Genomic DNA, 70,669 nt, shown 5'->3' with positions numbered 1-70,669 from the left:
ATTGAAGACACATAAGCTGCAGGACTCTGTCGAACCCAAAGGGTCTGTGGCTATGAAAAGGTGCACACTAATCAGCTAACAGACCTAGTGCAGTCCCTCATGCGTTATCCAAGTGCATGCTGGGATATCACTGCAATCATGAGCAGAGAATGCTGAAAATGACCGAAACAATTCAGTCATTTGCAGTAGGGCTATTTATGCTATACGCAATCATGCTAAATTAAACACATCATGGAGCAGCTTTGATAATGTGGTTGTTATTCGTCTCCTAGCACATAACAGTTTAAGTAGGCATTGTTGAAAATAAGATATTCTGACCTGTCTTACCTCAACTTGAATTGGGGAGTGAGTTTTTTTCAGTAAACTATGTGTTATTGATAGTGAAACTGACACAATCACCAAAAATGTCTCAGCCAACCTGTCATAATGTCACATCTTAGTTTGTGTTACCCTATCATTCATTGACACAAAGTATTACTACATACATCTTCCTTTGTATGGCGACTGTGTTCTTTGTTAAAACATGTTCACACGCAAGCTGTGAAGTTTGCCAGCCCAGATGGTGTCAGTGTTGCTGAGGACACTCCAGTTATTGAGTTATTGAAACTGTCTCCTCTGGAACTTGTTGTCATCTGGAAGTGAATTTGAAAGACTTTAGCCTTGAGGTAATGGCATCTGGTGCATAGGATCCTGGCCCTGTGAAAATACTATTGTTTTCCTGATTTTTAGAGGCACATAATATCTTTGGAATGCAACATACGAAAAAGGGGAAAGGGATATGTAATGACATCCAGGGAATCTTTGGTCTGGATAGTATTTGAAATTTGGAATGAGGGGGAGCAGTGGCATGAGACTTTGCTGCAACGTTAAGGAAACATTTTGAAAATGTTGTGTAACCTCATGGCTGGTGGGTGAGGTCTTTCTGGTTAGCCCATCAGCAGAGACAGGTTTCCAGGAACAGGCTGGAACCTTAGCCTCCCAGCTTGCTCTCCATCCCTGGAGAACATGTGCCTGCACACAGATGAAGAGGACCAACCAAAATCAATCGCCTCCCGAGCGTCAGTCATTACCTTTCACATGCACCGGTCAAGACTGTAAGTGCTTCCTGGGAGTTGTGCTGACAGGGGGTTTGATTTCCATCGTTTGTGCCTTTATTGGGTATTGAAGCGGAACCAAACCATGATTTCCTTTATCCTTACATTTTTTACACTTAATTCATTATAGCTGAGGGGGATCATGTGAGGGTGAGTTAGCAAGGTGCTTGTCTTGAGTGCAGGCTTTAGCAGTACAGCCCAGGCTCAATACCAGCCATGTTATCAGCAAAGAATAACTGGGAGCCGACAATGGCAGAACAAACTGGCTCTGTTCTGCTGGTGCAGGGGTGGATTTATCAGCAGGTGTCCTTGACTCTCCAGTCTTAGGCACCCTGCAACACATCAGACACCTGTGAGCCACTCAGTTGGTGTCAGTATGGCCATGCCTATCCAACAATCTGTGCTTACATCACTGTTGTGCACTGTGGGACTAGTAGTGTGAAAAATAGACCAGTGAGGTGTTGATATAGTTTCAGCAGTATTTTCAGAAACAACACAACAACACTTTTAGTAAACAGGCAACTAAACTGTAACAAAACTCTGAAAAAAGCTCAACAGCCTGCAGTGTAGCTAGGGAGGCTTAGCTCTAATGTTGCTATAGTGGCCTGCCCTGTAGTATATGGAGTGCAGCTGAGCTTGGCTGCCCTTGGCTGCCATTAGAAAATTCACAGGGCAGTAAGCACAGACCCACGGGCAACGCCTGCATCTTGACTGTAACAAACATGCTTTTTCCACACCACCAGCAGATACCCACACCAGCAGCTCCCACTCTCTGCAGACCAACAGATCCCAAATTTCTTCCCGTAATAAAGGGGGGTTTAGCATTCTCGGGCAACTCTCCCGATTTCACCTTGACTAACGCAGAGAGAGATGCGGCCTCCTTCGTATCGTAGTCTGGCTCACGGCTCAGTGGACTGAGTTACGCAACAAAGCCATCCAAATAGCTATGTCAGGCCAGTGAATGTGTAAGCGGGAGAAGACTTCGCTAATGCAGGGAATATAGAGTCCAGTATGCACCTGAGGGCAAAGTGGAGCGGGAGGAGAGGTCAGGCTTAGGAAGGTTTAGCCAGTGTCCATGACGACGGAGTGGGGGAGGGGAGCTGCCGGCCCCTGGTCTTGTGTAAGATGTTGCCATGGACTTCAGGCATGTTTACATCAGCAAACGTCACGTCACGCTGCACGTTTTTCCCGTGTCTGTTCCACGCTTGGTCATGTGTGATGTCGTGCGTGCGCTTTGCTTAGCCATGGTTGCTCCTGGTCAGTGCTGTCATTTGGAAAGCTGTGTGTAGATCCCATCCAGCAGTTTCTAAGCGTGTTATAGGCTGCGGTGGAGTACATTTAATGATATACAAATCTTTCTGAAAATAATAGTTTATTTCATTGAGTCTGTAAGTATTCCATTGAAAATGTCATGGATATATTTTTGATATGAACAAATTTATACATTGATAACATTTCTAAATATATATACATTATTCATTGGTGTTATTATTGTCATTATTGATATGCACTATTGTGCTTAGTTTTCTGCAAATATATTTTAACGTGATTTTGCTGTAGTATGTAAGGTATGGGAATTCTGGGGTGAATTGTAAATTGAGAGAGAGCAAGTCTGATATTTTTAACAGGTTATTATCAGATCTGTGTTCTTAGACGTCAGTTTCCATGCTCAGAGGTGTCTGTACACACAGAAACTCTGCTAAAAAGGACTAACCATAAATAGGAAGCTTGCAAGGACAGGTTACATTTAAATATTGTTCCTCACATCTGTGCGAATAGACCTTGTTGTAAGTGTAAACCAAGGATCTTAAACACACAGTGTTTTACTCCCCAAGGAAAGGGCAGACTGTTGGCATCAGGGCAGCATGCAAAACAGTCCCAGCATGCAAATTGCCCAAGGGTGAAAATGCAAATGTAAAGAAAGAGAAACGTTGTGAAGGAAGAGCGAGATCTAGTTGTGTAACCAGCAGAATTTTAAAAAATGAGATGTTTATTTTGAAAGACATGTGATTCTGTGTTTATTTAAAGGTCCACGAAAGAAAATCTTTGCCTTACAGTTGTCAGTTGTATAGTTGTATATTGTTGAGGACCATGAGAATAATAAAGGAAAATTTCTGGAAAAGGATCAGTAACTGTTTTCAAATGAACCCTGGTTGATATTTTCCCTGGATGCGGCAAGCACATGCCAAGATAATGGCCTTCGTAAGGCTGAAAGTCACTTAAGGAAATACATGTCTTAAGTTTGCACAGAACCACCATAAATACCTTTGTAATCATGATGGTAGTACAATATTTTGACTTCCTCACTCCCTCCTATTCTCTATCCACGGCAACTAATCCCAAGTCTCTCATTTCTCTCTCTCTCTTTCTCTCTCTCTCTCTGTTCATCCTCATTCTTTTCTCTCAGGTTACATCCCAGAGGATGCAGGGGGTGCTGCTGCTGGTATTTGCCAAGTACTACCACCTGCCCTTCCTGAGGGGGGTCCAGACAGAGACTACCCGCACTGGCCTGGGGGGCTACTGGGTGAGGAACACACATTACAGCACTGAATTGCAGCAGAGCCTCAATTAAGCATACTCATACCAACTAAAAGCACATTGTTTCTGAATATCCATCATTATACCTGACTTAGCCTGCAGTAATATTCTGAAAATGATACAGACAGTGATAATGATACGGAAGAAGCAATGGCATTCCGTTCTCCTATCTGTGATGGAGCGGCAGCATGACAAATTGTTCCCCCTGCAGTTGCAACAAAGTATGAAGGGAATTCAAATGTCATGTTTTATATTTAGAAACCTGGCAACTGTTGTTTTGGTTTTGCTCTTGATAGAGAGATTCAGTGAATTGCTAGTGAAATGATAGACTACTGTCACACATGTAGAGAGAAGCCTGTTCCATACAAGCACAACTGTTGCATGCATTTGCTTTTTTTTTTTTTGAAAAATGATTTGACGCGATTTGAAGTCCTTATTGTTGAAGCCTGTTAAAAAGCCTTGCTGCACGGGGGCAGTCAGGTGTAAAGCATGCTTGTGCAACCCATAGCACGAGTTTTATGCACTGCCATTTATGCTCACATCAGTGGTAGCACATCTTGGCAGCAGTCTTGCTCTAAGTAGTCACTAACCAGTGCAGCAAAAACAGAGTGGAGAAGCAGTAAGTAACGCTGCCCACCACATGCGGTGTCCTGATCTTTGCATAAATTACATTTATCTACGTATGATTTTTGCATCAGTGTTGTAACATGTCCAGTCTGTGAGTCCCAGTTTATCTTATTTGTTTATGGTTGATATCTGAAACCACTGTTATCGTCTGTTTTACATCTCTCTGTCAATCTCCTTCTCTTTCTCTTCCTCTTTGGGCCTAATTCACCTCCGTCTTTCTCTTTCACTATACTTTCTGCCTTTCTCTCTCTCTCTCTATTTCTCTCCATTTCTCCCCCACTCCGTCCCTCAGGGGAACAAGGGGGGTGTGAGCGCACGCATGACGGTGTTCGGGCACCCCATCTGCTTCCTAAACTGCCACCTGCCGGCGCACATGGAGAACTCGGAGCAGCGCATGGACGACTTCGAGAGCATTCTGCAGCAGCAGCAGTTTGAAGGCCAGGCAGCCAAGGGGGTGCTGGACCACGAGTGAGTCCCCTCTCTGTCCCCCAACTCCCCCAGACCCCAAAAGATTTGATTGTCCCTTATATCTTATTTGTAAGCTATATTTCTGCTCACTCATGTTGAGCCTGATTACAGAATCATGGTGGTAACACTGGGATGGTTTTATTTCAGATAATAGTCGTCTTATTTTCCTCTGAACTGTGTTGCATTCTTTGTGTATTGACTTTATTTTAATACATGTAATGTGTTTTTTATGTATTTTAGTGTCAAAGGCATCTGCTAAATGGCAGTTATGATATAAAAAATAGTAATATTCATCATTCATCGATCATCACCATCATCATTGTAATTGTGTCCTCATTGCAATTCTGTATTCTTGTTCACAGTGTGGTGTTCTGGTTTGGGGATTTGAATTTTCGCATTGAGGACTATGAAATGCATGTTGTGAAGGGGGCCATCGACAACAGCAAGCTCTCAATGCTGTGGGAGAAAGATCAGGTTAGAGAGAATGCCAGGCCCACCTTCCACATCTAACACAGGGGAAGTGTCATTTCTGAGTGCGCCACTGGAGGTCACTCTAAGACTACAAACAGCAGTAAACGGTTACCATTCATACGTGCTGGTGCATGTGCTGAGCCCATCACTGATTAGTTGTTATAACACTACTCTCTTTGTGTCCCGCAGCTCAACATGGCGAAGGACAGCGAGTCTGTGTTGGACGGGTTTCTTGAGGGGCCACTCAAATTTCCACCCACTTACAAATTCGATGTTGGGACAAACACTTACGACACCAGGTGGGCCAAGTGGGAGAGCCGTGTGCATGCATGCATTAGTGTCTGTGTGAGTGTGAGTGTGAGTGTGAGTGTGAGTGTGAGTGTGAGTGTGAGTGTGTGTGTGTGTGTGTGTGTGTGTGTGTGTGTTGCAATGTGCGCGGGTGTTGCAATGTACTGGCCATCATAGTCCCTATTTTCAGTGTTCCAAGTACTCTGCAGCAAGGCCTCATTTCCACATGACGAAATACGACACCGTGTTGAAGATGCCCCAGTTTAGCTCACACAGCTCTGCCCAATGTGCTTTCAGCCAGACCATTGTGCCTGGGCCGTCCTCATTCTTTCTCTCCCCGCAGTGGGAAGAAACGCAAGCCCGCCTGGACGGACCGGATCCTGTGGCGGCTGAGACCGGCGGGCCCATCTGGGCCTTCCCAGAATGCCATGCAGCGACGCAGCCCGACGTCGGGGCTGAGCAGCGGGACCAAGGTGACGCAGCACTTCTACCGCAGCCACATGGAGTACATCGTCAGCGACCACAAGCCCGTCTCCTCCATCTTCACTCTGCAGGTGAGCTGCACCTCCGCAGTGGAATCGTCTCTCTTCGGTCCATTTCTCTGACCCCTCGCTGGAGAGGGGTGATCACTGTGTTACAGTGTGCTGCGATGTGGATTTCATAAATAAAATACAGGAAGTAATATAACATGATTATAATGAATGTTTCATTAAAAAAACACATACAATGGCAAGTAATATACCATGACAATGTCCATATGGAGATAACACTGTTATGGCTATTGCTATTGCATCAGTGTTAATGCTCGGTTAATTTGAAAGCACTTTGTCGTTACAGTTCCCATACAAGGTGGATATTCCCATGGTGACGCTCATGGTCGAAGATGAGTGGAACAAAGTGTCAGATGCCACAGCCAGGTTCAAGGTGACACCAAACTACTCACGCAGCTCCTGGGACTGGATTGGGCTGTACAAGGTACCGAAAGTTTGCCTATCTGTGTAGACATTAATGTTGGGTATGTTTCAAAGGTTGTTTATAAATGCAGATACGATGGACTGCAGTTGAGCATGACCAGCAGTTAGTGCTGTTTGTGATGGAGATGTTAGCAGAGTGCGTGTCCTCTGTCTGTAGGTCGGGTTCAAGCATCACAAGGATTATGTGGCGTACGTGTGGGCCAAGCAGGAGGAGCCTGATTACCTGACACAGGAGTATCAGGTAGGGAGGTCAAGCACGTACGCACTCTCATTCACAATCTATTCTCACAAGCGTCTCTAAGCTGGCGGCACGCTTATCTGTCTCATCTCTCTCTCTCTCACTCACTCTCTTGTAGGTGACATTCACAGAGGAGGATTTGCCCAAGGACTCTGGGGACTACATCTTGTGTTACTATAGCAACAACATGAGCACCATCGTGGGAGTGACAGAGCCCTTCCAGGTCATGACGTTACCAAAGTCGTCCTTCTCGGAAATGTTAGAGCAGGCAGATATGACTGGCGGAAGTTTCTTCCCCTGAGTAAAACCCTCCCTTCTCACCCCCCCAACAGATCCAGCTGCCCACGTCCAGCCCCGGGGGCAGTCCGTCCGACAGCTCGGACTTCAGCTCGGAGGACGACAGCACCATGGGCCTGCTGCAGCCCAAGTCGCGCAGCCCGAGCCCCGGCAGGTCCAAACAGCGCAGCCGGCATAGCCGCAGCCGCAGCCCCGGCCTGCCCCGGCTGCAGGGCCTCAACCTGCGCGCCCGCTCCCGTTCCCGCTCGCGCGACGCTGTCCGCAGCCCCTCGCCCCACACCTCCGCCAAGAGGGAGCGCCTGGTCTGCAAAGGAGATGACACCCCCGACACTCCCCTGTCCCCGTCCTCCAACCCCAGCCCCAGCACCCCTCGAAAGGAGCTCAGCGTCCCAGAGGCCCTGGTCTCTGCCATCGTCGGGGAGCACTTGCCCGGCCAGACCGCCCCCTCTGGGGCCAAGCCCGCTGGGGAGAGCACAGAAGCGGGGTTGTGACAGGCCACCTCTCCCACCCCAAATGGTGGCCTCTCTCCCTGGAGGTTTGTGTGCAGTTTCAAACCACATGTGAAGAAACACAGACAGTTTTGTGTGATTTGTCAGTTTCTGTACTGTATGTAATTCCTCAAGTGAAGACATACTCCTGTGCTATAATCAGGGCTGAAGGAGAGGTGTCCCTGTGCTGTCCGCGAACTGCAACCTCATCGCCAAGGCCTGTGTCCCACACCATTCACACTGATTCTCACTTTCCTGTTTTTTCTACCCTCCTTTCCTCTCTTTCCGTCTTTCGTCTCAATGTTGACGTGACCCAGTGACCTCTTCCACACCCCCAGAGGAATTCACGTAAGGGAGCCAAAAAAATAGGGAAACTCAAGGCTCCCGATCCCTGTGAAATCCTTCATATTCTGGTTTCATCCTGTCATTTATATTCTGGTTTCTTCCTGTCCTTCATGTCCTGATTTAATCCTCTCTAATTGTTCATGATAGTTGTCTCATGATCCATATTATTTAGTATCATGTTTTGTACCAATGTGGCAAAATATTTTTCAAACATGGCTCAGGATTTCAAAGCAGTGCTTCAAACCACCAAGCTCTTAAGCCTGAAAGGCCCAGTTGGCAGAATCATAACTGATTGGTTTATCAGTCAGTCATCCAATGAGGAACACCAGTAACTGATGCAAAACTGCCTGGGTCAAGTAAAAGGGGTGAAAGGTCATGAGCCTGTTTCACTGGGAAACCCCCTGGGGCATGGCATTGCAGAATATATTGATTACTAAGTGAGACACAATCCTCTTTGCACTTCTATAGTCTGACCATTCAAGGGAATGGCTTCTAGATTTGGGAGAGTGCAACATGAACAGTTTTGTCTGTCTGTAGGAATCATGCTAGTTAATTCTGCTGTTGGAGCAGTGGTGGATTGCTGATGGCTGTTGGAGTCCAGAGCCCATCTGTATGGGACATACTCTGATGGTAACCAGAATTAATGACTGGTTTTCTGGGAAAGTGTCTTACAGCAGTGAATTCTGGGGTATGTGGCCTGTTTTTGAGTGATTGTAGTCTTTCCCACCTCCTCTTTCCTCTCCCTCCCCTCTCTACTGATCCCATTGATCTGCTGATGCAGTGACATCAGTCTTGCCATGAATCGTGTGTTGGATTGCTAGTTTCTGACTCCAGTGCACCATCCTAGATGCTGTGTACCTTTGAGTTTGTGTTTCAGAGATGGTTTAGTATAATATACTATAGGAGTATAGTATGTGCTGTCGTGCTGTAAATCCACAGGATATGGTCGTCAGAATTGTGTGTGTGTGCGTGTGTGTTTGTACATACGTGTGTCTGTATGTGTGCGAGTGTAAGCATGTTTTTGTGTGTGTTGTGCTGACACCCACATTCCAGTACTGTGGTTTTGTGCCGTTAAGTGCTGTTGCCATATTCTTTTGATATGTGAAATGCTATACTACTGTACAGACTTTCAAATGTGTCAGTTATTGAGAAAAAATAGATGAGACAAAAAACATCTTTGAATGTAGTTGGGGAAAAAAGGTATGAATTAGTGCTACAGAGGAACAGAATAGGTTGGAGTATATGTGGTATGTACATATAGATATATAATTGGAGAATTTCAATATTTATTTTTTAAAAATACTTCTTATGCCAACCAAATACACTGATCTGTTGAAATGACCTGCTGTCAGAGAGTAAGCTTCTCTCACTTGAAGGATTTTGTGAAACTGCAATGATAAACTATTTATTTGCCTAACTGCAAAAAAAAATCAAATGAAAGCCTAGTTTTATGTATACTCACCATGTCTTTTTAAGGACAGATATGTGCAATTTCCGTGTCTTGTGATGGAAAAAAGGCACAGTTTGTAATCACATCTTTACAATCTAATTAAGAATATGTCAAAAATAATGACCTGTAGGCACTAGAGAATAAAAAGCAGGTAACTATATACATATGACTGCTTCTCTTAGACCTGCTGTTTCAGGGAGAGATGACTATCAGGGAATTGGGTATGGATGGGGGGGTATGTCTGTGGATGTAGCTTTAGGGCTGTGTTATGTTGAACAAACATAGTTATTGGGATAACCTGGTTCACATCTGAAGTACAGCTTGCTGAGAAACCAGCTTTAAGTTGGCCTACTGTATTTCTCTCTGTGCTACTGAAGGGTTTCAAGAACAGAATGTGCAATTCCAAGTTGAAAAAAAGATAGTTGTTTTTTTTTTTTGTGTGTTGGTATTCAAAAACATAAAAACGTTGTATGTTTCTGTGAGAAAAAATACTCTAGGGAGGGTTTGGTCAGATGTACCAAGCTTGGATTTATAAGTCGTAACCGTTATTGACATAGTGTGTTTTTGATTCGTCTAACACCTTCCCTGTGGTTCATTTTCAATATTTATTGATTTTTTGTTTTCTTTTTGGAAAAAAAAATCTAATTTCAGTCTCTGACTAGATATACATGTGAAATGAAAATTGTACGGTACTACTAAGTATATGTTGTGTATATATATGTACAACGACAGGACACAAACAAACTGAATTGTGCTGTATGTATTTTAGGAATGTTATTGTTGAATGCATACATGTTGCACTGATTAGATGAGAATATGTATATGTTGGATCTATTTATCGGTCAGATATCCTTAGATTAGACGACAATCAAATCCAAAAAAATGACTGTATGTTCAGGTAAAATATTTGTTTTAATATTATAATGGTGAAAAATGAGGACTGAAATTCTGCTGGCCAGTATGGTAACATCACCTTCAGATGCATGGCAAAAGGGTACATGGTAGAGTTCCGTTTTGATTGTTCATTCTTATTGCCTTTTTTATTTTTAAATTATTTCAATTAATTCAATTTTGTAAATAGACTTATGCATAGGTATATGTGTAAAGGAAGAAATAATAATGTCTTGCTGAGTACTATTTCTGTGAAAACAATATTCTTTAAAAAATAATAATAATAATATCAGCATTGTGATTATTTTTTTAATTGTAATGTAATGGCATAGCAGGCTTGCTCTCTTCATTCATCAGGGTCCAGGTTGACTTTCAACACCAGAATCGAATGTTGTTGCAGGATGGAACTGACATCATGATAAGGTGATTGGCTGGCTGGTTGTAATCTTCTGGGGGTGTGGAGGAGGTGCATGGAGGGAATGCTGTATGGGGTCAGGGGTCAAGGAGAATGAATCCCCCCCTGCTGTCTTAATTCCTCTGTCACTTCCTGTCTGAAGCTGAATAAAATTCCTCTTAGACCTCTGAGACAGTCTCTCTATCTCTCTCTGCTCCTCTGAACTTGTGAGCATTAGTGTTATCATCAATTATTGATTTAATTAATCAAAAATGTGCAATATATGTAGGAATTTTGATGACCATGGCATCTGTGAAAAGACACTATCAAACACCACCTGTGCATGTTCAGCAAGTGAGAGTGTTCACACTAAACAAGGCAGTTCATCAATGTGACCATAATTAGCTATTTTTGCTGAGTAGGACACAAGATGCTGATGATTTTATCAATCGGCTCGCTAATTAATACTTCCTCTTGAATGAAATGGTAGTCGGATCAAAATTTTGTGGAGTGGAGCTGAGGTAAAATAAAAATGACTGGTAGTTATTTGAATACAAAATGTTCCACTGAACTTCGGTGCTAAAACAAATATCTGTACATGCAGTTCAGGTGTGTATGACAGGATCAGTCTAAATAAACATTTTTGGTGAATTTCCTACAAATGTACGTGTTCTACCTAAACTGTAGAAGAAACAGCTATATCAATCTAATTTTGACAACTCTTCATTACAAATTCATAAAGTTACTCGCAAGGAGAAATTTTTTCGATCATATTTTTATGGAAATTCAAAGAATGGAACAAAAGGCGAAAGTCTCAAAGCTTTTACAAATGCAGCGCTGCCAGTGGCGCCGTTAGGTCCGATCATTTGGGGCTATAGCCCCGAATATTTTAAGCCTAGCCCCGAATATTTTCACCCTGAAAAGGGTGTTTATAGCAAAACAACAGACAGACTGGAACTTGACTTGAAAGGTGTGATAATATTTATTTATTATAAAGGTAGATATAACCTCCACAACCAACAGATGCCAATCTCCCTTCAAAAAACAAAAAACAAAAAAGACAAGCCCCGGGCAAACTTGACTCAGACCCTGATCTTTTCAATAGCCAGAAACGCCCCTGAGTGCAGCCAGTGCTTCATTTACTGTTAACATGTGAGCCAAACCTGTCCTCTGCTGATTAAACTGCACAAACCAAAATATGTAATTATCTTGAAATGACAAAACATTTCCTGTACTTCATGAGGCCAACCACTCCTCCCTATTTTAGTTCTGTGGAATATTTTGTACACGTGTTCTTTTTAAGTTAAACCCATTCAATATTTCCATAGCAGCCAGAGGTCATTTTTATCAAACTACAAATACAACATTTTGGACTGTATGTTTACTTTCGGCATTGCTTGGTGAAGGGAGCTACGTCAAAGAGCTATGGCTATGATTAGACTTAGCTTGTTTGATTGGCCTTAGCTGAAACTAAATGTGACAACATATGATATGAGAATAAGTAAAAATGCATTCTTAAATCTGAGAGAGGTTTATAATTTTGCTATTGGTAATTTCTCCAGATTTTCTCGATATATACTGGGAGAGTGAGATGGATCAGAGGAAGCTTGTGGGTCATTCTTTGTCTTGACTTTTTGATTAAAACTCCACAGAACAAAAAGCTTCAGCTGGGCAGTGTTGATTTGGAGTGAAGCTCAGTTGTAACAGAAGACAGTAGACTAGGGGGATTCTCCAAGACCAGCAGCCAGAGGCCCATGAGTGACCCCAGTCATGATTTATAATACTGCATAAAACTGACACCAGTGATGTCACGGGGGCTTCGTTTGGGTGTCATGTAACACTAGGGCTAATTTTGGCAACCAAGTGAGAAGTACTTATTTCCCCTTACCCCCACCTGCACTCTGAGTGGAGAGGCCCCCCCATCGCTATTCCACAGCTGCTACAAGGGAGCCCTACAGACAGACTGCCTTTATACCTGAAACTATTTGACATGGAACTTTATTCAATAATTCACTGTTCTTTTTCTCAGACCTAAAGCAGATGGAGGGAGTTGGAGAAGGAAGGGCAATTTTTACAATTTGAAGATGAAAAACAAAGCATTAGATTATGCCTAGTTTAAAAAATTGTGCTTTAGATTTTTGATGTGACAAATATAAATGTTTTAGGTCAGCGTCTTCAAAATAGTGGTTTGTTATGAGAATGTAATTTGGTTGGAAAAATGCATTCTGTTTGAGAGGTGCTGTCGCATTATCATACAACTTGAAACATGTATTTATTGATGTGCATGCGTTTCTAAGAACTAAGGAATAAGTAGAGTTCTCTGATATATATAAAAACACTAACACAAAACTGAAAATATCCTTTTATGAGTCCAATAATCATGAGGCAGTACAAAATATCTCCTCTCTTTTGCTTGAAAAGATTTGTGGCTTGACATTTCTTCAAGCATTGTCAGGTCATGGGTATAACTATCTTCCCATCAATTTCCAGGTCAGAACTGTTTGTTTGGCTCCAGAGTATTTAAGTGGCTCACATGGATCAGGCACACATGACCAGTGCAGGCCTTGGTGAACCATGACCAGGAGGCCGCATCAGCAGAACACAGTTTGCTTAATTCCACAGGAAGGTAAGGCAAGTCAGGTTGACCAGGGTCCCCTAAGCTCACCGCTCATTAGCACCCTCTAGAGATTGAGGAGACTGTGAGTTACTCCAACAATGTCGTTGGAGATGCATCTATCCCCTGTCTAGCATTTGCGCCTCTGTGGTGCACTGAGGGACTTGTAGTGTGTTCACTGTAGAGCTGTTCACTAGATGAGAGTGAATTGGAAGGTTGAATTTGTCGTACCTGAGTGCTCCTATGTGATTGTGGAGGAAGTTTCATTGTGCCAACTGCCAGCTGTAAAGTGCTTAAAAGTGGGGACAACATAGACAAGCTACTTCCTTATCTACAGGTTCCAGTACAAATTGTGACTTTTCAGCAGCTAATAACTTTAATACATTTGAGGTTTCCAGCTGAGGTAATGAGCAATGAGCAGAAGAAGCTATAATGTATAGAAAAATGCATGCCTATTTTTCCTTCTTATACTTCTGTCTTCTCTCATTCCAGCTATCCTTGATCATTTCAGCTTTATCAATGGTGCAAGGCAGAACAGGTGTGTTTCAGGAGGCCCCACATACGCAGAGGAGTTAAGGTGACCCGCTGTGGGCAGGACATTTTGTCAGCCCTGTTGCAACAGATGGGAAGATTTCAGGTTTTGTAATCACCCCAGTGTGGGGTTGAGAACTCAAGGCCAGACACAACGTGTTCCACTCTTGTCATCTGATTCAAAGCAGGTCGTCAGTTATTCAAGATGTTGCCGTTCTGTCTCAGCTCTTCCCTCCAGGGCTATATCCTGACATTTAACACACTTGAGAATGAGAAGAGAATCAGGTGCAATACAACAATGTTTGTGCAGAGCAAATGTAAAGGCACTGGGTGTGTGATCGTCGGGTTGGAGGTTCACTCTCTGGCGGAAACCTGTGCCAGATGTGGATTAGAACTGTTCTGTTCGTTATCCAGGGGCAGATACATTGCATACATTTACAGTGCTGGATATTTTATCAAAGAAATTCAAAGGACCTTTTTCAAGGTCACCCATGATTTAAACATGCATCCTTCTGTTTCCAGTTCCAGTTTCCAGTCCAGTTCCCTGAGCACTAATGGCACCCAAAAAGAAATACAAAGAATGTGATGCAAGGAGACCTTCCGAGCACCACAATGTTCTGACACTGACTTTGCTCTTAGGACATGGATCTATGATTAAACGCCTAAATTCCAAAAAGTCATAAGATGTTCTGAATTTTGCAATATCACTGCCTGATAATGGAGAGTGGGATGTATCTTTTTTAATCTCAAGAATTCAGTCACAAGAGTATGATGGCTACAATATTCTGCAGGGAAATAACAGTGAGGTTTGTTTACGTTTTAGGGGAAACTTTTAAGAACAGCTGATGCATGTATATTTTAAACCCATATGTGTAGGTGCTGTTCCATTGCCCTCTCACTGTTTACTCTTAAACTGTTGCTTAAGCACACGGTTAGCCTGCTTAGGCCCCACATGGGCCACTGGGGCCAGGGATATGAGGCAACAAGTGAAGGACAATGAGGGAGGTTAAGAGTTCAATGGAGAGGCTTAAAACTCGCTGGTCATGGTATGATCTGTTTTGAGCTGCCTGCTGGCACACCTTTGAAAAGTCTGCGATCGGACCACTGTTGCTGTCCACACTCTGCGGTCCTGTTGAGGTGTGGTGTCCTTAAATAAATGAGATAACAGTGATGATGAAATGTTTGTCCAGAGGTCACGTTGCAGTGACCTTTCAAGAACACTTCAAACATGGTAGATGTACATCATGGTACATCCATATCTTACAATCTTACATGCGGACTTGAGAGAGGGAATGAATGTGATGAATGGAATGGATGAAATGGAACCTAAATCTGAGCTGTGTGTTCTTGTATATCAGTTCCTTAAAACTCTTTTAAACTGGAATTATCTAAGATATGGGCAGGGCAGATGTATGACAAAAATGAACACTGATAACAGCTTTACATGTCTGTAAATCATATATAGTCCAAAGGAACCTCACTAAAACACAAAGCCCTATCCTTGATTCATGCTTAAAAGAGCAGAAACAATATAGAACGTACACAACATCAGATACAGTAGCAAGAGGCAGGGTAATGACAGCAATACGAATGACACAAACGTCTAGTATTCGCCCTGCTCCATTGTCAGGAAAAGTGTCCCGTTTGCAATTTGTCATCAGACTGTGTGTGTGCATGGAGAATGCCAACTCACTGCTGCCTGATGCAATACCAGGCAGGTATTGGTAGCATGGAGATTGTTGATGTCACTGTTCCACAACCTAGAGCCACATGCTTTGGCTCAGCCATAAACAAGCCCTGCCATTTCCCTGGGAGTTACAACAGGGACAGATTTTGAGGAGCATTCAGTTTGACTTTTGATTTATTTCATTTGATTTTTGATTTAATTCATTTTCTGATCTCAACCCAGATGAAAACTGAACAAAAAAAAAACAATTAAGCTGATATTGTATAATTCATAGCCCCTGTGAAAGTACTGGAGAAATCACAGTCTTTGTTACATTGCATTACATTACATTCATTTAGAAGACATTCTTATCCAGAGCGACTTCCAGCACAACATAACATAAGTGTATTCATTCAAGTTGAATGAGCAAGTGTCAGACAAGGCTAACAACACTCCAAGACCAATGAGGCTTAGCATAACACTATTCAAGTCCTACCCTAAGCCACCTTGCAATCTGGCTAGACAAGGGAAGCCAAATATTGAGTAATTGAGTCATATGTTGGAAGTTGGAACAGCATATGACTAATTTTTTTATGCAAACATTGCTGTGAATTGCTTTTAGGTTATGCGACATTGGATCAGCAACGTAGGTGTGTCTTTTATTATCGTTGCGGCAAAACATAGCCTAAATAGGGACTGAGAGCTGCTGGTGGTCAAACTCACTCTGTTCATTGTGTCAGCTTCCAGCTCTTGCTTAATGCAAGGCTATTGCAGAGCCAATGTACCAAATGGGCTGAATTCTGAGAAGAATTAGGTAGAGGGGCCACAGAAGGAGCAAGCAGTTGGTAGAACAAGCCCGCAGAAGGCCTTTAATAATAAGAGCCGCGGACAGAGCCGCTTATCCTTGGGAAAAGCCTTGAAAACGCTTAGGTAGCAGCTACCGGCTCACACCTGCCACTCTGACAGGACAGACCACCAGTGTCTGCCGAGCAACATAGGTTGAAGTTGAGCTCATTTAATTCCATCCAGGCAGGGTCTTTTGAATGTCTGCCGGGTTAAAACCTGTCAAATTTGGGTACCTTCACTCATATTTGAAAACACTGGCAGGGTGGAGGGAGGGGGGAAACCAGAATGGTATGCCAGGTATAAAATGGTATTTAGTCCGTCTGTGCCTACTTTGGATTGGTGAATACAAGTTCGTAATTCAAGTGCATCAAAGATGAGTATGAATCATGTCTTGGCATATCCTAGATCATTTCTAATTAGTTAGTAATGTCATTATAAACTGAGTGAGGCAAAAATGAAAGGGAAGCATGTCTTGTCATATCCTGGTTCATTTGAAATTTGTCAGTCACTCCATTATGATTCAAATGAAGTAAAGATGAGAACGAAGCATGTCTTGTCATGCCTTAATCTGGGTGTAATGCCATTCATTAGCGATTTTATGACTTAACTTCTGTTCAGGTTTGCCACTCAACCATTCAAGATGTGATGCTAAAATACACATTACGTACTGAATAAAATCTCAGCCAAATGAATTGCCTACGTTGTTGACTTTGACTTTCCTTCAACCCACCAAATGAGATCATGGTGGCACCACAGCAAAAGCCAATCCCCATCTCTTATAATCTCAGCCCTGATTGAGTGGCCTCTTCCACAGGGACCAAGCCCTTCAAGGCAGCCTGGCTGTCTGTAGCAGCTGATTAACAGGCTTGCCACATTTCTCTGATTCTTCAGATGATATCTCTTTCCTCCTGTTCACTCTGTTATCTCCTTTAGAGACATGTTGCTCGCGTTTGCTGCACTATTAAACTGCAAACTCTGAGGGAAACCTACTGTTAGGTACAGCTCGGGGGGAGTATGGAGACAGTGTCAGAGGCATGATATTGATGCTGCTAACCCAGTGGCAAATCCACGCCAGAGGGGAGCCGGATCAGGGCAGCGTGTCTGTGCGAAGCCTCATATAGGTCACACGCCAGACACAGCAGGGGAAGGGGAAAGCAGCAGACTCTCTGACATCTGCTCTGCCGCATTTCCACGCCATGCTATTGTCTGCCTCACCGAACAGCACCGCTGCGCTGTACCGTCGCTATCTTGTGATGTGATGTGATGTGCTTGCCCTTCATTAAACCGTATGTTACTGCTATCTTTGAACTTCTCAGCCTATCTTTGAAATCCCCAACGTCATGCCTTTGTGGCCGCCCTCCCCCGTGTCTTGATTTTCTGTGTGGCTTTTGATAATGTGGATTAAAGGGTGTCAGGCATAAATGTACAAATGTAGCCCATCAAGGGGTTTCTTGTAGCCATTACAAATTAACACAAACATGCAAAATGACTCACTAAATTGGATTAATGAAAACTGAATCATCTGCTTTTGTGGCGTTTAATATTATTCTCAATAATTATTGGTAAGATTATCATCAACCACATCATTATCATGTTATTTTTATATACCAATTTCAATTCTATCTGATGCATTGCAGTACATGTCATGTGTAATGCATACCATCAGAACTCACCATATAAAATCAGTCCCACATCCCTGCTGTAGATCACCAAGCAAGTCTTCTTTCAAAGCTTGCTGATCTGCATATTACAACTGCTTTAGTCTGCATCCTTCTACTAGCCTAATGCTGTCCTCAGTAGGTTTCTTGAAGAGGCTCCTCTCCTTCACTCTCACCAGATAGCCCAAGGCTCTGTTTTTGGATCTGCTATGTTTTTCTTTGTATTTACATCCTCTTATTTCTCATATCACTTCCACATTCTGTTAACAGAAAGGGACCAGACCCATTCAGCTAGTCCCATAAACAGGGATAGTATTTTTTTGTTTTATATTTCTTTTACTGTTGCTGTTGGCAGTGTTCCATCTGTCAAAATAAAGGTGACAGATGTGTTGTGTTTGTCATTTCACTGCACAATGCTGTGCCTCAACACTGGCCCCGTCAGAATTATTATGACGACGCTATAATGTGATGCAGACGACACCAGTGCCGCGTAATTATTTCACAACCATAGTAGTGCAAGGATCAGTGTGTTTTTTTTTCCACAAGCCACGGTTGGAACACATGGGCTCATGTGTGAGTTGGAAGGTCAGAGAGCAGAAGAACATGCCTGCCCGCTGAGCATTGCTGATTTGTTTGTGCAGCACATTGATAAGGGCTTTTATCTTTGGACCAGACTTCCCTATGGTGAGTCCAATACCTGCAGGTTACAGAAACAGAGCACAGGTTCTCCTACACATCCACTGCCCGATGTTCTTTTTGTGCAATTTCCACATTTATATTCAGAGCATACAAGCACTTTAACAAAATATCTCTGACCATGCTAATAACAGAACAGAAAAGATACACTACACTTCAGAGCAATTTTCTTCCTATTTAGGCAACTGTTGTAACAAATAATGTTAGACCAACCAACGATATGGCTTTAACAATATGCCACTTCCTTGAATCAGCTGATGACAAAAGATATGGAGTGCTATGAAAAAACAATGATCTAGGCTATACATTTTTATTTCTTGCATAACTGAATTCCATTTTCACAAAATGCTACTATTTAAGCCTTCCCTGGAGGCTATATTGATCTGCTAAGCATATCCATTTGGGTAATTTAATAAAAACACGAGATTTGAACATCTGGTACCTTTCCAAAAGGTACTGGTAATAATAGCAATACTGATAAGTTCATCTGTGTACTGTGCACAAGGTCTGTTCTGAAGCTGTAATGTAAGCAGGATACAATCAGTTTTCCATGAGAGCAGTGGAGCTCTGAGGGGCAGTGGATTTACAGGTGAAAAGATACCGAAGGGTGAGGCTAATGGGCCCCTATCTGATTATACACACTAGACAAAACTAGCTGTCTTTGTCAACTTAAATGAAAGAATGTTACATCAGTAATCATCACTACTTGCGGTAAGCCAGTCTGAACCAACAGTGGTGACAGGTTTGCAGATTTAAATGGCGTGGATTTGCATGGAGTGTGAGAATGTCTACAAAACCAGCTAATCTGGACTTTCAGGAATATATCTTAACACAGTGTGAGGTGTACATGGGGTGAGGCATTATGCTTCTCGGATGTGTCATATTAACAACTCCTTTGAATCTAAATTCTATACAAATCGTACAGATTGTGCTTAATTAATGTTGATATTTTCTCTTTCTTACTTCTTATCATTGCTCCCTTTCCTCCTGCTAACCTGAGTGACAGGATGGCACACAGACCAGTTGGATTATCTGTAGTGTTTGCGTTCTGTGTGGCAGAGGCTCAGACCCGCTTGGCTTTGTATTTACTTAATGCCAGGGCTATCAGTTCAAAGACACGTTAGAACGATCTTCTGAAGCGCTCGAAGAAGATCGAGGATACAGATGTAATTGTAGAAGGATTATTACCTGACAAGCACCTTTTGTTCTCTGAATAAATATTATTTAGTAATTGCGGTCATCTGTAGTTTACTTCAGAGCCTGTAGAAGTGTAAAAATGTACACCTATACAAGAAAAAGCAATATAACGTGTTTTCACATGTTTATATGATAGCATTTAATCGCTTACTGGGAAAGGCATCCAACTTGCTTTGCACCTGTTTCTGTCATTGAATTCTGCCCGATATTGTATTCAGATATATAATTATGCTAACAGTAATACGTTAGCAGTATTAGAGAAAAGGTCCTGATAAAGAGCTTTTGTTTGCCTTTTCTGTTCGACGATCGATATACGCACTGATTTGCGTCTGTACTTTCAAAGAATCATGTTTGAAAATACATCTGCAAAATAGATAGATATGCACTGATTTGTGCATGTACTTTCAAAGAATCATGTTTGAAAATACATCTGCAAAATCCTTCAACAGTTTCAAATTCTCACTTCGTCTGGCTTTAAAGTCAACAATTGCATACTCTTGACATAGGGTGTTTTTAAATACAAATGCATTCTGGTAATTACGGAGATTTCCTCACGCAGAACACAAACCCTGTGTCAAGTTTAGGCTAAAATATCTCTGATCACACATGTATGCCGTATGGCCGGTTGTTTTCATGGTTAACTAACCAAGTTACTTTATACCTTCTACAACTCCTGCTGCTATATAGACACGGTAGCTACCGTTGCTAATTATTTCGCCTTGGTAGGTAAGTGCCTGTATGGCTAGAAAGCTATTTCAGTTTCACAATTCAACACAGTTAGCTGGTAGCCTAATGTTTATCTATACAATATAAAGAATCAAATAGTGCATTGAGAAAATCTGAGTATCATTATGATTCACTGCAACACAACCTGTGTCTCCCAGCACCTACCTACTCTTTACCAATTCATGATGCTACCGAACCATAAATTAATTCTTGTGCACCAGCATCGGGAACAGACGGACCGCCCCTACGTCTGAGACGATTCTAATTCATTGTAGGGAGCCACGGAACGGTGATTAAATTCAGACACATATCGCATGTTCCAAACTCCGTAACATGACTGTAGATCGAAAAAAATATCAGCTAGGAGGTGTGACATGGTTGAGGGTAGGGACGAAAAACGACTAATCAACATTTAATTATTGATATCCACCTAGTCCGTTGTAACATGGTTCCACCCATTTCTATAAATGGTGGGAATCGGGGGCGCGCCTAATTACGTCAGAAGTCTAGTCAAGGATACATAAATACTGGTGTACTGCTGCAGTATTGCCGGTACACTCCTGAAGGGCCATTGCGAAGTGGAAGGAGGCACGCGTTCCAAAACATTTTCTCTTAAGTAAGCAAAATTAGCTTGCAGTCCTCCGCGAAACACGTGAAAACGTTTAATCCTATACTAAATTATAACAACTGTAAAAATCCTTTTAAAAATGAACGGACAAATCAACGGTTTTCATAACTCCCTCATCGAGGAAGACTGCTTTCTGTTCACGTCGGAGTCTGTTGGAGAGGGACACCCAGGTAAGCCCACATACTATAGGATTTAATACCTAGCTGATTAGCTAGCGAATTATCTTGTTTCAATAATACCTAAGATTGGTGAACTTTTTAAGTTCTTCCTTATCGTATGGGCAAGGTCAAATTTAACTAGGATACACATGCTAAGTTTAGCAAGCTGGAAAGATTCGCGACTTTTCTATTTAAAATGTTACCAAGTTTCTAGTTAATAACATAATCTACATAAGTTGCTGTCTCGCGAAAAAATAACGTCGTAGCTAACTAGCTATGTAGATGGATCCTTACGGATGGTCATTTTTCATCGCTAATGGTGAAATGATGTATAGCTAGCTGTTCCCAGCCGGCTTTAGCACGTTGTATCTGATGTAAGCACGCGAGCCGTCATGCAGCTAGGTAGGCCACATTAGTCTTCGCATGATGGCACATGCTTGATGGAACTTTTATTTGTCAGTTGTTTAGAAATGAATGGACTTTAGATGCTTTTCATTGGCGACTATAAATTAGTGTATGTTGACTAAGTTGACCTTCGATAAGTTTTTAATGCCGGGGAAGGCCCTTTTCTCGGGCGCGTATGCGACGGTAACCAGCACGAGCATCTCATGGATTTCCTCAAGATTCAGACTAGCGCGCTCGTGCGCGTGCATTTCAGGCCAGACAAGCAGGCCACGCGGTACCCGTCACGACTGTATTGTTAGCTAGCATTTGAGTCATATATTCGCTTTCGTATTTCATACAAGGGCGGCTGTTACTATAAGCAAAGACATAATTTGCGCTATATGCTTATTTAGATGAGTATAGACATATCTGAAATGCATAATCATAAAGTCTTCATGTATATTAGCATAAGGCTAACAATGTGTGTGGGGCGGGAAGGAGGGGGTATGTCGGCCTTGGGCAGGCTCGTGACGCTCTTAATTTTAAACAATATTTTCCCAGTTTTAATGTAGGTAGCCATATTTTCGATTGAAGGCCATCTCCAAGCTAAATGTTGTCACACTGGCTAGGTGAATCTTGATTGACAATGGCAAGCAGTCATGGCGGACCTCCCGCTTTATCCACTGTTAACATGAAAGCCAACAGTGAACTGCCTGAACCCCTCCCACAACCGCCATTCTTGTTCGTACAGTAGCCACAGCAAAACTGCAAGTCATGTCTGTAGTGGTGGCTGTCGCAAATCGTTCATTTGCAGCAGTTCTGTTTCAAATGATATAAAATAATAATATATTTGTGTAGGGGTCTAGAGTAAATGCCGACATAACGGTTAATGGGGCGGCAAGTCATCACTCATTCCCAACACTGTATCGCCAGGGGCCAATGGGGGTGTGTGGCAGTTCTGCGAATCATATGCAACAGACATCTATCTTGGCGGTCCGTTGCCATTAGAATCATGTTTCTCGAGCGTAACATTACTCCTAAACATAAAGGTTGCTGCTGTTACTGTTTCCTGTTCGTCCCGCCCACGGTTGAGTACTGGTTACGAACCGCCGCGCCAACACGCGCTTGTATTGCAGCTGTTCGCTGGATCCGTGTGATTGGGCTGTGTCCGCTAGTCAGCACTCGGCAGCCTTTTATGGTACCTCCATTACATGTCACCTCTGGTGGTGTATTGGGTACATGCTACTTGATACAATGAGCGCATACTTACATTTGAACTCCATCCGGTTTGAATAGATTAAACAGTGCCGTTTTAGCTGTCCAGTTTACATTAATACTCATGTTTTGGTTTTTGATGACAAAACACTGAGGTTTGTATCAACATTTTTGTACATATAATTGGTATTTTTCTCATTGAATAGATAAGATTTGCGACCAAATCAGCGATGCTGTACTTGATGCCCATCTCAAACAGGACCCTGACGCCAAAGTTGCCTGTGGTGAGTACCTCCTCCCTTTCTGATCCCCACTCCCAGCTGTTAGTGCACTTTCCTGTTGCTATTGATTTGATCTTGACAGCATGCCCTAATGGTAACTCTCTGAATTGCATCCATGCCTTCTTTAAAATTTAAAGTGGGCATTGCAGGGGCATTCAAGTGTAATTAATAGGTCTAGTGGATTATTCTGTAATCTGTTGCCTGTGTGCTGCTAAAGAATGCCTGCAAGGAGAGCATTAGAAAAGGAATTTCTTTTGAAGGGTTTGGGTTAAATTTTCCTCTTGTTGGTCGCTCCTCCAGAGACCGTTGCCAAGACGGGGATGATCCTGCTGGCAGGGGAGGTGACATCGCGTGCCTCTGTGGACTACCAGAAGGTTGTCCGCGAGACCATAAAGCACATCGGCTATGACGACTCTTCCAAAGGTATGCGGTCTGTGCCTCTGGAGCCAACTGTCAACTCAGCAGTACTTTTTTTTCCCTTGCGTACCCTCAAGTTGAGTTTAAAAATACTCCACACTGTAAGTGTGCTGCTTTTTTTTTTTTTTTTGGCATTGCAGTGATTCCTGTAGACCTGCAGCATATATACAATGCACAAAGCATGTGATGCATGATGGTGAACAAATACTGCTGCTTTTTAAATTCAGTACACATATAGATGTGCTAGACCAATCTCTGGGTTCCAAAATTACAAACCTAATGTGGGCAAATATGGGTAGATATGACTGCAGTTAAAACCCCAGTATTCAGGTAATCGGCAGTTGGTGGTGATACTCTAGGAGAGTAACTGTCTGTTTTCTCACATATTCTCCATAGGCTTTGATTACAAAACCTGCAATGTGCTTGTGGCCCTGGAGCAGCAGTCTCCTGACATCGCCCAAGGTGTTCATCTGGACCGCAGCGAGGAGGATATCGGGGCAGGTGACCAGGTGCGTGGGGGTCTAACAGGAGGAGTACGGTAGTGGTACTTCATACCACCGCACTGTGACTAAAGAGCTTTGTGATCTTTGTGATCCCCAGGGACTGATGTTTGGCTATGCCACTGATGAGACTGAGGAATGCATGCCCCTCACCATTGTCCTAGCCCACAAGCTCAATGCCAAGATGGCCGAACTGCGCCGCAATGGCACCCTGCCCTGGCTGAGGCCCGACTCCAAGACCCAGGTAAGCAACTCAGTCTGACTTCAGTATTGAGCACCTAACACACTTTTTAAAATTCATTAGCATGCATGTGGGTGCTGTGTGGATTTGGCTAGTCTTAACATCATGAATGGAGTAATAGACCCCTTGCGCAACACTGCCAGTGGTAATGTTCAGAGCAGAAATTGAATGAAAGCCAAGCTAAGCCACAGTATCAGTAATTAAACACCACATCAGACACCCCCCCCCAAAGCATGAAGTGATATAGTGATATTTATGTAATCTGCCTCATGACCCCTCCCCCCAAATCAGGTGACCGTGCAGTACCGCCAGGACCGCGGCGCAATGCTCCCTGTCCGTGTGCACACCATCGTCATCTCCGTGCAACACGATGAGGACATTTGCCTGGATGAGATGCGTGACGCCCTGAAGGAGAAGGTCATCAAGGCCGTGGTCCCCTGCGTCTATCTGGATGATGACACCATCTACCACCTGCAGCCCAGCGGCCGTTTTGTAATCGGGGGCCCTCAGGTAAGTGGGATTTGAGCACTGCAGTTTGAGCTCTTAAATGAAAATGGTATTCTGGTAAATATATTTACAAGGTTGGCGTCGTCATAGGGAAAGCAGATTTGACTTATCCCAATCAGGCGTTAATATATTCTTAAAAAGAGAAACTCATTTTTAAATGATATTTTCATCTTTCACTGAGCTCTAGTAAATGTATTGAGTTTGAGTTCTCCCATGTCATATCCCATCCAGGAGATGTGAATCTGAATATTTCTTTTGTCAGGGTGATGCTGGCTTAACTGGTCGCAAGATCATTGTTGACACTTACGGAGGCTGGGGGGCCCACGGAGGTGGTGCCTTCTCTGGGAAGGATTACACTAAAGTGGACCGCTCGGCTGCTTACGCTGCCCGCTGGGTGGCAAAGTCCCTGGTGAAAGCAGAACTCTGCAAGCGGGTTCTGGTCCAGGTGAGGGGAGAGCAGTGTGCTGGGTGGCCGAGGTCCAGTCCGCTCTGGATGTAGTACTGAAATCAGAGGGAAACCCATACATGAGCTGTCAAGATAATGCAAAGCATAAGTCACCATACATAACATTGCTAATATAAGTTATTTCTGATGCTATTTCTGTGCATATTCACTAACTGTCAGTCTCATGCGCTCGATCTTTGTTTGTAGAACTTTGAAAACATGCACTAAACCCGAAAGGTTTATTACTTGGTGAACAGTTTAATTGTTCACCAAGTTTTTGTAAAGGACAGGATGGCCAAATTGAAAAAATACTGCTTGATTGAATTAACCAAAGTACAATTTTTTTTGGAATTGTCATGATTAGTGTTGAAATTTGCTGTATCAGGTGTCATATGCCATCGGAGTGTCCCACCCCTTGTCCATCTCCATATTCCACTACGGGACGTCCCAGAAGAGTGAGAGGGAGCTGCTGGAAATCGTCAAGAAGAACTTTGACCTCCGACCCGGGGTCATTGTCAGGTAAAGCTCATCACCAGGGAGGAGGCTGTCTCTGGTTGCAACTCCCACCCCACGTTGCTGCAGCTGCAGCAGCAGTCTCTGCCCCCTGCCTGCCTCCCTGCTCCTGGTATTACTTTACAACAATCACCTGTCCTCTAAGCCCCATAAAGTCTTCAACCCTTTACTGCATAGTGCAATAAAACTCTGGTGGAAGAGTTCAGATTATACAGTCATTGCTGCATTCAGTATACTGTTGCTTTTCCTTGCTTTTGTGTCTGTCACCAGTGCGTCTCTTGATGCACTGAAGCCCTGATGTGCCTCCTTAATGAATGGAACGGCTGTCTCGGTGCACGTGAAGCTGAAATATGCAGTGACGGGTTGAAAGGCCCAGCCAGTGGCTAGTCATTTTTTGAGCAGGGGCAGATTTGAGTGTCTCAAGTCAGGAATAAGGCATACGGCTGAGACAGGAGTGTAGTCCTCTGAGAGGCCAGAATTGACAGGAGTGTGTGGTGCAATAGAGTATTGCATACTTTCATCTCACGGGAATTCCCCCATTTTCCGGGGTGCTGGGAAGGTCCCAGGGTAAGTCCTCCTTTCCCCTTCTCTTATTGAAGAATCTGCACTGACATGAGAAGCTTAGCAATAAACACAAAATTTTCAAAGATTTGATTTTTGACCACAATTTTATCACATTTAGGGCAATGATGGCTCTTTTTTTGCCAGCTGACCAGACTACAGATGGTGTGTGTGTGTGTGTGTGACAGCTTGCTTGTGACGGCTGCTAAATGAGTCAATTATGTATTCCAGGGAGCTGGACCTGAAGAAACCCATTTATCAGAGGACCGCAGCCTATGGCCACTTTGGTCGTGATTCCTTCCCTTGGGAGGTCCCCAAAAAGCTGAAATACTAAACGTGTCAAGCTTTTTTTCCCCAGGCCTGTTGGTGTATACTACAGAGAAGCCTGCAAGGTCTTAGGGGGAAAAGGCCTCCAAAAAAATCATCTTCTAGTTGCTAAATTATAGCCCCACTCTCACTCCCTCAGAGCCTGTCTTCACCCTATTCCCCACTTCCTTTCTCCGGTCCTGTGCTGTTGTTGGCTTGCTTGGTCCACTTCCTGGTGTGTCTGGGACCATTAGAAGACTTCCGTGACTCCCAGAGATTTAGTACCTTCTGGTAATGTGCATTTGGTTTGTTTGCTTGTTTTTGAGAGGGTGTGTAGTTTCAGAGAGTCAGATTTAGAAGCTTTTTGTCACCATGGTCCAAAAGTGTGTCCTCCTGTAAGTAACTTCTGACTGATGTATCACTTGTCCTTGTAGATTTTTTTACACGTAACTGTGATTGTTACCTTTGGAAGATCCATGTGGAAAAATTAACTTCCTTGACTAAGGCAGTGTAGGAGTTACTAGTTACCTATCTGAGTGCTTTGTAGTAGTCAACACCACCATAAAGTGCTATTCAGTGCTTACAACCAGATAGTTGCTTGGTGGCAGCATACAGGATATTTTGACCAACTGTACTGGTCCTTAAATTCGATTGATTAAAATGACCCAAGCACCCCTTTAGCTGACGGTGATCTCAACACATCAGAGTTGTAGTTACTACTTTTATCTGTAGTTGAAACTACTGTGATTCAGAACTGCAGGTTAAAGCTTTTTACTTTCCCACCCCCATTCCACTGTATTTCTTCCGTCTGTTGCTTTAGGATGTAATGATGGCACAAATGAGGCTGAAGGTTTTCTTAACCGCTATGCATCACAGGCTGAAGCACTCGCCAAACCTTGGTTGCTAAACTTTAAATAAAAGATCCCTTGTGTCCCTGCACAGACCATTGCTGTGTTCTGACGTACTACAGAAAAGTCGGAAGCTGCGATGTTCTCATCCCATCCACGTATGGTCTGTAGGGCTATCGGTAGTACTTGATTTTTCTTTTGTACTTTTTACATTCTGTGCTGTTTGTTCATTAAGAAATTGAAATTCCATGTGCTACAAAAGTTCAAAGGCAATTGAGTTTCCTTTTTTTTTGTTACACAAGGATTTTAAAAGGGTTTAAGACAAAGGCACTCCCCTACCCCCTCCTTAGGGATTGATTGCAGGTGTAGCTACAGAGAAACCTGCTCATGTCATTACCCTGAAGGAGGGCTGTCTTAACCACCGCTAAAACTCTTGATACTTGAAGACAAACCTAACTTAATCAAATCTTAAAGTATTCCTATTTATTGTACTCTGAAACTTGGCGTGGATACAGAGAAGCTGGAGTTTCAGAAGGCAGCTTTTTAAAAGGTTTTTTTTTTTAGTTACTGCCCGAATGCCATAATTGACACATTGTTTCCAGTGTTAACCTGTGGTCCAAAGTGTCCTACAGAAAAGCTTTGGGTTCCAGCCACAGGGCTGCTGTAGACGGTTTTCTTGAATGGCTATGAATTGGATGAGATTGTATTGACCACGCACATACGTAACCCATCTTCTGCTCACCTGCATCAAGAGAAGCAAAGTTCGGTTGGTGTTGTACAGAGAAGCCAGCCTTGTTTACATGCTCTCGTTTGCGGGTGAGTTTTCTGATTTGGGTCTTTATATTTCCTTTACAATTCAGAGGTCAGTCTGCTGGTTACTGTAAAAGTGCCTTTTCTAATCTCCCCCCCCCCCTGACCCCCCCTCCCAAACATTGCTATTCTTCACTTTTCCTTACCCTTACCTCCTTCTGCAGTCATGAAGAACAGGTAACTTGCATATGTCTCCTCCAGTCCTAAACTTCCAGAATTGAATACGAATCTTATGTCAAAGATCTGAATAAAAATGCTAAATCCTTTATCATGCGTCTGTTGTGACTTTTGGGGAGAAATGCAATTTTGTTTTGAAATGCAACTTGGTTACAGCTTGTTACAAAACTGCATGTTTGGTGCAGGCACTGCCCACATAGCCACATACCGGTTCAGCTGGATTCCATTTCAGGTTGGCTTACATAAAACCTGAATGGGCTAGATCTAGAGAATGCGATAGCATGCATAATGGTTAAGCACAAACAGAATGCATGTTATCTATTTACTGAATGCCAATACTGGCTCTGCTCAGGTGGCAGTATACTTTTAGAACCTATGTACAACCCTTCATGTTATTGCTGCTGCCAGACTTATGGGTACCCATAGTCCCAGTGCTTCCTGGCCAGCTGCATTTTTAAATATTTTGAAATTCCACCTTTTGCTTATGTTTGATATTTGGAAAATTGATGGCTGTCTCTACTCCCACAATTAGTCTCTTTGCTTTGAGAGGAAGTGTAGGCTTCACTGAGTATTGGTACATTAGAACAGACAACACACAGCATTAACACCATATATAGTTTAATAAATGGTGTTTTCTCATGGTTAATATGGGAGGAAAGTGAATAAGTGGGCTTTTGCTCCTCAGGTCAGGCTAAATGTTAAGATTTAAGTCTTATCTTATTGGACTAAAACATGCCAAGATGATTTTGCTTTGTCAATTAAAATACTTGCCAACATGCTGTCACATCAGTACAAATAAGTTGGTTGTCTGCAGGCCTTGCAGGTACTTGGCTGTTGTGAACACAATACTGTATTATTGCTGTCGGCTTGGTTGAAGCTAGTAAAGTAAGCTCTGGGTACAGAGCACTTTACCAATCAATGATTTAATAAGGTCCAACAACTTGCCACTCATTTAGGTCCACATAAGTATCAATGCTGGTGTAGTTTGTGACCTAATACTGTGCCTGATTTGGTTATTTAGTAATGACAGCCACTGTCAAATAGTAGTTTAACTCAAATGTGTTTATTTCATATTCTCTAGACTGCTGTGACAAGAAAAATGTTGGGTTATAAGATGTTCTACCATTGCTAGAATATATCTGTCCAAATCTATGAAGAGGCTTGAGACTGCCACCAGTTGAATTCTCTCCATTTATGAGATAAATACATACAGAGATGAATATATTATCCTGCCCTCAATAATCAGGTGTTTATTAGGTGAATGAATGGAAATTGCTGTCAGTTTTGCTATGGCATGACTGGGATGCATACTGTGATGAAGTTACAGAGAAGGGCATGGGGATAGAAATGTAAAACACATAGTGATAATGCGTGAATGCAAACAAGTCAGTTTAAGAGAGGAAGGGTCTTGCGCAATTCAGACAAGACAAGGTAAACGAGACAAGGTAAACGAACCCTTAACCCTCATGTCAAATGATCATGGCAATAACCACACATCCACCTGTGGGACTTTGACATGGTAGCAGAGGGAGGCAGAAAGTCTTCCTTTACCTTAAAAGTCAAAGCGGCTATCTGTCATAGTACACTGCATTATTTTTACTCAGCAGATACTCTCATCCAGAGTATCTTGCATAGCTTACAATTTTTACATTATCCAATTTTACAGCTGGATATTTACTGAAGAATTGTGTAAGTCCCTTGCGCAAGGGTACCAGTGGCCTACATGTAACTTGAATCAGTAACCTTTTGGTTATGAGCCCTGCTCCTTACCCCTGCACCACACCCATATAATAAATGTGTAAAAAAAAATTCTTGAAAAAACAGTTTGTAATCAAAGCTGAGGACAAAAAGCACTGCCAACTGGATCAGCACCGCAGTTAGTCGACCAGTCAGTTCATAACGAGGCAGGTGATTCAAAGCTGAGAGACATGACTCCTTGGCTTGAGGAATAGGAAGGCTTTGTTTCGCAAATATGCATTTCTGTAAGAAGATTACTTTGCTGAGAGGGCAGAAAAATGGGGTGCTGAACACTGCCATGGAAAACAGACCGACAACATCCGATGCTATGACATAACAACAACGGTAGCTCAGCATGTGAAATATGAGTTATATAAACAAAAAACAATGAGAGGCTGACGTTAAATACTGTATCCATGCCAAAAGCTTCATACCTCCATGATGGTGGTTCTGAAGTAATAAACGGAATATTATACAGACAAAAGCTACCTTATGTCCATGGGCCTCTGCAAAAAATGGATGAGGTTCTGCGATTGTTACATTTGGCTCATGTATGCTCACTTGTGTACAGTATTTGGCTTTGAAGATGCATGTGGCATGCTGAGAACCTGGGTATTGAGAACCGCTGCCAGACATTCCAAACTTGTATACACAAGGGAAGACCAATAGCATTGCGCGGTGACACCCCACCCCTTCCACTCCCTAGCCACCGCACGGAAATTGCTTTGTGGACGGGCGGCAGATAATATATCAATAATGCTATTGTTACAGAGTGACCCGAGTGCAGTCAGGAAGGAAATCTTGCATTAGTGCAATATCAACTTTTCAGTCCTTTCTGTCACCCGGACAACCTTATACTTGAAAGGCATGATCCATGGCCTTAATCAGTATGTCATTGAAGGACAGCAATAAAATACATGTCGAACTGCTGACAAAGTGCCATGTTCGCTGTTTTGATGTCATACACTGCTGCAGTTACCATGGCAAAATTTCATGGCATCATTTAGAAAATGTCAGCTTTTAGCAGCATTGGTTCACAGTGCTCTTGTTATGTTTGCTGGACAGTAAAAATGGTGAAGTGGGACAATATACTGTAGATTTAAGACTGGGCTTATACACCAATAGTGGGGAGTTTGTATCAGTCTTGAGACACTTATATGACACACAGGAACCAAGATGGCATAAGTTTGATGACCCAAGAACACAAGACACAATGTGTATAACAGTGCTACACCAATATACATGAAGAACTCATTGCAAGTTAACCCTTTGGGTCCCAGGGGTATTTTGCCCCATTTTTGCTACTTTTACTTGTGTGCCTGTACAACCCTATCTGTCCAACTCATACACTAATACTGCATATCATTGTTTTCAGGAGACCCAGGGCTACACATTGAGCCCTCTTGTTCAACTCTAAGAAAGACTACCAGCCTAGGACAAGGCCTCAAACAGTAAAAAATTAGTCACGCCGATTGAAAAAAGAGGACATTATCTGGAATAAAAAGTTATTGAGTCATGGATCTTTGAAAAAAACTTCATAAATTCAAAGTTCAATATCTCTTGAATGTTTATGCAAAGTCTCTTGTAAATCTCACTTACCAGTGCAGTACACTGCTGGATTATACATATTGTGTGCCAGATGCATTTGGTGATTTTTGGGGGGGGGGGCGCAACACTAAGCGCATTTACTCAGGATTGGTTGGGACTAGCGAGGAACCACAGATATCGTTGCAATCTACGCAAACAGATCTATCAGGTAAGCATTGATTGGTTAGAGAGATCGGTTGAGATACCACTGAGCTACATGCTATCAAATGTAAGTCATGTAGTTTGTTTATTTTGGGGTTGGGGGGGGGGCGTCTACAACAACTTTTATATCTCCGGTTTGGTTTGGACTAGCGGTGAAATTCAAAGATATCCGTAATCAGTGGTTATGACAGATTCAGAGGATACTTGACTGTACCAACACTGTAGCTTGTGCAGTTGCTGAGATATTAATACTAATATTACTAATGCTAATATTAAACCTGTCTGACCCACCGGTGAGTCAATGGGACCCAGGGGGTTAATATATGATCAATGCATTATTGTTAGTGAAGGGGAGAACAAGTAAGAAAGGTACAAAGGTAACATTTGGACTGTCATCTACAACCTGACAAGATTATTGAAACTATCATTAGCTTTATATAGTCAAAGGGTTTATTTTCTGATTGATCAAGCAATGAAGAGGTCAATGTATTTCTTACACAAGTAAGGCAGCATCCCAGTGCAAGAAGTCTGGGGGGAATTGGGGGCCATTTCATTTTTTCATTAGTAAACGAAATATGGTTAAAGGATTATAATCAAGTGAATGATCTGCCGGATTTCTCAAGGGGGCTTTGAGAGAGATTTATGCGAATGTTGAAAGGGGATTTTCAACTCTCTGCAGGCAAAACAGGGAAAGCGGATATTATATCCTCATGGCATGTGATAGCAGAATGGGGTTGTCTCGGTGAAAGAGGCTGGACTCTAAAAATATGCCAGGATGTGCCTTTTCTTTGACAGAGAATGACCTAAAAAAGGTCCTCTCCTATGTCCCTGTGCCCTTACTTAACAAGTGACAGGCTTGCTCCGTCTACTCAGGGGAGGGGAGCAAAGAAGCTGGCGGAATTTTGACCCTTGGGAGATTCATATATCACCAGGGTATGTAGCTATTCCCATCCCAGCTAAAGGGCAAAGAATATTTGTGAGTACTCCCAGAAGAAGTCTGGGAATATTCTCTGGGTCATTTGCTGGTGCTGACTCTTATCTATTGCATGATACAGTAGCACAGTACACTCCCCAGATAACAATTACATTTGTCCATTGTGGTGTGCCTCTTTCGGGCAGTTAGCTCTTATGAGAGGAAAGGCCATTACACCTATTAGTTGACCTCCAAAGGTTTTCCACCTGTAAGATTATAGTGCTTCTAACTTCTGACCAGACGTGGTTCAGAATCAGAGAACTGTTAACCTGATGGCCTTATTATCATAGTTACAAAGGAAGCTCCACACCTTGGTGCCACGCTACAGTTGGAGCCAAGAGCAATTGATTAAGGCAGGCAGCAGCCATCAAGTCTAGCATACAACCGGGAGTGGGCAATTGGCAACCATCACCTCACAAAGACGCGGTCAGCATCAAAGGATCCCGCTTTGCATTGGGAACATAGGTTGATGCTGCAACAGTGTAAAACCTATTGTTTGTTGCCATTTGTTTCATGGTATAAAAGGCCGATCACGGCAACAGTTCTCTGAGTTAAAGCTTCGCAGGCAGAGATGCTGCCGGATCCCATCGCCAAATAAAGCTTTTTCTCCAAGCGCGCTTTTGGTCCGATTCGTTTACTTTTAAAATTAGAACAAAATCCAACACACCCTTATCTAGCAATTGATTTTTTTTTATCAGTGATTTTTTTAAGCAAGCACACTGTAACTCAGAGCTGCTGACTGAGGGAAGTTTCTTCCCTGGGACGATAGCTTGTGGAAACAGAATTGGCAAGAAGTACAAACTTGGGGGCGGTGGCAAGAAAGTGGAGTGTTGCACAAGAGTACCCAAATATGCTAGCTGTGCTTTTCAGATCCTGTAGAGTCAATCGACTTTCAATAAACATTTTTACACAGTCTAAGTGACATTTCAATACTACACTAAATAGAATGCCTTTTATAAATACATTTTACATGTTAGATACCCTGGCTTCTGTATGCTAGCATGTTAGGTACAATGAATCCTGCTGAAACACATTTAAATTATGGTCAGAGTGGTAATCAATACCCAGATGTGACAACATCTATGAACTGATTTTCACCTCCGTAATTCTTACCTCTGACTATTTTTTCTATTTACGTGTATGTTACAAAGAAAGGAGAATATTGTGAATGGGCAGTCTTATCATTGTTTATCATGTTGTTTCAAGATACAATACAATATGTATCTTTTTCCCATAACTTATTTATAGTTAGCTGCGGTTATTATCTAGGATGTACCTTAACGCACTTGCTATCAACATCTCAGAGTGTGGCTAGGTAATTAATAGGCACCAGTGTAGTGGGGTGCACTCTGACCAAAGATATCCCTTTATTGTGTATGCATGATCCAGGCTTTAAAAAAGCTACAGCTGGCCAGGACAAAAAATGACATGGCCTATACAGTCCACTTTCTTCAATCCTGTAGATGAGAGCTCTGCAGTGCTCTCCAGCCTGCAACAGAACTTGACTTTTAACCTGAAGTACACCTTGTATCAGGTCCTGCCAGGCTAATATTGCTCCATAAAAAAACCCCTGATTACACAGAACCATCAGACACAACATCGGATTACCTTCACGTTGCAAGGAAACAATGTCATGTGGGTGACAGCTGAGAGGCGGGGCCGGGATAAGAGGGGCTGACTGAGCCTTGGGGTAGGAATGCTTTCGCAAGAAGACAGTCAAGACTTCTGAAGAATCTGTGCAGAGAGAAGGAGATGCATTACGGGACAATGAGTGCAAAAGCATGTGAATTTCAATCCTCAGCCTGTGGAGGGATGGAAATTATGTCTAATGTTCATCATTGTGCTTTGGTTGAACAGACCATGTGAGATATTTTTACCCTGCATGGTTAAGGTGGAAAAAGGTGCAAGGGGGAACAGGCTGAAGCTACTCCAGGGTAGAAAAGCAGTAGTGTGAAGGTGTGTGCGAGGCACTGCAGGGCTAGAGTTACTAGAAGTTGCAACTGTAGAAATGAGCTCCAGCTCATGTATAAGAAGTAAAAATAGAAACACTGTAAGTCCACCTTAAGGCATCTCCATTGAAAATAGATATCAGCAGGATTGCAAACATCCACAACTCCTCTAGTGCTTTGGAGTTCCTTTGCAGGAAGTTGCTAAATGAGGTAGAAGGTATACAAGGATGAACAAGCAGAATGTATTCACATACAAAACAGAGATGTGTGCATGGTAGCTGAAGGAGAGCTCATATGCATTTGTGCATTTGTTATGAAGTTATGTGTTATGCTTCTCCCCCCATGTATTATGCTGTGCGCGTTTCACAGTGCTTTAGTTTTCTGCCAGGTATCCTCCCACAAAAGTTTTTAGAAGGCACAAATCTGTCAGGTTTTATCTAATCAGAAGCCAAAGAATGTGACCAAAACCCTCAAGGCATTCATCTATGCCGGTTGTTCTTTAAGGTAAACACATTTAATTTTGGTCCTCTGTGAGCTTGAAGGTTAAGCGATGCATAAAATGTTTGCATGGGGCCTCAGTTTCTTTTGTTTTGTACTTTGATTAATCAGTTGAGAAACAATGAAATTATTGAATGTGTTGGGTCCCTCTAGGCTGAAGAAAATACAGGTGGTCACAAATAACCAAGAGAGACTTGATACTGATGACCATATGTCCAAGCCTGATCTATTCTGATCTGACTCTCCAGCAGAAGGGAACATATACACCAATATAGAAACATGAGGGGGATGTTTCATATATCCAGTATGGTAGATGTCAGAGTCCCCTTACCCTGGCCCTCTTGTGCTATGTCCAGCAGGTTTTATGTGTCTCTATGAAAAACCTGCAGATGAAACACCTCTCCATAGGGCTTGCATGCACCAAAGCTCTGTTCTTAACTCAGTCTGGTGCTCAGCAAAACTGACCTTTATGGCCTGTCTCCTGGTGTAGGGTCTGACAGAGTGGTGCACTGTAGAAGCAAAAATTCACCAACAGACAATTTGAGTTGCCCAACCACATTTATGGGTAACATTTTGGACTTATTGAATTATTCCATTCATGAAAGTTTTTGTAACTGTCACATGGGAAGATTCCATGGTGCATTCTCTGTCGATGACTTGGAAAAAAAATCAGTTACTTGTTACGTCTTGCTGAGAAACCTCAAGGCTACAGTTGTAACTGGTGTCTGATAATATGGCGAGGCCAGTCTGTTGCATAACAAAACGGGTGTGAAGGAAGGGGGGCGGGGAGTCCAAGAGTAGGGTTGGCCAACCAATAGCTACATGGTGAAATCGGAGACGTCTAGAGGTCAGGGTCATTTTGGCGGGGGATGGGGTGAAACACAACTGGAGCAAGTGGTGATGCATGAATATACATTTTCTCTCCTTCTAAACCATAACAACATACATGTGGTGTAGAAGAAGAGGGTGTTGTCATTAGGTACTGATCTGGCAGGAACCTTCCCCCAGCTTAAAAAAAAAAAAAAGCTTACAGAGTGTGTGTTACAGGGTGTGAGGCTTGGCACAACGTGCGGCTGTGGGATAATGCGGGCATTTTTTCACGCTATGAATTGAAACAATGAATTAATCCCCCTCCCTCCATTGTGTGGATCAGCGGTTTTTGCTTTCAGCGCTCAAGTCCGGTTCATCCCCTTGTGTTTTTCTTCCGTTCATGGGAACACTGGCATTAGAACACACTGGACCTTGGCACAGCGTGTCACCAGCCCTGGAGACTGTCCCACTGCACTAGGCTCTTCTGTTGCCCAGAGGAATGCACTTCCACCTCACCAGACTAGATACACAGTTCTCACATCACCACTTTTCAAAACCTGGATCGGTGCACGAGTGGCAGTATTCCCTTGAGCTGTACAGCGGCCAGTATTCTAAGTCTGAAATATATATCAAGATGTTTGGGTTGTGCTGGTTTTAAGGAATCCACAGCTGGGCTATAAAGTATAATCCAGATAGATACTGGTGTAAGTCTCTAAAAACCTACATCCACTGGTCCCATCCAATCCCTTTTAAAACCACAAATATAGGTATATGTTACAGTACAACAATAGTTTTGGGATACTTCAAATCAAAATTTCAGATATTAGGAGGGTAGTTCGGTTAGATGCAGATTAAGGACATGTTAATACAATACACTTGTGGTAGGAATGTGTATCACCATCAATAAATTTGATATCAGCTGCAAACTTGCTAATCTTTTGCTAATGCTAATGTTAGCTTTACATTCGTTTACCTTTATATATCTGCTCATATTGTATTGAAAAGATGGAAGCAAACTGAAACAAGCAAAGGCTGACCCAGTCCTGTTAACACATTGTGATGTGTGATGTTTCAACTGTAATACAAGAATAACTTACACAAATCAACCACTGACAACCTTGATTCTAATGAACAAATACATTGAAAAGTGTTGAAAAAATTCCACGCTTCAACACTCCCTATTCATTTGGAGGTGATAAGGTTAATTATTCACCTTCTCTTGACAAACATGTATGTTAGCACAACTCTTCCAAACATGGGCAATTATGTCAGGGCTTCAACGTAGTGAACCATGCAGGTTAAAATACATTTCAAATGGGGCTTAAGGGAACATTGTTAGTGTTATTAGCTTGTCGTGACAGATACCAGGTGTAATGTCAGCTGAAAGATTTTTTATTGCATTGGTTTTGATTAGGAAAGTGAAGGCAAACTTCCATACGCATACAGGAGCATTACTTTCTCCTGGTAAAACAGCATGGCCTCCTTTGATCCACAGACAGATGGGTCCACGTTAACCTGCATTGTGAGTCTCTTCTGGGGCGTAGCAAAAATGAATTTGAAATCATGCGGGATTAATTCAGTCTCCAGGACGAGACTGTAGTCCCTCACTTTTGATTGTCACTCTTTGACAAATAAATTGGAGGTGGATATGTCTGTCCAAAACTTTGTACAAAGTTCAGGAATGACACGGTTCAGACAAACTTGGATTTAAGCTGTAAGACAGCACGTGTGGAACAAGCTCGTTAATCGTCACCTGAATTTTCATCCTAGAAAGTCAGGGTAAACCATGGCAGTTGTCAGATATCACCCTGTCCTTCATGGAAACCTGCCCAAACAAAAAAGTGGCTGAAATCAGAGCTGAAATCCATCCATCCATCTCACTAGCTTGATCTGGTGTTTGTGACCAGATCGAAGTAGCCCAATTTTACAGGAATTCAACTATTGCAGCAACAAAAATGCTTACATTCATCAAAAATCTTATTCTTCCTAAAAAGGTCATTAAAAAGTCATGGAAATATAAATCTGATTTGAATAAGAACCCTGTACATTCTGGTACAGACCTGAGGATTAACCTGTCTGCATTCTTTGTAACTTACTCTTTTCCCTCAGTGTACTGAATGGCTGTGAGAATGTGAATACTACCACCTGCTGGACAGGGAGGGCACCCTAACTATGGCTGCAATGTATTCACGCATAATGATAAAGTGGGAGACATTTAAAATAGCAGCCATAGCTCATTTATCAAACTCTGAATTTTTTTTCAGCATTCTTTAATAACTATTATTTCAAGAACAATGCAATGCAACAAGACCAATATACAAAAATATGTGTCAGTAGATATACAGGACCAAATAAAGTTAGAGTGTAAAAAAAAAAAGGTAACCATCATTCAATTTTTTGAAAACACTTTCCCCAGAGATTGGATCTAGCTTGCATTTGTAGCGCTGTGTTATCCAGTAGAGTCCAGGTCAAACTTGATCATGTGACCGAGGTTCTTTTCCATATGTGAACAGAAATAATTTCATTGCCCCTTTTATTCCCCAGACAGCGACAGGCAGTGTCCACTTTTTGAGTCACCTCAAGCTTCTGGGGATCATAACCAAAATGCTTCTCCAATAAATGAATTCCCTTTCATGCATACTTGTCATAATCATAGCATTTTACTTTCAGAAATGTATTCTTTAGCCGTAATATCTGATCAAGCCAACACAAAGTACATTCACAAAAAAACAAGGCTTGTAAACAACTGAAATAAATACTTCAAAGACTGGTGGTGAGGGTACAATGAAGCAAGGGGATGAGATGACCCCAAGCAGGTGACCACAGAGGTGACCTGTATCGTTTGGAAAGGGTCTGGCTCAGGAAGGTGTCAAAAGTATTCATTAGTGCAAGTGTTGGGGTGTCATGTCTGAAGCTGGGCAGCAGGATGGAATCTTCAGACCCAGCAGATATCTGGCACAAAGACTTTCAGATGGAACTCTCCAGCTGCTCTTAGTAACAACGTTAGTACTATTACAGGGCAGCGTCACCTTACGCTGTAGTCACAGCTAAGCTGACAGCCCTGGACAGCACAAGGAGTCTGACTCACTCCTGTGTGACTGCCCTTCTGTGTGGTGTGAACCTACCCCTGAAAGGAAGTCCAGAGAGGGAGAGAACATGGGGCTTAGGTTCCCTGGCCTACCCTGACATTGCTGTGTGTGTGGCGCCACTCATTCCCATTGGCTTTCACATGACAGCTGTCACATCACTTTAAAGTGGACACGGTGGGAGTCAACCTTACATAGGGGTGTCCCTCTTCATGTCCTTCCCCTATACTAGCTCCTCCCACTCTTCTTACCCCCCAGTCACACTCCCTCCCTCTCCCGCGCCCCACCCCCACCCCGGTGTCACATCTCCAGTAGCCTTTGCTCAGCGCTTGTCTCGCCTCTTGTCCATTTCCTCTCGAACCCGGGCCTTCAGTGCTGCCCTCATGGCCGGGTCCAGGACATTTTCTTCTGCCACTCTTTCCACTATCCTCTCCGGCTGGTCATCCTAAGAGAGGGGCGGCATGGAAAGAACAGAGGTGAAAAGGCAGACAAACTGATCAGGAGCTTCCAGCACTCCAAAGCTCTTTAAGCTTCACGTCTTGGAGCAGCTCAGTGGTACAACATGCACAGGAGCACACGCCTACACACAGTCTCACCTTGTGAACAATGAAAGAGGTGAGGCGGCCACAGTCAGCCTGGTAATCCAGCCAGAACAGCTCGGTGCCCGTGGTCTCGGGTTCTGTGCTCGACCCGCTTTCGTTCCACTCTTCAGCCTCCACACCTGTGCCCGGTTCTGATCCATCTGGGACCACACACCAAAGTGTCGTCTTCAGTTCATAATCTTGTTACGATTCTTCAACTTCATGATCTTATTTTATCAATATCACATCCCATAAATCTGCTTTCACAAGGGAATAACTAACACTTCTCTGCTACAGGCAGACTAATAATCAAATGGCAAATATGGAAGAGGTAGGCTCCTCAGAACAAGATGAAGATTGTTCTTTGGTACGCATAGGGCCAAAAACATACAGTTTAAGAATTTCATGGTCCGCAAATCAATAAAGTAAGACCTGATGAAGATTCTGTAGGTTAACCAATTGTAGTACTGTTACTATACTGATTGTCTCACAAAGAAAAGATACATTTGGCCTTTGTGCTGCATTTATGAACTGAAGTACATGCATCTGTCTCATCTGTTTTTAATCCACCACATTTTTGGAAGGTTATTACATGTATGCAGGATGAAATATTCAAAACATGGTATATCTAGAGTTTAATTTCAGTAGCTATAATTTATAACCAGATACTCCTGTATGTGTTTTCAGATATGAATCACACTGCCTATACAAATATTTCCACATTGTAGGGCAATTTCACTCTCTGCACAGCACTTATGAATTCAGTCATAATCCCTCATTGTTACTGTTTTGTGTTCTATGTTGAGGCTGAATAAACTTGTCCTGAATAGAATCAGGCAGCTGTGTGGCATAGTGATGGGGCTTATAACCCAAACCCTACTGGTTTTATTTCCAGGTGGAGCAAGGTTCTAAACCAAAATGGCTTCAGTAAAATATCCAGCTATGTAACTAATACATGGATAGTCTGTATTAGTAAGGGTGTAAGCGGATGTAAGTGCATCTACTAAGCATATTGAGTGTTATATAAACTCAATATGCTATACTACCTTGGATCAGTGCCATCTCCTTTCTTACATACTGGAATTAAACCAATATATAATATAGATGAAGTTTCCATTCATCTGTTTTCACTGGAACAGCACAGGATCCCGTCTAGTTTTAACGGACCTATCATCCCCTTTACTTTTAATTTTTTTACTCCAATACTAAACAGGAGTCTTAGGGACTCATAAGCTCGTCTCGCTGTTAAGTAACTCATTCATGAACTTAAGCACATGTACAACAAACTAATTTATTACTGCCTTAACTATCTTATTATATAAAAATGCTTAGTGCAGTTAGTGAATGTACGGTTTGCGTAGCTGCCTGCATATGCTGCTATGTCTGTAAATAACATGAGTTCGTGTGAGTATGAACACGTCCTCTGCTGGGGGTCTGTTCTCGCATACTCCGGTGGCGGGGGTGGTACACTTGAATATCAGGCCGACGGGGTCGCCTCGGCGCGGTAGTAGGTCTGCGCCTCTGTCGTTCCTTTGCCTGCTTCACTTCCTTGTCGTAATCATCTCTAGAACAGGGAATACAACAGTTTCAGTAACGTTACCTAGCTAGCCATTGCCTAACTAACCGTTAATGTTGTTAAGATTTGAAATTCACACTTGTAGCTTTTATTTGATTTCATTTACCTTCTGTTAAATATATCCCACTTCTCTTAGTGGTATTAACATACTTATTCCTGAAGTAACAGTAAGGGTAATGCTATTTATTTCCCCTGGCTCCACATCTTTTGCTACATAGTAGTAAGTTAGCTGTACTAGCTGATCAAATGCGCATGCTCGGTAGGGTTTGAGGGAGGTCTATAATTTTACATTTTACGGATTTCACAGCCACTGGATCAACTGGATACAGCTAGTAAACTAAAAATATAATGTAGGATTATTCTGTTTTGTTTTATGTGGACTCTCCGTAGAACCGAACCATAAATATTCCTTACTCACCTGGCAATCTGGTTCCGTCGAATATGGTGTAAAAAACCATGATTCATGTCTAAACGACCTCCGGGTTTGTATTTCATCTGTTGTTCTTCTTCGTCTCGCAAAACATCCATCGTATATGCTAACGAGCATTAACAAATAATAAAAAAGCCCCCCCTTTTAAGTTTACATGAACATACCAAGCTGCATCATTAACGTTAGCCAAAAACATTAACCAAGCTAGTGATAGAAGTAGGATACTGGCCAACACAATCTACACACGGAGTTACCCAGGTCCCTGCTTTTGCCTCCATTTATAGCAAGTGGTCATTGAGGTTAATTCAATGCTTTAGTAGCTGAGAATCATCTCAATTGACATAATATCTCATTAGTGTCTATGTTTGTTTGAAAAAATATAATTAAAACATGGCTATTTTCATTGACCACCTGAGTGTAAATTCAGTTTTCTTTTTATTTCCGCCATTCGAGTCGTAGGCCACCGTCAGATATTCATAACTAGCTAGTTCAAGTAAACGTTTATTCCATTTCACACTTTCAAATTCCGTTAAATGCCTTCGACTTTGGGTGCCAAAACACATTTTATGGGATAGTATTTAGTGTTTCAAGCTCGTCTCCAGCACAGCAGAGGGCAGCAGAACATCACCAAAGCCTATCGTGTCAGACACTGTCACTGAGTTTGGTGAGGGAGACTATTGCATTATTGCCAGTTCGAGGCGAAATCCACTATTTTTGGGGATAGATTCAAATTTGAAGGGCATTAAATGGTAGAGTAGGTTCAGTGGGTGATTCTGATGTGGTGCACTTATTAACGGGGGATTCACCTTGTGATTGGGGCCCTTTTAGTGGTCTTAAAAGTGAAAGTATGATAGGTTCTGGAACATCTTCCAGTGAGAATTGTCGAGGCTGTGTGTGGATGCATGCTGCTATGCTCGACAAACAGCTCAAAACCACTTTAGTAATGATAGTGGCACGCTTTTCTAAGTGTTTTACAAGTTAAAATGTGTAAGAGTGGAAACCATATTTCAGGAGCATGTTTACCAAAGACATTTGTAATGACCAATTCGCAACCTTGCTAGCAACTGGGTAGTGATCACTACGATCGCTTCTGACTGGATACCGGATGACAGAATGAGACCACAGCGGATAGCACTACGCATGTATCAGCCAGCCAACAAATTAAAAGCATACTGAATCTCAAAGTAACTTGAAAAAAGTGGTGGTATATGGACGTTTAAGGCAAACAAGGGAAAGGAGACTTGAATTGAACAGCAAGGTAACTTAAAAACATAAAAACAACAGTTTACTTGAATAGTTCTGTGTTTATTTTAACGCAATTGTATATATTTTTTTACATTTGACTTACTAGATTCATGTAGTATTCATTTATTCTGTAGGATTATTTTAATTAAATTTGATGCAAATGTGTACTTATGACATTGTTTTGTTACTTTTACGATTCATAGATGGAGACCGGGAATGGACCTGTGACACGGATTCAAAGTTCAAACACTACAGTGTTCGCTCACCAGAGGCGAATTATAGCAGTGTCTGGCAACCACTGCTTTGTCGTACACTCGCGCGCAGCTATGGCAAGGAACGAGGCGTAGAACGTAGTGTTAGTGTTTTGTTGGCCCACGGCGTGGTAATACAGTACATCGTTGAATGGCCGGGAGAATACGTTTTAGTTTTAGCCAGTTTAACTAAGACAAAAATAGTTACAGCCTGCTATCTAGCCACTTACTTTTTGCTGAACAGTATCCCTAGTAAAGTTTAAGTAGCGAGATAGACATTATGGTTTCTGTGAAACGAGACAGAGACATCGATGTTGAAGACGACGATGAGGGTTAGTAAATTTATATTGGTGTAAAGGATCCAAAAACTGCGTGTTAGCATCTTGCTAAAAGCAACCAGTAAAGTTACTAGCTGTTGATGTAGCTAGCTAGTACTGATTCTGTGTTGGAAAAAACGATGAGAAGAACATTTAATGTTTTGCCACTTGCTGAATGTCAAAAACATTGGTTTGTTTGTGCAGGTAGCTAGCTGATGTTAGCTAACATTAGTTAGTATTGTTAGGTGTATAACAACAATAAATCCTTTAACTTCGCTAGACAGACTGGGTATTTGTGAATCAATCATGGAAAGCGATGTATAACTAGCTAATTTATGATTATAAAACGAAGCTTTGAATGAAAGTACTGATCTAATTGGCTTATTTAGCTGGTTACTTTGCCAGTTTACCAAGGATGTTCTTACTAGCAAGTCTAACGTTCAGTTATCTATAGACAGCGATTTCAGTCACCAAACAAAACAGATTTTTCTATTTGGTAACGTTACCTAGTTTTAAGGTACTTTTTAACATGACATTGCGGGTTAGCTGACGTCCAATGCCTAAGACTGTATTTCATGTATTTTCCTCTTTGTTAATCTTTAGTGCCAGTGAAGATTGGCCGTTCTCAAGATGGAGAAGATCGCAGAAGCCGCCACTGTCCTTACTTGGACACCATTAACAGGTGGGTAACAAGCTACACTATTTAGCTGGATTGTCCACACGCCTTCTGACTAACTCTAGAAGTGGAATATGGTTTTCTTGACTGTTGTCCCAGTTACCTGTGAAGGATCCATGGGATAGGGGTGAGCTGTATAGCCAGATGCCGGTCAGTTTGAACAAGGTATACTCTGACTTAATACTTGACGCATACTTAGCGGTAAATCCCCTTTTACACCCAGTCCCCACTCATAAATACATGTCTTTAAACATTATTAATATACAGACCGAACAGATCATCTAGCCAGAAAGATAGGTCCTAGTGCAGGTTCAAACCCTCTCCTAAGGATGTGTGGATGCAGACCTAATAAAAGGCCATATTCATTATTACATGTTTTCTCTGTTGTTCGCAGGAGTGTGCTGGATTTTGATTTTGAGAAGCTGTGCTCCATCTCTCTCTCCCACATAAATGTTTATGCATGCCTCATCTGTGGCAAATACTTCCAAGGTATGCTGTCCCTTTCTTAAAAATGTTTTATTTTGGAAGCCTCATCCCTCCACCACAATGGGGAATAATTATGCAAGAAGAAATGTAAGCAGAATGTGCATTGCATAAAAGTTAAATGAAGAGGCGGAAATGACTATTCTCAAAATGCAGCTTTGACGTGTAACTCGTGGCAATTTTTTCCATTGAGATCAAAGGGCGTTGAAAATTCAATTTATGCTCCATTATGCTGCTAGACGTAAGATGTGCACTTCGTGAAAGTGTGAATGGGAGTCTTATTGAACACTGCAGTCTTAATGATAATTCAAGCTGAATGCCTGACCACTTTTTTCCTTTGAACTACAATAAATTTAATCTTTCATGCATGTTTCTTACATTAATGGAGAAAGGGGTCCCCCTGGTAACAGAATGTGTGTTTCTGTGCATGTATTTGTTTTGTAGGCAGAGGACTGAAGTCCCATGCCTACACCCACAGTGTGCAGTTCACCCATCATGTCTTCCTGAACTTGCACACTCTCAAGTTCTACTGCCTGCCTGATAATTACGAGATCATAGACTCCTCACTGGAGGACATTACGGTGAGGGCTCAGCAACACATACAGCCAGACAGGCAATGTGACACACACACACACAACATTAAGGTTCAACTTTGCCTGGCCAGGCCACAATACTTACTTTGTTTGTATCAAAGTACATATGGGTGTTGTTTTTTTTTCCCACATTCATTTAAGTGTTCATCTAAGTGATTTATATTAGTTAATTTTTGTACAAACATTGTTTTGTTAATACTTTATTATGTGGCATTTTGAGCATCTGCAGTTTGCTTGTATAATACTCTCCTTCTCATCCATTGTTGCATCACTGCTGAAAACCTATAAAGCACGTTTCTAAAGGACCTTCTGGTCCCCTGTACCACTGCTGGTAATGATGCATTGCTGTCCTGGAATGTCTGTCTGTGTCTCTGTGCAGTATGTGCTGAAGCCCACCTTCACCAGGCAGCACATCGCCAATCTGGATAAGCAGGGAAAGCTGTACCGTGCCTACGACGGCACAACCTATCTGCCGGGCATTGTGGGCCTCAACAACATTAAGGCCAATGACTATGCCAACGTGGTGCTGCAGGTATGACACCTGGCAAGGAGTCTGTGCATAATGCACAATGCAGTGATTACAAGAAAAGTGCTTTTGAGTGTCAGTTAGGATTATAATAGTTCATCTGTTTGTGGAGTGTCTTTGAATAAAAAGGGACTGATGAAGATCGCAAATGTTTGAAGTACAGATTCAGTCAGAAAAGCTGGTGAGCAGCTGTACATTTTTTAGAATTGGTACATACTTGCTAAATTTAAATAGAAAAATGCAGTGCTACTCAAGAGAAAAATGCTGCAGAGACAGTGAAAATGCCTGCATCTGCACAAAATGAAGTTTTGAATAAGGTCCTAGTTTTGACTACACAAGTTTTGACTAATGTCTTCCATGCATTGCTGGAAGAAGAGATGAGTTGAAATGTGTTGCGTGCATTCCTGTACGGTTAGCCATTTGCATTGTCTTTGTATATGCAACTGCTCTCCATCGTTATGCCTGTTTCAGCAACTTTTTTTGTGCTATGTGGAGGTACAAACAGGTACAGTTTTCTTTTTTTCATTCCTTTTTTTTTTTTACGAAAATTAGGACTCTTCTTCTAGACTGTTCATTTGGTCTTTGTGTGTCAGCATATTCAGGGCAACTTGCAGTCATGTTGTATCCTCTCAGAAAGGGCAGTGGAGTTCTCTGTGGAGCAGCAGTGTCTCAGCCAGTGTGTCATCTTCCCTGTCCCACCCCATCAATCATTGCCTCTTCCCATCGGGATTGTTTCCTGGCAGGCTTTGTCAAACGTGCCTCCGTTGCGGAACTACTTTCTCGAGGAGGAAAACTACCGGGGGATCCGCCGCCCGCCCGGCGACATCATGTTCCTGCTGGTGCAGCGCTTCGGGGAGTTGATGCGCAAGCTGTGGAACCCCCGAAACTTCAAAGCCCACGTGTCGCCGCACGAGATGCTGCAGGCGGTGGTGCTGTGCAGCAAGAAGAACTTCCAGATCACCAAGCAGGGTGGGGGTCACCGAGCACATTTCCAGCTAACATTGGCTTCTGGTTCCTAAACCAACCAGGGTTAGAGAGTTAACCTGCATGAGAAGTAAATAGACATGCAAGAAGCCGTTATGAATGTATGGCATGTAGGATCACTTGCACATTTCAATGTGCTTTTATTAGTAATGCTGGTGTAACTGTCTTTGTGGCTGAAACGTAGAGCCCTGGAGTTTGTTGTCTGTGGTAAAGCTGTTATGTGTTTTCTGCCCTGTAGGGGATGCTGTTGACTTTCTGTCCTGGTTTCTGAATGCACTGCATGGCGCCCTGGGAGGCACCAAGAAGAAGCCTTGTAAGTAGGGGCTTTGCTAGGTAGCAGGGTAGGGGTCTGGTATAGCGGCATTTTTGGGGTCTGAGAATTCTGCAGTACCACTATAGAAGCTGCATTCTAACTGCCTGTCCCATTCCCTTAAAATGTATCCTTTCCTTTTGTTGTCATGGCAGCAATCATTACCAAGGTGTTCCAGGGATCCATGCGCATCTTTTCTAAGAAGCTGCCCCACCCAGATTTGGTGAGTGACTGGTGACCACACATCCATGCACAGCCATAAACACCCCTTTGGACATCTGACGTTAGAGACTAAATTCAGCCTGAACTCTACAAACTTATGAAACAGCTATTGTGAAAAAAAGATTTATGTGCTTTTTAACAACTGTGAAATGGATTCATGACATCTGTAATGGTTATTAAAGGAATTGTTCAGTTCATTGTAGTGTCCGATATGCCCCTTCTCCAAATTCAACTAAAAAGTTGCAATTGTTGTGATCAGGTGGTGATCTGGTGCTGAAAGGCTCACCACAGAAAGTCCATAATTCTATCTACTTCTAAAAAAAATGGTTGTCCTTAACATTGACTAACCAGTTTACGCAAGTAATTAAAAGTAAACTTGTACATTTTCTGCAAGTAATCATAACCATCCCTTACCCACCAGCCGCCGGAGGAGAAAGAGGCCCTACTCCTGAAGGAGGAGTACCAGGAGGAGATGTCAGAGTCCACCTTCCTGTACCTGACCCTGGATCTCCCCACTGCCCCTCTCTACAAGGATGAGAAGGAGCAGCTCATCATCCCCCAAGTCCCCCTCTTCAACATTCTGGCCAAGTTCAACGGCATTACAGAGAAGGTGCCTCAGCCGCTGCTCTGTCCTGTCCTCTCCTCCCTTGTCTTCCTTGGGATTTTTTTTTTGCTGTGGCAGAATGAGGTGTCACTGTTTTAAATATATGCCTGTGGTTTGTCTTACTTTCTTGCTAACATCATTAGCATTTCAGAGTTTGCGGTTACCTTTGCTACTTAGATCATTGGCCTTTTGAAGCATTTTTCTTTACTCACAAGAGGATATGGTTTGTCTGTTGGTGAAGAATATAATATATGATAGAAAATGTTTATCTAACTTTGAGACTTTAACTCATTCATCTCCTGCTCTCACCCAACCTGTGCTACTCTCCCCTCCACAAAGGAGTACAAAACCTACAAAGAGAACTTCCTCAAAAGGTTCCAGCTGACCAAACTGCCGCCCTACCTCATCTTCTGCATCAAGAGATTCACCAAGAACAACTTCTTTGTGGAGAAAAACCCCACCATTGTCAACTTCCCCATTACGTGAGTTACTTCCTGATACAGACTTTTCTTCACTCTGTAGAAAAAAAGACCTGAGTGTTCTGCAATGTAACGGAAAGTTTCAGGATGACACTGGAAGTCACACTGGCTGTCTCGGCCAGGACATGGCAAAGAAGCAGTGTGCACAGTACAGGAAATTTGTGGTGTTCTGTATGCCAGGAACGTGGACCTGCGCGAGTACTTGACAGAAGAGGCACAGGTGTCGGAGAAGAACACCACCTACGACTTGGTGGCCAATGTGGTGCATGATGGGAAGCCGTCAGAGGGCGCTTACAGGATTCATGTTCTCCATCATGTAAGCATTGGTGTGCATGTTTGATCTCATTTGTAATGGCGCAGAAATATGTTGGATAATATTTCCTCTGTAGGCAATAGGCTGTAATAACTTTTTCATGTAAGACATGAAGTTAGAATAAAATCTGTTGAATTTTGTGCTATTACATGCTTCAGTAAGTGTGTGTGTGTGTGTGTGTGTGTTGTGTGTGTGAGTGATTGAGGTTGTGGGGTACTGGAAGAATTTGCAGAGCATGTATGTGCAGTTACACCCCACCCCACACATTGCAGGGGACTGGGAAGTGGTATGAGCTCCAGGACCTGCAGGTGACTGACATCCTGCCCCAGATGATCACGCTGTCAGAGGCATACATACAGGTATGCCTTGTTTCTTACTTCTTTTGAACACGACTAAGGGACAAACAGTGTTTCCCCAAAAGTCTGATTGCATTGTAATTACAGTCTTAAAGTATAGAACTGATAGTCTGGCCCCGTCCTTGCTGTTGTGATCAGACATGACACACAGATCTAATTTGGTTGACATCGCTATTCCAGTACAGCAAACCCTCAGTGGTTTCAGTTATGCTTGCCTCCTCAAAATGTAACAATGCACCCATTTAGGTAGTATGGTGACAGTAATGGCATTGGAACATAATCAATGCACTTCAATTCAAGAGCACCTTGTGAAAAAGCGATGGGTCTAGTCATGGTGTCTACCCCTCAGTTGAATTGGGTTTGCCTGGTGTAGTTTAGGGAAATATAATGGATGTGCCGAACAGATTGATAGCCTGAGTGGAGACAGGGTATGCGATAAAAGCACACAAACCCAAAAAATCATTTTATTTGTGTACATGATCACATGCATTTACCTAATCATCTTTATTGTTTGCCAAAGAAAATTGTGTTAAATGCAATACTCTTGGAAAAGCAGTTGGTAGACTGTTCATACTGCTGTGATGAAGCTGCTTGTGTATATGCCAAATTTTTAGATCTGGAAGAGAAGAGAGAGCGGGGATGATGTGAAGAACAACACAGGAGCATGAGTGAGGAGCTGTTTTTTTTTTTTTAAATGCCATTGGCCGCTTCCCCTGGCATGCCCCACCAAAGCGGAGATAAACGGCCAGCGTTTTCCAGGTCCTGGGGATCGGACTGAGATCAGTTCAGAACAACCCACTTTTTCTGGGCAAATGTTCTTAACTCTGACAGTACTGGAGTTGTCGGCAGTGTGTGTTCTGAGGTCTGTTTTTCACTTCGTCTGGATGCACTGTATTTGTCCCTCAGCCCCCTTACTTTAATTCAAACTGTTTGTATTTCAGGAATAGGACTGACCATTAAATGTGCTTGATGTATGTGATCCTTTCTTGTGTGACCAGAATAGTTCTTGCTCTTTAAAGTGTCTGAATGTCGGGGGCGTTTTTTTTACTCCATGTTCTCATATTTAATGAGGCTGCCTTCAAACCATGTAAATAAATTTCAGAAAAAAAACAGTCTCTGCAACTTACACTTCATTTAGTAAAACAAGTTTGTGATCATTTAAAAAAATGGCTTCTGTAGGATAAAGATGGACACTGTTTGAACAGGCAGTTCATAGAACCTAGGTCTAGAACTTGACTGGTAATTTTGTGTCCATGGTGTTGAATGAACGTGCTTGATTTGTATATTGCATTCTGCCCCCCCACTGATACCCAAGACATTGGTCAAAAAAACATTTAATTAAAAATAATGCAAAGCTACAAAGGGTGAAGAAAGTCACAATTTTTGATTTTAAGATGATTCAGGTTAATTAAATAAATTGCTCATAAAAATAATCCAGGGTAATTAGTACATAATTAAAAGGCACAAATTTCAAAGCAAGCAGTGAAAAAATGAAACAAAACAACCAGCAGCATCATCATTTTACTGCTGGTTTTAAGTGCAATCAAATGCATATACTGTAATGGTTAAATACACCTGATAAACTTTCATTTATTTGTGATGTTTAGTGTGTAGTTTAACATCACTTATAAAAAGTATACTTAAAAACACAATAATTGTGTAAGAATGTTCTCTTTGGGGACAAAAATGTATATTCATTGTAAACAAGACAGCAGGATGTTTAATCTCACCAAAAAGAGGATTACTTGGTAGATAATTTTCAGAGTTGACTGAGGAGAAGAACCCCTAAGGTATGCTAAAATAATGACCTATGACCATTTAAAATCCCTAGTGCATAAAATTACCTGAATGAAAGCATGCATGAGAGCATCTATATACATTTTATTTGCTGCCTTAGCTCATGTTGTCCAACTGAGTCATTACTACTGTATATAGTTTGACTATGTACTTGCAATTCAGAAATAGTTATGTGGTATATGCTTTAAAACTTTTCACAACTTTGAATCATAAAGGCAATTTTCACAACTTTGAACCAGCATTTTGTGATGACATGCAGACTGTATTTGAATGTGTATAGTTTGATATGCAATGCACTTACCAGGTTGCAAGATTTACAGTGCCTACCGTCTTCAAGTAAAAGAACATGAAACGTAAATAAAATCAACAGTAGCAAAATAAAAAGCCAACATTTCAAGGTACTGTGCAAATCAGCAAGGCAAATAAATACATTTATGCTCATAAAAATCATGGAAAAAATCAGTGGCTGCATATTATAATCATTAAGGAATAATCATAGTATCAATTAAACCATGTTTGGATTGCACACAGGAAACTCCAGAGATCAACTCTGGATCTGGATCAGGGAAGAGATCAGCACTGTGTCACTCAGTTACACAGCGAGTCAACACTGAGTGCTGAGACCTGATGTTCATTTTATCAGTAAACTGAACAGTAACTTTGAATTCAAGCTGTCCACATTCCCACCACCACTGTGAAGGTGCATCAGCTCAAAAGCTGATTTAATAATGAGTTAATGGCTACCGTGCATTACAATAATCAACACGTGAGCTTTGCAGTTAGAAAAACTGCTCCTTGAGGATGAGTTTAATCTGTATTAATATCTCAAATCAATCTGCAGAAATTCTGACAATTAGGAGTAGGCACACATTCTGTTGCCAATATCACTCATTATTAAATCAATATTTGTACATGTAACCCAGACAAATAACAGCATTTACAGCTATAGTGCAGTCATTCTTCTAATTAGTCTTGCAGCTGGCTTGACAGTACAGCGAGGATGAGACAGTTGAGTAGGTTTACCATCCTGCCTGTGCCTTCCCGGTCCTGGGTTTTGCATCTAGTTCCACACATATTTTTGGCAGAATTGCACACTCTGTGGTGGGGTTAGCAAACCATTACATTAGTTTCCAAACCAGCCATTCAGATACATTCAGTATTGCACTTTCAAATCTATCAGGAGCTGAAACTGAAAGTACTCATACACGTCACAAACAATGGCATTGAGGCCAGCTTCTTGCTGAAACATTTGCTGTGTACACTTCTTTCACCTGCATGTTTTCCACATCCATGTAAGTTGATGGAATAAATCATTTTTTGATAGACCTTGGAATCTGACTTTTTGCTGCAGTGTATGGACAAGATTTTGCTTTCTGCTCTGCTAAAACTAAAATTGAAATGTATCTTGAGAGAAAGTACATTACATTATTGGCATTTAGCAGACACTCTTATCCAGAGCAACTTACAACAGGTACAGTTTTCTTACAATGTTACCCATTTATACAAGTGGACATTTACTGAGACAATTATGGGTCAAGCACCTTGCCCAAGGGTACAGCAGCAGTGCCCCAGTGGGGAATTGAACTGGCAAACTTTCGGTTACCAGTCCTGCTGCTTAAATGCTGTGCTACACTGCTGCCTATGGAATGGAGTATGGAAACTAATGACGTGCCGATGCAGTCTACTCACATTACACTCCACGGCCATCTTCATATCTCTGCATCTGTAGTTATTTCCCCAGGTGCAGTGGTCTGCTCCCAGCATCTTGACCTCTTTCACTGCGACACACAGATCCTCCTTCTGCCGGCAAGAGAACTTAGCTGTGATTCATTTACCATTTCATTTACTGGACAACTACAATGACACCAATGTTTTCAGACTCAAGTACAATAGCACTTGTGTAAATGGATGGTATGTACCATGGGGTTGTTTGTGGCCGCAAGGTCAGTCTGGGGATGCTACTATCACACGCTCAATCGAGCTTATTTACCTTGACTGGCTACAGGGAGGGTGAAAAAGGTTGATAATCCAAGTTGTGCCTTGCCTAATTTACTGACTACAGTTTAGTTTATTGGAATGAATATTGGGTTGTGGGGATGGCAGGTGTTGTGACTGGGTGGTTATTAAAGGGGTGGGGGGTGGGCAACAGAGGTTTGTTTGAGAACTATGACAGCATGTCAATATCAGAATCTGAGCTGTGAACCTGATCTGAAGCACTGTAGGGACTTTTTCTGTTAGGACTTTTTTATATTCCCAGCTAGTACTGTACTTCTGTTGTAACTTATTAATGTTGGTTTTTTTATCACGTCTGGTACAATGTTTTCCTCTATTGTTCTGTGGTTTAATCCAAATGAACACTGATTTGGGAGATTGAAAGTTAGTAACAATGAAATGTTAACAAACGGCAAATTGTAATTCAATAAAACTGAAGTCTAATCTTACATTAATCTAGAATAAATCAGTCAGCGAGCGGGGCTCACAGATTTGTATAAAATAGGGGATAACAAGTCCTATATCCTTACTTATGGAACAAGCCTACAAGGACTGCAGTGACTGCATTACAAACAGTTGAATGTGTCAATGGGCTGGCTGTTGTCTCTTTACTCCATGTGAGTGTCAGGGGACCCCAGAGTGAAAGATAGTGTTGACTAAGCACGGAGATATTGTTCACTCTACCCCACACATGTCCAGAGTGCTCCCTTGTTTTCCCAGGATCCTCTGCAGCCTGGGACCATAGCGCTGGGTGAAGACCTCACACTGAAAGCATTACAAAGATACAACAATAAAACTCCTCTTCTCCGTTTTAAACATTCAGGTTATCCTGATCTGTAACATTTTTTCTGTCTTGGTGTCGGATGCAGATAATTAATACATTAGGTGAATGAATTCTGTCCTCTGGCTGTATTGATTGTAAGTGGTGGACAGGAGGTCACAGTGGAGAGCAGTGGCTAATCAACTCTCTCAGATAAATATGTGAGACTACACTGTCCAACACAAAGACTCCAGTCCTGGTAACAGTGGGGGTGAGGTGGGGGTTTTGGATGTAAGTGGACCTTAGGCATAGCAAAGGGATACATCAGGCAGACAGAGTCCAGGAAGGAGGAGGTCTGGTGCTCTGTGGCGTTGGGGCCCAGATGGACCTGGGACAGCACCGCTAAGGTCTGGCAGGATTCACAGTCATTGGGAGGGGGTGTATCTGTGAGAGGAGGGGACAGAGAGAGGGAAGAGGGAAGTCAGGGGGGAGAGAAGCGAGAAATGGTCCATAAAGGGGGGATGAGGAGAAAACAAAAGAGGAAAGCATTAATGTACACACGTGGTTGGAAAGCTGTAAGACGATGGGAAGGTGAATGTGCTAAAGACATGACATCATCATCACAGACTACCACAAAGAGTCAGTCCGGCCGGTCCTCACCCACGAGAGGCAGCTCACGGACCAGGCAGAGGTGGATCATGACGCAGATGGTGTGGGGCGCGGCTGACGACAGCAGGAAATCGATCACCTCCTTGCCGTACTTGTTGATGAAATCCTCGCACTGCTCCTTGACACTCTCAGGCAGCACATTGCACACTTGGCCCAGCATCTTCACTACAGCTTCCTGTGCAGATCAACATCAACCGCGGCACAGCCAGAAAGACAGGTTAAATGGAAAATCAGGAAGGATGAAAAAACACTAGTATCCTGGCTGTGGATAAAAAAAAGACATTTAGAACTGCAAAAAATATTACTGTAGGATGATGTGGTCATAGCTGAGGATCTCTAAGTTAAGCTGAGGACACAAATACATTACATAGTTTTAGTTAATGGTTTCAGAAATTCCCTTGAAAAAGTCCACTACTTCATAACCCCAGGAGGAACTGAAACAGATTATTTCCTCCTCATGCACGTGGGTGTGTGAGTGCATGTAAGAATATTACCTCCGTCCTCTCCTTAGGCAACATGCTCTCCAGTTTCTTAATGAGGAATATACAGAAGGTGCACTGAGGGCTGACACGTCCCTGGGGGGGGGCAGACACATAATGAGAGATAGAGACACTCAGTTTTAGGGTGACATTCCTTACCTGCAGCACTGGCTCAATTACTGAATGACAGATTTTAAATCTAGCCTAAGGTAAATTCTAGTTTAATTCACACACACAGATACACTTGCCTCTGGAAGAGTGCCTCGCCCAAGAGCCACACTGGACATGTCTTCAGCAGTAATGTGATTGGTGAATAACTCCTGCTGCTTGGCATTTGATTGAGTAACGCACAGTCCCAAGACCATGCACATCTCACCAGGCTTCTGTGGGGCGCAGGAAATAGCAGGGACGAAACAGTTAGGAAAGGGGATCGCTATGTCTTTATTTAACCTCAGTCACTTGACTCACTTAAGAGGAGTCATTTAAACCAGTAACCCAGTGTTTCTGCTATCCAAGAAAGCCTGTAATGGAAATGGTTGTCCACCCTTCCTTCATGGCAGGCGGGGTCTGGCCCTCAAAAGCTGTGGAGACTATTGCACACTTACAATAAACTTAGCCAGGAAGTGCAGGGCAATGGGCAAATACTTCTCAACTTGGTTCAGGCAGGCGGATTGGGCTTCGCTGGTAGGCAGACGTTTGCACAAACCATCCAGGCTCCTCTGGATAATCACCTGTTCATAAGAGGGGTGGGATGAGAATGCTGCAGTCCATTTTTGTTGAAACCCAAAACACAGGGTCTTTGGCAGCTGTGCTTTGTGTACACATGAAGATTTACCAACATGAAACCGGACCTTAAGCTGGGAGTAAAACTTAGACACGTAGACAGTTACACATACACAAAGGTAATCTACGGTTGAAAAGTTCAAAAGCGATAAAGGCGAGATACCATAAATGTAAAAATAAATAGCGTAACTGTACAAGCAGCAATGAGGGTGGGGTACAGAACACCCTCACACTGTTTTGGCTTCGCCTAACAGCATGTAAAAAAAGAGAAGTGGCTGTTTACTGAAACGCCCTTGTGACCATCAGAGCCTTGATTTGTTCATGGCACTCAGCTGTGTGAACTTTAAGACTCGGCATTTTGGTTCTCCATTTTCTGAAAGCACCTCTTCTCATTTCCTTTCACTGCAGAAGTGACAGAGGGGGATGTGTGAAAGACTGGCTGATTTGCCATGCCACAGAAGATCGACCCCATGCTTGCATCAGTGGAGGACTATGATACACAAACAGGGGTAATCTGAAAACTTTGCTTTAAATCATGATACCTGTAATTTGTAATTAATTACTCATCACCAGCCTCAGGAATACAGAGTCAGGAAGACTGGCACATCAGGTTCATTGTGAAACAGGCTGAGCATGGTGCTTGCAAAATTCAGAAAGGTACTAGGTGGTTATCTACCTAATTGACAGTATCAGGAACACAGCAACCCCAGTAACAGTCATAAGAATGTTCTGTGCTTTACATCGTTCTGAACACATTGGCATGAGCGTATTTTAGCCCTCTTTTGCTACTGAAAAATAATAGTTGATACTGCTAATATATCACTCTTCAGCTGGTGGCTGCTGACTTTTCTCATCCCTGAGAGCTTGAACAGAAGAGACCTGCAGGCTAGCAATTCTTTGACTGAAAACCTGAATTACTTCTGCCATGCCTTCACCCCCACTCCACAACGCAACAAGAATACTTGACTGGATTATCGGGAATATAATATATGCTATTTTATGAGTGCTCACTGTATCCCAATTAATACACAGGGATCTACCTGAACAACACTTTATTCCATTTCAAAAGTATGGACTCTGTATGTCTACTTACAGTATATTACAATGTGCAGGAGTGCCCTACTGCAATGCTTACCTGTGTGTCTGCATTAGAGATCATGTCTGTGAAAAGTTCAAAGATCTGGGTGCAGTCCCTGCAGCTATCCTGTGGATGTAGAAGGTAAGAATTCAGTTGCATCATGGTCTCCTTTGACGGCTGGTAAATGGGCCATGTTTCTCCGAGGAAACTGACAGCTACAATCTACACTTACACTTAAGTTAGGTTGGCCTGTGAAAATAGGTCACAAGAAATATATTGAAACGCACCTGCATGAAAAATTCCAGTATTAGATAGCTTATCATAAATGACACAAAGTACTACCAACAGACAAGTGCAGTGCTATAACAATACACATTTTAGACTTTAATATGAGTAAGTGCATGAATATGTTGCTACTAGAATGACAACTGAGTAGCTAAGTGGCTCAGTGTCATTGCCATCTCAATCTGAGTATGAATGTAAGGAAGTAACATATTCCCTTATTATGTGACTAAATAATTTCATGGTCATAAATATCATTATGATAATGGGTTGCAGCACCCAAAGCAGTGGAGCTAGCTATGAAAAAATCAGTACAGTTAAAGATAACAATGTAGATAACTAGAGCCTGATTATATGGGTGAGGAATCTTACAATGACCCTGGTTGTAATAACCATGGGGATAGTGTACAGTGATAAGAACTGAGATGTCTCGAGGCTAGAGGCCTGGCTAGAGGGCACCCTTAGTTACTTCTCTAGAACTGGCTTAAAGCGATTAATTCAAACAGTTCCTCTTCCTTTTTAAAAGAAAAGGATAAAACCACAAGGTTTCACAGCTTTCTAAAGATGAAAAAAATAATTCTATACTCGGTCAGAAAAGCAGAATTGAAATCTGTTCAGTGTTTTTATAATTGTGACCTTTAGAGAAGTGGCATTTACACCCCTCGTAACCCCAAACTAAGAGTTATAAAGACTTCTTAATGACAAAACTGAACTGACATTACACCTTAAACAGTATGTCCATGTGAAACACTGCTGGCAACGTGGCACAGTTAGATTTTTAAAAAGAGCGAGTCAGAGTCAACAAAAGAATCTAGACTGAACAGCACTCAGATTTCACTCACTGGCTGAATGGTGAAGGTGTTTCCTGTCTGAGGCAATACATTGACTTTTTTATTTTGAGAAACCGTAACACTACTTGGGTGTGTCAGAGTTATCACCAGCACATTTGCAGTTATACTCACCTCAGATTGCCAAGTGTGGTTCCCCTCTGTCTGCACAGGTCCAGTAAGGACTCGAGCCAGGGCTGCTGAGGAATGCACAGGACAATGTTCAGCTACTTAATTAATTTCAATGATGTAATAATTACTATTTTACATACTTAAATACATTGTCAGTTGTGATAATATCAAAGCAGAAATGTTTTCCAATCTTGCACTTTATGTGATGTGTTACTAGTAGCACATTCACCCCAAAATGTAGTCTGTTGCCACTGCTTTTTTCATTAACTGGTCAGTGACAGTTGTAAGTTTGGACATATGTAGCCTCAAAATCATTTTCAAACCTTATTCAGATCACGGATTTATCAGTTCACAGCTTGCAAAAAATTTTTGATTTGACAGGTAGTAATGAAACCCTGCTTCTGGTCATCTGGGGTACTCTGATTTCAAGTTACTTCTCATGGCAATAAGACTACAGAGGGCAGGTGTACCCAGTTTAAATGGGTATTATTTTTGGGCGAATTGTGGAAATCATAATGAAACTGTATCCATTTTAGCTGTGTTTTGTTACCTTTGTTTATTATACTGTGGATCATGAGGTGTATAAAGTCAAGGTGGAGTGGGTGTCAAATCGAAACGAATTATGGGGTACAGACACTGAAACACTGCCTTCCCCAAAATACTTGTGATCTCATACACTGCTTTATTGCTGCCATTACACTGAAACAGTTGGATATGACAATTTGTACTAAATTATTGCTGCATAAAGGAGCCATTCCCAGTGCCAAAACATCGGTACTGGCTTGCACAATTCACAATGTCCACCTAGGAGTTTTCAATTTGCACTTAGTGGTTGTATAGAGGGCTATATCTGGGCGGACTAGACTGATGGAAAATGCTGCACATTCATTGATTAAAAGTGAATGTGTCATTGAGCGGTCAATATGGCAGACATGCACTATTACAAACAGGTACACCAGCAAGATTTGGCACCAGCTCCCCGACCCCCTGTTTTCTCAACGGTAACACGAAGGAAATAAACCAGAACCTTGCTTCTCAGCGAACAAGTTTAGAATTTTTTGGGATTTCTCAGATGAGTGATGTAAACTACACAGTAGGAAAACAAAGCCCACGTTGTTCATACGACAAACTAGAGGCAAAATCTACTAGAAAAATTTGGTATACGGCTTTTTGATAATCTGGAATTTCACATAAAATCAGCACTGCCACAACTAGTACACTTTATGTGTAAACGACTGTTCGTGATATAGCAGATTCGATATCAGATTTGATTGATATATTGCATTAGAATGGTTATGATGTCCATATTCTTTGGTGAAAGGCAAGTATTCATGTGAGCAACTTCAAATAGTCATGAGGACATGGGTAGGTAGCAACGACCTGACGTTTATACCTCGAGTTCAGACCGCTACACTGCTGTTCATAACAGGAACAAAAACCGTTACAGCTAGTCTGATTAAAAAAGTTAAAATCTCAATAAACCACTGCGACAAGAAAGGGCACTGAACATTGTTCCACCACCTCCAAAATCCCAAACCCTAACACTGTATCCATAATTTTCACAGATTTTAAAAGTTTTTTTTTTCTAGCCTTCCGATTATGTAGGCCTACAGAACATTTCTGTTGCTTTATTATTTTTATAATCAGACGATCATAAATAAATGACGGAATTAAATTCAATGCTTTGCTGAGTAATCCTCGGCAATACTTACAATACAATGCTATTCTTTCATCCCCAAATCAAACAAAATAAAACAGTCCAGTGATTAATGCATTACACCAAATGATATAAATAAAAATGAAATCAACAGTACGAAAGAAAACACAGTTGTATTACCATTTTGATATAAAATATAGCTGTTGTCTCACTCTTCATATATTGAATTTATAATGTAAAACACCGAGAAGTCACAAACAAGAACCGGCGACTTATTATTTTCTGACTTGCATGTGACAGACGGTGTTTTTTCGCGAAACTGTCACTGCAGATGACATGAGCCCCCACTGTACCTTTCTGGATTTCATATGCACTGTAAAGCGAAGCCATTTAAAACGTACTTACATGTGCCCAGAGATGCAAGGAAGGCCAGGAATATGAATTTTAAAGCGGCCATCGTGTGGCAGTTAATCGGCTAATCTGTAAGGCTATCCACAATTGGGAAATTCAGGGTTTTGCTTTTCGAGTTCTAAGCATCAATGAATTTAAGTCAGGAAGCGCTGCCCATATAATAACCAATTATAAGCAGATTTCTTGCAAGGGGGAGGGATATGACAGTATGCTACACCAATAAGATATGCGATACGGACAGGGTAATATAAAAACGTCCGGGAAAAAGGTAGAACGACAGGTTTGGAACAATGAGCAAGCGTAACAGCGAGACGCCCAGGAGCGAACATGGCCAACATGTCAGCTGACTTGTGTCAAATTCAGACGCATTTTGTGGCACCAATATGAGTGTGGGTATTGTAACAGAAAACAGCTTCGTGTGCTGTATGCACAGGGTTGGCTGGTAGTGTCCTTTGGGAAATATTATGGACATAATAGGCATTGATTGTATTTTGAGACATGTTTTATTTGAAAGAAATCAACAGAATGCACGAAGCAAAAAGGGCAGAGAAAAATTCTGGTTCTGTCGCGTTCAGACCCTTTATCTTTATTGATGACAAGCAACTGTGTGTCTTCTCAGAAGTGTGTCTTTGGAGATATGTGACGGAAATTGAGTCTGATAGACCTGTTCTGCTGTACTTCGTCCAGTAGAGCTATGTTTTGGTAGTCCTTTGGTAGTTCTGTTACAGACCGTGTACATGGTAAAGATACAGTATATAGTGTGTTTTGGAAAACCTTCAGAGCAAAGTGTGTGATGAGATTTTTGGAATTGCATAGTTGGTGCATTACCCTAAGATACAGCTTACAGAATTGTAAAATGATTCTGCTGTCAGTTTTTCCTTGATTACAGATGGGGGTTTTAGCCCCACCCAATGAAAATACTGTCATCACTGGTGCATCTGTTTTGTTCTCACCTGCACTTGAACATGAACTATTTTGTGACACACAAATAATTTGAATCTTTGAAAGAAAGCAAATAACTGCAAAAAAACCATGTAGTCATGATATCCTAGTCAAAATTAGGGCTCTGAATTACTATGTCTAAAATGAGTGTGTTTATGAATAAAAAAGAATTATATTCATAAACCACAGGTCAGATTATTCAATCCTGTTGTTTCATTTATTCATGGCACAAGTTAGTATAAACACAGCAGGAACTGACCCTACTTGTAATCCAATCTAAAACTGTCACTAGATTGTGTAACATTGATGCAATCATTTGGAAGTCACTCTGGGTAAGAGCATCTGCTAACTAACGTAATGTAATGTAATGTAACATCACTGCATACACCATTCGCTGGTTAGATAGGGTGGCTTGACTGTAAGGGTGGCCCTTAAGGAAAGCATGCAGTACTATTTCTGTTACATTTCCATTAAACATTACTCTTGTTGTACATATCATTCTGCAATTCACGAGAGCCTACTCTATTTTGTAATTTTGAAAAAAAGTAAAATGTTTTAAAAGCAAATATTTGCATTGAAATAACATATAATGGGCTGACAAAACTAGCAGAACTGAGGAAGTTACTTATTTAATTATGACTCACACATGGCGCAATCTTGTAGTGCAGCTTCTGTAAGTTTGGTGGAGCATACTTCAAACAGAAATGATAAAAAGCAGGACTGTCCATTGTGTCCCGTGCAGACGATGTTTTACAACTCTGAAATACAGACAGAGTAAATGTAAATAGAGTTTACAACTCTAAATCTGCCAGACTGGGATTAGTAGAAGGAATTGGAGCAGAGTTAACAGTGGCAGGAGGTGCCAGTTCCCCTAACCAAAATCACCTGTAAAATTAGATGAACTCTAGCACTAGATGGGGCTGTGAGAGGGAAATGTCAGATCGAGTGTGTCCAGCAAAGAGTGGAGCCCTGCTGTAGGTGCAGATAGAAGGAGGGGCTTGTGCTGACAACTAATACACCTCTGCTCCCATGATTGGATGCATGTGAAGAGTGGCAGGTGGCACACACCCTTGTATAGACACAGTGAGGAAGGGGATATTTACAGAGCGTTTTAGGAGATGTCTTTAGGATGATGGACACCATGCTCCACGACATTCCAAAAAATAACACCTGACCTCACCCCATGCCTGAACCGCCAACGCAACAGACCCATAATCTCCCACTGTGTACAGTGAGCTCAGGAGCTTGTTATAGGGAATGGTAGCGAGCAGGAAAATCCAGGAGAATGCCTGTGCCCTGGACTGTGCCCATGGTCCTAGTGAGGAAGAAGAACGGTTTCTGGAATTTCTGTGTCAACTCCATTGCTTTGACAGCTCCGCTTGGTCTTTTATGGATTACCCTGTATGCCTTTTGGGTTTGTAATGGGCCCACTGTCTTCTAATGCCTGACACAGAGGTAACTGGGTGAATGGATAAGTAACTCACTACTGTTGAATTTATTTGGCATTATTATTATTCACCTGATTTACAGACCCATCTGTATGGAATAGAGAAAGTGTTCCAGGCACTGTGGCAGCATTACTTAAGTTTTTGAAATCATCCCACAAGTATGCATTTTCCTGGGTATTTCAGTTTGCTATTCCTGATTTTATCCCTTTCTCCAGCACTGTTATGTCCCTGTAGCAGCTGCTAACTCTTTACACTGAAGCTAGCCTGGATGGACTGGAGGAGGTGCTATTCCAGCTTTAGCGGGGGAAGGTAATGATCATGACAGCTGCTATCCAGAATCTGCATTCTTATAAAAGTAATGATCAGAGCTACAGCTTCTACAGCTTTGAGTTCCTTATCCTCCAGTTACTCCGTGACTAACAGATTTACACCTACACAGGGGGGTCAACATCACTGCCTATAGTGAGAAAATTCCCTTGGTGCATTTGGACAGTTCAAAACTAATTAAAGGTTAAGTAGTGTCGGGGATTAGATAACTAAAATACAGATTTATGCTCCACATTGCCCAAAATGGAGGGTTGCATGTGTCACAGTAGTGCAACTGAGGTTTGTTATTTGAGGTAAGTTACCCTGAAGAGCAAAAATGGAAGGAACTCTAGTGGAGAGATCAACATCTCTAGGCTGTAACTGGAAGAATCTCATTGCTCATTGCTCCAAAGGAAAGTGGTGGAAACAATGGGGTCACCTTTGCCCGTGAGAGGGAACCCTTAATAGATGAGTGTAGGAGCCAGTTGTGACAGTGGGTCTCATAACTCTCAACCCCCAGTAAAGACTTAGGGAAGCACTATCATCAAGCTCTAGGTCACCAGTGCCCTGTGAAGATTGCATGGTGGTTCCTCTTGCTGAAGAAGGGAAAGACTGTTTGAAAGTGGCCTACTGAGTCCACCCACTGTGTCTACAACAGAGGTGGACTGGAGGTAAGGATTTCCCCTCATCCTTCTTTCCATCTATAACACTGGTATAGCGCCATCTGTCCCTGGGACACTCTAGGGATCCTTATAGTTGTATTCCCATAATGATTTTTTTAAGATGTGACTGGGCAGTGGGCAAAGGGCCTTTGGTAGACTGTAGTCCAGCACTGGGGGAATCCTGAGCAACTGCTTACAGACCACATAACAAATTTTGACTGACTGCAAGTCCCAGTGTGCCTTGCACCCTCTCCACTTCCACTTCCACTTCCACTTCCAGAATTCCATTCCTAAGTGTGCCACACTGCCACCTGCTGGAAGGTAACTGTGATGTATTTGGTGTATTTGGGTTGCAGGCAAGACTGAAAAGAAACTACAAATCTTCAGTGACACCAGTCACAATTAAATAATTGTAATTATGTCATGTAAATTGCACAAATGTAATGGTAATAATTGTAAATCACTCAGGTGTTTTGACTATCATTTATACAACATATATTTTGGTCAAGTGTATTTATTATTAGATTATAAAACCAAATCAACCTTTATATCTATGTAAATATGCTGTGTTGTGCTGCTGCCCTACAGTGACATCTGATGCCCAGTTTTATCACTGCATATTTAATGGGATTAAATGCAAATCCTTTTAAAAGGAATACTTAAAGACTTTTTTTTAATAGACAACTTAAGGTGAAAATCTAGTGTTACAAATAACATCCATTTATGCATACTGGTAATATATTTTTAATAGTTATTTACAATTAAAGTTGCAATGACACATTTTCAAGCATGAATCCTGTGTTTACAAACAAAAATTTAAAACTCATGTGCATGATTAATTTTAACCTGTCCACTTACTAACCGCTCCGAAGAATTCACCCATTACTTAATTTTGCTGGGTTTTGTTTAACACTAATACAAATATTACCTTATATGTGATCAGCACATATATTTGTTCATCACAAGTTTTTCACATCCTCATTGCCTTCATTAAACTCACAGAACATGTAGCCTTTATAAAATAAGAATATTCTGTAAATCGTAGATTACCATATCATTTTAGAATTTCTTGTACTCTGTTGGTCTGGGTACACTGAAATTAATTATTATTATACTGTAGTATAAACATATATCTCCGAAGTCACACCAAGAAAGTATAGAAATATGCTGCATTGCCTCATAATTTACACACTTGTCATGGTTTCCTGGATTGATTGTTTATGGGAAAATTTCTAGTATGTGCTGGATTGGAAATGGAAGAAGCCATATATATTTACCTTTTAAATAATACTAATTTTGAAACTGTGAAAACAAAGGGTGCCTGTTTTTCAAATTTTCAGAGTTAGAGTTTATACAGGTGGGTTTTGCTTAATATCATAGACATTTTTGAGTTATCCTTTTCAACTAATACGCCACATTTTTGCTATTTATCTACCACATTATGTTGTTATTAGGGGTGACTGAAATACAAGCCTTCTTGCTTTGTTTCCTCTTTTTGGAAAGCAAGTATATAAAAGCGTCAACTTAAAACAAGTACATTTACAAAAATAGTACCTGCCAAGGCAGCAAATTCTTTGCAGATCTCCCTCTAGTGGAAAATACTGGTAAAACTACCAGCCCACATAATGTCATTGAACAGTACATAATACTACTATCACTGCTACTACGACTAATAAAATGAATTTATATAATGCTTGATTTTAACAGAATTAAACAAGTTTTTTTATTTAGTTTTGGTTCACTAGTATTGGTTAACTAGTTTTTACTTTTTCAGAATCTACTTTGATAACACTTATTGACCATTTCATGTCTAAGAACATACACCTGAGAACTCATAGCTCATCCAAAAAAAAAAAAAAAAAATTATATAGTACACATTGAAATGGTCAATTATCAATTAACGTCATGTCACCAATGATGAATTATAATTAAAATGTATAATTAGTTGTATATTAGCGTTGGTTGCGCTTCAGAGGTGTGTTTGGCACTGATGCAAGGTGACACTGACTATACGGCAGTATGGCATAGTGGTTAAGGAGCAGGAAAGGTTGCCAGTTTGATTCCCTGCTGGGGCACTGCTGCTGTACCCTTGGGCAGGGTACTTAATCCACAATTGCCTCAGTTAAAGTTCAGCTGTATAAATGGATAACACTGTAAAAAAACTGTAACTGATATAAGTTGCTCTGGATAAGGCGGTCTGCTAAATGCCAATAATGTAATGTAATATAATATGATTGGCAGTGGTCTGTCTGTACAACTGTTCATGTCACTTGATTGTACTTGAAGTAGAAATGTACTTTCTACTTACATTTTGTAAGATTCTCTGGATTATTGTGTCATTTAGACTCCAATAAATTACAAAAATGTAAATGTAAATGGTATGATGAAGCCAGTTGATGATCCAGAAAAAAAGGAATATATTCATCTGAATGTAACTCTGATGAAGAGAAAATTTAAAATACGCAACGTTTAAAAAGACAACCTAGAGACTGGCTTGACATTTTAATTTAAATAAGGGATCAAGAAAAATAAAAAATCTCCTTTGCTTAAATATTGAGTGAGAAGTGCCAGTACACCTGAGCTTAAATAGGATTTTACTCATTAGCTCAGCAATGGGCATATTCCAGTCCATTAATATGCCTAAAATCACCTGTACCTAACACTTTGCATAAGATATTGTCCTTTTTTGAATTTTATGAAATATCACCACTAAAAGCACTTTAATTTGACATGTGCACAAATTATTTTAAAGTACCACACATGCAAACATTTCCATTTTTACAATAATAACCTTTTAAAATTATGATGGCCACTCCTTTTTCCTTTTTTGGGAGGAAAATTAGGCCATCAGCGCTTCGCTCTGTTATACTGCACAAGGAGAGTATTGGTGATCAAAAGTTAAGAAACTGCTGATATCCATGCAGTAGTGTGTGTGTGTGTGTGTGTGTGTTTGTGTATGTGTTTCTAAGCAGGGGATTTCACATTCCAAGCATGCATGAAGTATTCACAAAGCCAATGTGAAGAATTATGTATAACTGAACTGTCCATTTGAAAATGCTTGCTTCTGCATGTTTAAACACTTGCCTTGGTTCATCAGATGTATATCAGAAAGTGCCCGTGGTGAAACTGAAGTCATCCCACTCATCTTTATTACACAATTATTGTGACATTTCTCTAGCAGATCAACAATATCAGTAATGAATGCCTGCTGATGGAAAACAAGAGCATGCATGGTATTTTGATAACTGGATGATATTGAATGTGTCTTCTACTTTAGAGAGAGTAGAAGCAGCAATAAGAACATGCAAAGCATCGGGACGTGTCCATGCCTGAGCATTTAATCTTGGTAAACTTTTCTTGATGTCTTAGCTTGTACTTTTACCTCAGGGTTCTGATATCATAAGCAAGTATGCGGAATTATTAACATCCCTTAGTATAATGGTTCCCAGTCAACCTCTTATTTGTAACGTTTCCTTGTACTGGTCTTATTTGTACAACAGGGGAATGTGCCTTGTTTTTATACATGTTTCCTCATGCTTTAAATTTATTTAGTAAACTTGGCACAGCAAACAAGTGATTCGGGTTCAGCACATGTTGTTGTTGGCATTGTTTTACATCGGTTTTGACATGGTGCAGGACTCAAGGTGTTTGCAGCGAGGGGAGTGCACCTGTCCGACATCTCTATCTCACTTCTATCCCATCCCACTCAGTTAGTCCCTGTTTGTTTCAGAGCTTGATCTAATGACTTTTTATCAATTTTTAGGTAATATAAATAATAAAAAAAAACAGTTTAGACAGTCAAAAAAGCAACACTACCTTATATTTATATTTGCTACAGAGAGTTCATGCCTGGAAATACTTTGTGCTTTGATTGAATCGGCCATGTTATTTAGTGTGATGCACGAGCAAGGTTTGAATGTGTTACTTGGTGTGTGTTTCCTTTGTCTAAATCATCAGCAATGGCCCATTAGCACATTGTTACACACACACTTCTTTAAGATATCTGTGTTAAAATGGCTCAGATTAAATCTGTAATACAAGTGCACCCTCACACATTACACTACATAAGCAGACTGAGACATTTAGCAGACTGTCTTATCCAGAACGGCTTAAATAGGTCACAATTTTTATCCATTTATGCAGCTGAATATTAATTTAGGAAATTCTAGGTGAAGTACCTTAACAGCAAGCAGGGAATCTGCGAAACTGTAAGAATTGCTACTTGTGAGATATCTCCAGGTTCAGACAGGTTCCAATCAAGTGTGGTTTATTGAAGAGAGTAAATGATGATGGTAATGTACTAGTCCACCAGATACCTCAAGGCAGGGGAAAACCTGAGAAATATTAGACAGTGATTGTCTTTATACCACACAGGAGCCCTAAAGATGGTCCACCTACAGTTCAAGCACAAAGAAGTGGATAAACCCAATTACGCTCTCTACACAAGAACAGTTACTGCATGAACCAAATGGCTGCCTGTAGACAGAAATTCCTGCAGAAGTGTAATGAACCTGAGAAACTAGATTCCATTGTCTGTAAACCAGTTTGACCTACAAGAACATTTAAGGAGACTGAGCAAATAATATGGCCTATTTCCAGAAACATTTGGTTATGAGTCTTTCCTTACCTTACCTCCTTACCACTACACCCAGTAGGCGATTTGTAGATGCTATCCCCCTTGTTAGCAAAATGACCAAAATGCATCCCCCTTGTTAACCTGCCATCCCCCCTCTCCAGCCCCTAGTTAGTAGCAGAGAGAGTGCTGCGTGTGCATCTGCCATCCCCCCTGTTAAAAATGAACAAATCACCTACTGACTACACCACACCCTGATCCCCTGAACACCATGTCATATACAATGTCATAAACATCATGTTTGGTTGGTAGAAGGAAAAACATATAACAACGATGCACCTATGTGTTCTACATTATAAATATGTGGAATTCATACTTGGGAATTCTAAAGAACACTGGATTCTTCACTGGAAGAGCTGTACCCAGATCAGCTTTTGTTGTAACCTCTGCCCTGCCTCATGAGCATTCTTGATCATGTTACTGATAGAGCTGTCAAAAGAAAACATAGCTTTTGGCTACCCATGGCATAGTATTGAATTCCTTCCCATTTTTGCTTCACTCATACGTCTGTCAGCGCCAAGTCAGATCAGGTCATCATAGTGCATAAGAGGAGGAGCCATGCACTATGCAGTACTGACAATTGACAGTTTAATAGAAGTATGCCACCGGTACCAGTCTTGACAAAGTTGTGTTATAGTGGATCTAAAAAATGTCAAAACTACTATAGCCCAAATCACAATGGGAAAAAAATCAGAAACTTACATCAGATATAAGCAAATTCACACTTGAACTTCTCACCTCTCACTTATCCACATTTCTTTGCATTTACCTTTTTCAGGGCAATGAATTTTTTGTTAAGTTGTGACTGACACGCTTCTATGTCCTAAGACTTTTCTTATTACAGTCTGCTTAAGTGAGATAGTTGTTTACCCTCACAATGTAGTCACGCATTTGTAAAACACATCGATGGAGGAATTTTGTTTTCCTGAATGACTGTTATTATTTCTCTGAAATACTGCAACTGAGAAATGGTGTACTTAGAATTTGGCATTCTGCTGTTATTATTTAGATAACTATTTGTGATTAAATACATAGGTAATGTATATACATACTCAGGCAAGCACAAATTCCCAGATATAGCTTCTGTTTCCTTTTATGAGAATAATGCTTTCTGAGAAATGATGAATGACAGTAGACCACAGGAACCATGGACTTACTATTTGTCACACCCTCCAAATCGCTGTACTCTGCCCCATTTAAAAGGAATCTGAGATGTATGGGGAAAACAACTGTCTTAAAAAATTCCTCACAGATGACACATATGAAGTTACTAATTAATCAAGGAACCAGATGGGAAATTTGCATGTTGATCAATGAACCAGGTAACTAGTTGTACATGACTCAGAAATATCCATGAGCAGAAGGAAGTCCTTGTTTTTTCCTTAGATGAAATGAGCTTCTGAAATAAACATACAGATGTACAGCAGGTAGCACTGTGTACGGTACAACATATAGGTGTGCTATAGATAGTATTGTATATGGTATAAAATACAGGTGTACTGTATGTATTAGAATATATGGTGTAAAACACAGGGGTGTTGTAGGTATTAGTGTATATGTTGTAAAAAAACAGATGCACTAAGTAAATGTCCCACTGTATGTGGTATAAAATATAGATGCACTGTAGGTAATGTAAGATATGTATTTATATTTCTGGACATCTGTGGTTAACATTTTATGTCTAAACAGCCCATTGATCGGCTTGATATGCAGGTTTATATCAGTGCCACATGTCATATGCTTCATTTGTATTTTAAACACACATTTACACATTTGTTTGCATTGCCACAGTTAATTAGAAGCAGATGTTATTGTTCACCATGGTCTTGTTATTCACTATTCTGTAGTGTTGCTGATAGGCTTGTTGCCCGGGTATGTTATCAGTTGTTTGTCATCATCAAAATAATTCTGGTCTGTGAGGTTCCCAGTCAATAACATGCTAATTACACGTTCAGTAAGTTTGGGAACCTTTCCTTTGAGGAACTACCTCACTATCATTCCCGCTCACAAAAAAGGCATCCCACATTCTACCCTGTCGTTAGTCACACACAATTGCTTGTCATGCCTTTGATTTTAGTGAGTGTGGAGGACAGAATGGACTTCCTACTTCTGGTTTCAAAAAACAGGTTGTACTAGTTAGGATACACATACAGGTTGTACTAATTAGGATACACATACACATTGTACTAGTTAAGATACACATACACAGAAGTAGTAGAGATGCTGTATAAAAAACACTGGTAGCTATTAGCTACCTATCTGGTAGACTTTCCTATCCAGAGTTGTTCATAAGGAGAGAATTGAGTAGGGATAGGCAATTAGCTGTACAGATATAATTGGATAATTGAATAATTGGAGCCATCTGTGAAGATAGTCATTATGGAAAACACTGCCAAAAGCAGCATAAGTATTGTCATTGGGCGCGCTCCCTCAATACAGTACTGCTAGCTTCTAGCCACCAGGTATTTACTAACACACGTTTGTATCACCACAATGCACTTCCTTTTGAGCTCATGCCACTGCAAAACCTGTGCCACCAGACTTTTATCTGCTATGCTTAAATATATTTTACAAT

The 70,669-nt window shown here is 41.6% G+C and overlaps 5 protein-coding genes across 6 annotated transcripts in view; 3 read left to right on the top strand and 2 right to left on the bottom strand.

Moving 5' to 3' along the window:
• inpp5jb (inositol polyphosphate-5-phosphatase Jb) overlaps nt 1–8,269 on the top strand; it is an 11,926-nt gene extending 3,657 nt beyond the window's left edge. Inside the window, exons 4-12 of the mRNA XM_036526219.1 lie at nt 3,502–3,618; nt 4,552–4,727; nt 5,090–5,201; nt 5,388–5,497; nt 5,830–6,040; nt 6,324–6,461; nt 6,618–6,701; nt 6,817–6,921; nt 7,031–8,269. Of these exons, the coding sequence (XP_036382112.1) occupies nt 3,502–3,618; nt 4,552–4,727; nt 5,090–5,201; nt 5,388–5,497; nt 5,830–6,040; nt 6,324–6,461; nt 6,618–6,701; nt 6,817–6,921; nt 7,031–7,486 (1,509 nt within the window). The 3' untranslated portion in view covers nt 7,487–8,269. The remainder of the gene's footprint in view (nt 1–3,501; nt 3,619–4,551; nt 4,728–5,089; nt 5,202–5,387; nt 5,498–5,829; nt 6,041–6,323; nt 6,462–6,617; nt 6,702–6,816; nt 6,922–7,030) is intronic.
• A 12,738-nt stretch (nt 8,270–21,007) lies between these two features.
• mat2ab (methionine adenosyltransferase II, alpha b) lies at nt 21,008–27,088 on the top strand. The gene is made up of 9 exons (XM_036527072.1): nt 21,008–21,295; nt 23,089–23,166; nt 23,464–23,586; nt 23,977–24,089; nt 24,181–24,324; nt 24,613–24,831; nt 25,091–25,273; nt 25,659–25,792; nt 26,579–27,088. Exons 1-9 carry the CDS (start codon nt 21,205–21,207, stop codon nt 26,679–26,681), a joined length of 1,188 nt encoding a protein of 395 aa, XP_036382965.1. The 5' UTR covers nt 21,008–21,204; the 3' UTR covers nt 26,682–27,088.
• An 11,531-nt stretch (nt 27,089–38,619) lies between these two features.
• Nucleotides 38,620–42,076, bottom strand: c4h2orf68 (chromosome 4 C2orf68 homolog). Its single transcript, XM_036527431.1, has 4 exons — nt 41,866–42,076; nt 41,320–41,435; nt 39,887–40,032; nt 38,620–39,735 (listed from the first exon to the last, which is right to left on the bottom strand). The coding sequence occupies exons 1-4, from the start codon at nt 41,973–41,975 to the stop codon at nt 39,613–39,615; spliced, it is 495 nt and encodes a 164-aa protein (XP_036383324.1). The 5' UTR covers nt 41,976–42,076; the 3' UTR covers nt 38,620–39,612.
• Nucleotides 42,077–43,632: 1,556 nt separating this feature from the next.
• Nucleotides 43,633–50,532, top strand: usp39 (ubiquitin specific peptidase 39). Its single transcript, XM_036527311.1, has 13 exons — nt 43,633–43,705; nt 44,294–44,372; nt 44,761–44,855; nt 45,294–45,430; nt 45,822–45,974; nt 46,712–46,937; nt 47,191–47,265; nt 47,418–47,485; nt 47,906–48,094; nt 48,428–48,570; nt 48,748–48,883; nt 49,153–49,239; nt 49,851–50,532. Exons 1-13 carry the CDS (start codon nt 43,654–43,656, stop codon nt 49,902–49,904), a joined length of 1,494 nt encoding a protein of 497 aa, XP_036383204.1. The 5' UTR covers nt 43,633–43,653; the 3' UTR covers nt 49,905–50,532.
• Nucleotides 50,533–50,866: 334 nt separating this feature from the next.
• sftpbb (surfactant protein Bb) lies at nt 50,867–60,254 on the bottom strand. 2 transcript variants are annotated; one of them, XM_036527240.1, is made up of 11 exons: nt 60,098–60,254; nt 58,039–58,100; nt 56,852–56,920; nt 55,539–55,664; nt 55,182–55,316; nt 54,949–55,029; nt 54,446–54,629; nt 54,087–54,229; nt 53,710–53,790; nt 52,723–52,833; nt 50,867–52,129 (listed from the first exon to the last, which is right to left on the bottom strand). In XM_036527240.1, the coding sequence occupies exons 1-11, from the start codon at nt 60,147–60,149 to the stop codon at nt 52,094–52,096; spliced, it is 1,080 nt and encodes a 359-aa protein (XP_036383133.1). In that variant the 5' UTR covers nt 60,150–60,254; the 3' UTR covers nt 50,867–52,093. The 2 variants fall into 2 exon arrangements, with proteins under 2 accessions (XP_036383133.1, XP_036383132.1); XM_036527239.1 differs by having other exon boundaries at nt 50,868–52,129; nt 58,039–58,103.
• Between the last annotated feature and the right edge of the window lie 10,415 nt (nt 60,255–70,669).

This window comes from Megalops cyprinoides, chromosome 4, assembly GCF_013368585.1.
Source record: "Megalops cyprinoides isolate fMegCyp1 chromosome 4, fMegCyp1.pri, whole genome shotgun sequence".
In the NCBI taxonomy this organism is placed as follows: domain Eukaryota; kingdom Metazoa; phylum Chordata; class Actinopteri; order Elopiformes; family Megalopidae; genus Megalops; species Megalops cyprinoides.
This window is presented reverse-complemented; position numbering and strand designations above follow the sequence as displayed.

Coding starts and splice junctions, on each gene's coding strand:
- mat2ab (XM_036527072.1), top strand. CDS start 21,205: ATGAACGGACAAATCAACGGTTTTCATAACTCCCTCATCGAGGAAGAC. Junction 21,296..23,088: donor TGTTGGAGAGGGACACCCAG/GTAAGCCCACAT, acceptor CTCATTGAATAG/ATAAGATTTGCGACCAAATC. Junction 25,793..26,578: donor CGACCCGGGGTCATTGTCAG/GTAAAGCTCATC, acceptor TATGTATTCCAG/GGAGCTGGACCTGAAGAAAC.
- sftpbb (XM_036527239.1), bottom strand. CDS start 60,149: ATGGCCGCTTTAAAATTCATATTCCTGGCCTTCCTTGCATCTCTGGGC. Junction 58,104..60,097: donor CCTTGCATCTCTGGGCACAT/GTAAGTACGTTT, acceptor TGCATTCCTCAG/CAGCCCTGGCTCGAGTCCTT. Junction 55,030..55,181: donor GGCGAGGCACTCTTCCAGAG/GCAAGTGTATCT, acceptor GCCCCCCCCCAG/GGACGTGTCAGCCCTCAGTG.
- usp39 (XM_036527311.1), top strand. CDS start 43,654: ATGGTTTCTGTGAAACGAGACAGAGACATCGATGTTGAAGACGACGAT. Junction 48,095..48,427: donor TCAACGGCATTACAGAGAAG/GTGCCTCAGCCG, acceptor CCCTCCACAAAG/GAGTACAAAACCTACAAAGA. Junction 49,240..49,850: donor TGTCAGAGGCATACATACAG/GTATGCCTTGTT, acceptor CCAAATTTTTAG/ATCTGGAAGAGAAGAGAGAG.
- c4h2orf68 (XM_036527431.1), bottom strand. CDS start 41,975: ATGGATGTTTTGCGAGACGAAGAAGAACAACAGATGAAATACAAACCC. Junction 40,033..41,319: donor GTACCACCCCCGCCACCGGA/GTATGCGAGAAC, acceptor GTGTGGTCCCAG/ATGGATCAGAACCGGGCACA. Junction 39,736..39,886: donor CCTCTTTCATTGTTCACAAG/GTGAGACTGTGT, acceptor CCCCTCTCTTAG/GATGACCAGCCGGAGAGGAT.